Raw genomic sequence first — 64,402 nt, 5'->3', positions numbered from 1 at the left:
GTGACGCGGCTGCGTATAGATAGACCCACCCGATGAGGAGATCAGCAATGGGTACATTATTGGAGCTTCATAGATGTTGAGATGAGATAGTGTAGAGCTGAGAGGAGGAGCAGGATCATTGTGACCAAGACCCAAAATGCACTCACTTGCCGATCAGTACGAATGCCGCACATGTGGCCTCTGCAAAGGAGCCGAAGAGGTCAGCGCCCATTCCAGCAATATCCCCAACGTTATCGCCTGCACAGCAGTCGTGAGTACCACTAGTGCCACTGCTAGACCTACCAACGTTATCCGCAATACATGCAGGGTTGCGTGGGTCGTCCTCGTCCATGCCATACTCATTTTTCCCTACCATCACCAGAGCACATCACAGATAGGACTACCCCCAGGGTGGTATTACCACTCAGATCCGCTCCAACATCAGCCGCCTTAGTATAGATACCACCACCGACTCGAGCGAAGAGAGCTATCGATGAACCCCCTAAGCCGTACCTAATCGATGGGAGCCTGACGATGACCGATGAAGGGCTCATTACTACCCTGCAAGGGCTTCGAAGAGTATGCTTGGGCCATCATAGCTGTTCCCTGAATTCTCAAATACCATTACGGCATTGAGGACAGCTATAAGGGCGAATATAGTGAGTACTCCCAGGCTGAGGCCAACGCAGATGGAGCACGCCGGGCATTCGGGCATTCAGGTACTACTACCTCACTAGGGTGAAGCCCATGACCGAGCCTCCTCGTATTGCTACGTCAAATCCCATCCGCAGTCCCTTCCAACACTCGTGAGTAGTACGCACCTACGATGAGCACTGAGGGGCGTTGACCGCATCGAGAGAGTGCTCACGTTGCAGAAGACTGCGGTCCGCATGCCTATAAAACCAGAAAGACAGCTGGTGATAGCCCCGACCAAGAAGGCCAGAGCAGCGAACCAGCTAGTGATAACACCAATGACGATACCAAATACTATGACATAGACGAAGAGGTACCTGGTGTGGAAAATCTAGGGCGGAGCGAAGCACTGAGAACCTACTTATACTCCTCTACCAAGAAGGCAGTGGCTCCCTCGGCGATATGAGCGCTCACTTCACGCATCAACTTGAGAGATTTCTCAACGGAATTAGACCCGGCAAGTAGTGGGGAGTCCCTAGAGGAATAGACAGCGCCTTTGGGAAATCCAGAATGGCCAATGTAGTACCCATCAGTCGAGACTCCCGAGTCCGTAGCGGCAGAGGAATAGTTAACACCACTACCGTCTATGGGCAGCTTATAGAGACGTGTGATCTGATGCGGTAGTGATATCTTTCACCAGACTACCGGCAAGTAATACCTCAATGATACCCCAGGCTAGGCCGAGGCAGGACGGTGCTATGATAAGAGAGAAAACGCCCCAAAGAGGCATCAGATATGAGCCAGGCTCCACATTCAAACCCGGAATGACCTGTGAATATATAGTTTTCACGCGCCACGAAATTATCGAGCCACTAGTACATCTGCAATTGTCGGCCCTCTAGCCGAGGGGTCCGCTGCAACTCCCGTCTCGGCTCCTTCCGCAATGCTAAGTATCTGCCCAGCATTCTTCAACGATGGTCCGGCAACCCTAGGCCCTTACTAGTAAAAGAAGGCTTAGCCCAATGGTATCGATCACTTTACGAGACGAACTGTCATGCATTCCCAAAAAATGGCTGACAAAAACAAGGTGATTCGATGTGGGTCGCCGCCGCTGTTAACACAACCCTAGTCGCGCTTCGTGAATGGCGCGCGCTAACTCTATGAAGGTAGCGCACGCCTCTTACAACAACTATGATTCCTCTCACTAATTTGATACAAGATGGACTTTTTTTGTGGAAACAGAATTATACACGTTTGACATGGTAGATTGACTTCTCATTCGACCCTGTCATCAGATACTGACGATTGAGTATTGTGCTGTAAGGAGGCCGATGGCCACTGGTTCTCTCCCAAGGACAGAATTTTTAGGGGCTCTGGGCCGTTCTGACTAACGTGGAACAAGTGTGAACTACATTTCTCGCTCGTATGGCCGTCAGCTTGACTTCATCAATGGCCCGCTCTCACTATCGTTAGATGAGAGAAGGAACGTTCACATGCTCAAAATTGGTAGAATTTTCCCTAAATTCTATAACGTCCATTCTCGATCAAATTTTCCATGATTTCACCAATTTTCCACAATACTGAGATTTTTTGTTGCAAAGTTAATCACGCAGTTTCAGATCTCTCTGTACTGTAACAACAGGTAGTGGTATGGCTTAGTTCATGCCATACCGCTACTAGGGAGGGAAGGGAGCTGGCTAAGGTGGATATGGACCGTATTGTGCCCGAAGGGGCCTCAGAGCTGCTAGACGGTGATGGAGCTTTGCTGTCGCGACTGATGTTAGACGTAACTGCTCGCCATCGTAAGGGGATTTCCCGTTACCTGCTGTTCCTACTAGGGTGGAGGCAGCATTTAGGGTATGCTATGTGTACAAGGTAAAGGCTGGTGGGCTGGTCTGTACCAAGCACGGCAAAGATGCCTCCTTGGACCAATATTGGAAGGCCCTACAGCCCATGCTGGAGCAGCTGCTGCAGTCACATCCCGAACAAGGCATCGCACTAGTAACCAGGCTCATGGTGGAGGCTCTCAAGTCCGTTTGGAACATAGTACAGGAACTCCTCCTAGAGCAGCTGCTACGGAAGTCGACTCTCCTGTCGATCATCGTAAACGTCTAGGGCTCCGACAACACATCGACTGTTGTGATCGGTGTGATCGGCTCCGCCACCCATTGGGATGTCTACAGTCGAGTCCTGTTGTATCTGAGGGTTACCTGTTCGGCATTGGCTGGAGTCTATACTAGCAACACTTGACCAATACTGGCGGCAGTGGGGCCCTAGAGAGGATCTATACGTTGCTAGGAACATATGCCCCTCCTTCTACCAAATATGCCGGACTCAACCTCTGAACATCGCATGCAAGGCGGTTTGCCAGGGCGTTGTCAGTCTGCGGAGGGCCTTTTAAGAGCCATGGTAGTAGTAGCAGGAGAATAGTGATAGGGAGGCGAATGCCTTCTCAGGACCGTTACTGGCAAGTAGCTCTTCGACCGTGGAGTCAACTACCCCTGCAAACCAGGCCGTGAGAGGGCTTGCTCGTTTTGTAGTTTTTAGGGTATTTCTGATGTCAGGAATAGCCTCGCCTGCCGTCATTGGTTTCCTGCGAGATGAAGTACAGCCGATTTACTCAGCTGTCGGAGAGGTATTCGTCCAGTTTGGATCCGCTCAGTAACCCTACGCCTTCTCCAAGTACACTACGTATAAGTTTCCTCCTGATCCAATCGGCCTGGTCTCGTTGAGTGTGTCACACCGTAATGAGAATCAGTTGTGGATAGATAGACGAGCAAGTACTGTGGAGGTTGAAGCCTTGCATGGTAGAAGGGTGCTTTATTGTCTCCACTCCATCATGGCTAATGCTACCAGCTTCAAACGAGTGTTATTCATAGCCATCGGCGTGCTGGGCTTGGCTACCGGGATGGCACCGCCGAGTGACTCGACTCTGGTGGGGGAGGGTAGTAGTAGCAGCAGCAGCAGCAAAAGGCCGCCTATAGTAGGAGCTCAGTTCAATGTAACCGATCTAGGCATGCTGTCCGGTACTGAAGGCGTTATGGCTAGGGTATCCAACCTTTTCACTGATAACGGAACTCTGAGCCTCTGTGCTGCCAAGGCCGTTGAGGTCGTCTATATTGCTACGTCCAAGGCCAAAGCGGCTGCTGTTGTCGTAGGGGAGGGAATGTCGGGAGCGAGCAAGCGCATCCGCCCGGTGATGGCTGAGGTTGGAGCCCGCGCGGGCGAACTGTGGACTAAGGCGAGGCCTGTGATCCAGTATGCTATGGTGGCTGTAGAGATGGGATGCGAGGTTATGGTCAAGGAGGTCTTCCCAATGGGGAGGGACATAGCGTTGGAGGTGGGCGGTTGGGCGAACAAGGGCATACAGTACGTGGCGGATCCAGCTAGGGGGATAGTCTGTACTGGTCTTGGTGCAATTGGAAAGGCAGTAGTGAGGGCGGCATCAGTGGTGGCCTTCTCTGGGCAGTACTGGTGGTACTCCACAATACTACCATCGCTGCTGAATGCTCAATCGATTGCTGATGACCTCATGCTTACTGTGACCTTGTTGTTGGAGAGGTCTGGCCCTCCTATCATGGGGGGCATGGCGGACATCTGCGGCAGAGCTGGAGATGCTGTCAGTCGTCTGCTACTCGCTGTAATCCCTAGAGTCCTCGACGCTGCTGCTTCCATCGGTGCTACCGTGATGGCTATCCATAGTAAGATGCCCTCCGCCTCCAGTGGTCTGGACTTACTGATACAGAAGGGTGTTGAGGCAGGCTTGTGGGTTCACTCCCAGCTACCATTGGCTTGCAGTGCCCGCACGCTGAATTCAGTGATGACCTCACCTTTGGACTCGAAGTGGGCACGTGTGCTGGCATCCGCGGACAACTGCACCACGGTTGGAGCTGCTATAAGGCAGTGGAGGGCGGCTTGGCATCCCGATGCTCGCTTGAATGGTAGAGGCAATAACGACTCTAGGCTCATCGATTGTACAGTGGAGGAGATTCAAGCTGGCTTTCAGTCGGCGAGCTCTACTGCCGATGATATCAAAGCTGTCGCATGCGGCGATGTGAAGACGGACGGTGGTATGGCCAGAATGGAGACTAGAGCTATCCTGAAGCAGGTCGCGGTGGCCATTGGTGCGCCCTTGGTGGGGCTATCTGTGGCAAAGCTCCTCAGATGCTTAACTCGCTGATCACTCTGAAGGAGCTTTTTTCTAATTAATGCATTTGTTACATTGTCCAGCATATAGCACGTCTCGTAGTGTCATCTTTTTGGTGTTCGGTGGGACGCGTCTCAGTGGTAACCATCTTGGGCATGTGTCAATAGACATGTACGGCGGAGGTACGGATGCAACTACAATTGTGAATGGGGTGAAGAGCGTCATCAGCAATGTGAGCCGCACTGTATCCTGAGGGGACGCCGACTCGTTCCCTCTTCAGCTGCAGCATGTATCGTCGGGTGCGGCTTTCTCTGAGTCCAAGTATTTCAACGGCTCGACGAACCTCAGCTCAGGGGAGATACGACGAGGTCTCAACAGTTCCTCTGTGGAGGCTAAGCTCGATGCTATGCGGCGCTTGATGGCAGCAGAGGCATCCTGTGGTGAGGTCCTCGAGAGTCGGCCGGGCCCCGTGGCAGCAACCGTTTTCAGATGACCCAGACGTATGCATTGACCTTTTCAGCGAGGTGGTGAAGAACATGTCAACCACAAACCTCGAGCTCAAACGACTGGTGTAGGCCAAATGGGTTTCGAAGGGGCCACTGGTGGGTAGGTACATATGGATCGTATCCCATGCAGAGTCGAGGAAGGAGCTTGCCTTGCTCAGTGTCAACTCTTTCCAAAAAGACTCTGTTGATAGTCGTAGTGCTCTGGTTAGGGCTGCCAGTATTAGAAGTATGGCGGCGATAAGAGTCCTCGAGATGATACAGGTTCGCTCCTTGATGATGGGTCGCTGTTGTACAGGCGTTTGGTAGGTGGTTATGGCAGCTGTGAATCAAGCTGCAGTAGACTCCTCAGCCTATGTCAGGAAGTCGGTCGCTGCAGTATGCCTTCCACAGGTAGCCCAAGTAGACTCCTCCTGAGCATCGTTGGCACACTGAACGTTGTGGTTTCCCTTGCAGTCATCGAGAATGATAGAGTGTCTGCATCCTGACAGGTATTCGTGACGGACGTCGATCAGTTTCCGTTGGTTCGGAATCTCCTCATTAAAATGATGGCAACTGATGGGTCCGAGCTGGTGAGTCACCCTCTATCACCACACGCCTGCTAAGGGTGACATCTGCCTCGACGTTAGGTTGTCGGCGCTGCAGCTATGTCGTATTTTGTTGTATGCATCAACCTGTATGGGAGGGAAGGTGCGAGAGGAAGAACCTCTTTTGGCTGGTGATTCTCTTTCAACGGCTACAGGCGTCTCCACGTCAACGCTTGATACGGTCCGAGACTCGCTGAGCATGCTTCATAGTGTTTACCCACGACTTGTCGAGCTGCTACCTCTGATGGATCAATTCGGCCAATACTACACCACTGGTGAATCAGCTGTTCCCTCGAGGCCATGCTTCCTCGTACCTGCTGTCAGAGCTGCTTCATCGCTACTGCAGACTGCATTTCGAACGTGAACATGTTCATCAACATTGTCGGCAGTTCCTTGAGGTAGGCATCACAGCAGACGTGTTGTTCGCTACAGAGGAGATGATGTGGGATACGCTCGTCATCTGTACGCTTTCATTGGATGCCACGACAATGGCCTTCTGGGAAGCTCTCTTTGGTGGAAATCGCGATCTACACAAACGTGTAGATATCGCTCCCCACTATATCAGGCGTGGTATAGTTTGGTAGTTAGAGGGATATATTATCAGCCATCGTGTAGCCTTTCCCGGGTGGAACTCACAGAGAGGGTGAAGAAAGCCTTGACGGTACCGTTGTACTCCTTTTTTTATGTCGCATAGTTTACGCCTCTTGAATCGGTAGTTGAACAGTACCCGTGGATGGGCCCGCGAAACACATCACGTGTCAGATCCTCACCTCAAGGCTGCTCCTATCTACTTCTGTACTAGTCGTTCATCTGGCTTGTTGCGTCATCTGGGACCTAGGTGGCCAAGAATATGGTGAAATTGTGAGCACTAATCTCATAAGTGGGCCCAGCTTGGCATCCGGCTAGATGGCTGCTGTTCTCTACCGATCGTTGCTGAGTTCATACTCATGGTGCACATCGGAACAGGTGCCCTGGTATTATCGAGCGGCAGTGAGGCAACGGAGACCCTCCTTACAACGATTCTCCATTTAGTGCGAGCCCGAGAGGGCCCTTCTCACTTCAAAGCTCATCTCCGGAAGTTCTTCCTCAAGTGCTCCTTAGTGCATTTGCATTCCTCTGCTTGAATTGGTTTACTGCCGCTCAGATCGTATGACAGTCCACTGGTGGCTGAGCTCAAGCTATCCATACTGTACGAGCTGCTGGATGCGTCGAATGCCAATGAGGTCCTCGCCGAGTTGCAGACCTACGTGCGGTGGCATCACCGACCGGGTCAGTGCAGTCCTGTGAGGGTGCATCGTCCCATCGGCCCAGGGCTCAGGATCTCTCATGCCAGGCGATGATTGGTCTGGCAGGTTTAACGGGCTTCCACGCGAAAGTGATGAACCTGATAACCTGCATAGCTAGAGAATACCAGCCTACGTCGGATAGGATAATGGTCGGCTTGGTGAACATGCTCGACAGTACATGTTCCTCTTTGGCTAATGAGGCAGCCGTTGCTGTGAGTGGAAAGACCATCGTCACTTGGCTGTCTCCCGAATTCTGAGTTGTATATACTCCTGTGAAGGTGCGAGACATCATAGCTCACAGGAAACGGTGTGGTGACCAAGGCGATTTGAAGACGGTGCTCCTCGGCCTATCGAAGGCTCTAGAGTCGCTGACCACTCCTGCAGCTAGGGCTTCCATTGTTTGGCTGTTAGCTCAAGCAGATGGTACAGCAGTCAACTGATCGATGCTGGGTGAAGAGTAGACCTCTCCCTATAGGCCTCGCTGTATGTGCCTATACGGTGGTCGATACCTTCCGCTTGTTGGTGAAGGGCTGGGCTCATGAAGAGGAGATGGTCAAGCAGCAGGTTGGTCTTGAGTGCCTTGATCGGGGCTGTTCACCCTGCTCGGCCCAGGTCGTGATCCTCGGTATGCGCCTCTGGGCCTTCCATCAACTCAACAGTCTCCGGAATATTGACGACAACGAGCCTCTAGATGCTACGGCTCTTAAGAGGGAGCAGTTTCCCTCCGCCATTTCTCGGCGTATGCGGCTCAACTAGCCGTTGACTCGCCATGGATGTGCTTCAGAGCTCTTACCTCGGTTATCGGAGATTACCGACTATATGTTGACTCTGGCACTTGATAAGGATTCCACTGTTAGCCCACGTCTAGCTGCTGCCGCCGGCATCCTCAAAGTCATAAGAGGCGCCTATTCGGAGTTATGCCAAGAGGGTTGGGAGCGAGTAAGGCAGGCCAGCGTTAGCCGGCGACCGTTCGCCATTTAGGCGATTGGTGCATCCGACGAAGACGACACTGACCTGCACAAGCTCGCCAGAGGGTATCTTCATGCTCACCTGCCGCAGTGGCTAACAGGCGCGGCTGTAAGAGAGTCCTCGCTTGTCAATGATGGTCCACTTCCTGGGCCTGAGGATCCCGGAGCTCCCCAGGTATGGATGGGGTCGCTAGGCAATGGATAGCGCTCGTTTAGGCGTATCTTCAATCGTTATCCTTCGTTTTGGGGGTGCCTATGGCGGGCAACGAGACCGTGATAGAATTTGATCCCGAAAGGGCTGCCGATGGTGAGCGCGAGCGACAGCTGGTAAGGCCAAGATTTGCGTTGTAGCTTCAGCAACTCTGATTAGCGATGCCAGTGGGCTGAGGTCTGCTTGGGTGACAAGACTTGGAATGAGTGTCCCTTCCTGTGTAGGCCTTTGATGCGATCCACCAATCTTCGTCGGCAGCGCGATCGGGAGCGCGGGGTCAAATGTTAGAGCCAGTGGCGAGAAGTTTCTCGTCGGGCGATGCCACTCAGCAACGTATATGGTGCCACCCCATCTGAATGGCGGGTCGTGGTTGGGGAAGTATTTTCTGGATGAATCTTTGCAAGATACCGTATCGCGAGTACATGTGCCGAGCGGGATCAGCCGGCCCGCTGAAGTGATCCAAAGCCTGGCCGATCTGGACCTCTTCTATTCGTGAGCCCATCCAGCCTTATGCATCCAGTGAACTTAATTGCAGTGATGAGGGACGACAGGAGACGGCTGAGTCCACTTCCCGTAGTATGTCTGAAGCTTCTGAAGAGGGCGGTCTCGAAGGACTGTCTCGGGAGGCGGCGCCTACGGTGGACTTGGTCTCGCTGTTTGCTGTACATAAGGAAGCCCATTCTATCGGAAGGAGCACCGGCGAGGTCACCACTGTGACTATGTCGTATCGTGTTGCTATCCTTGGTTGACAGGTCGTAACTGGAGAGGACACTGAGTCTTCCGAGGAAAGTGATGAGTGTGAAGACGCATGATCCCCACGTGTCCATTAACGACTCGTTACTCCTTTTCTGTATTCCTGTTGATGCGCTGCGTTGCCAGACCCACTATGTGGGTTTCGTGCATTTCGTGCATTTAGGTCATTAATGTCAGTTCGTTGAAGGACAGCAATCCGCCACCGCATGGGAAGCTTACTCCAGGCAGTACTGCTGGGTCCTCAACCTTATAGCTACCAGTTTTGGCCATCAGTCTCAGCATTATTATGAAGACTTGGTGCGTTCAAGTTGGTGTTCAATAGTGGCATTATATGTGTTCGGTAATGTAGCTCTTGCCAGGAGCCAGTGCTGGGTTTATTTCTTTTGTGTGTCTATGGCGTTCTTCTCTTTGTTGTTTCCTCGCCTCTCCTTCTCCTCTTCTCCAACGGTTACCAATGGATGCCCATGATGATGATGGCGAAGATCTCTTCGTGGACTATGGAGACTTTGGGGGTGTGCAACAACAGCTATCCCCGAAGCACGAGGATGCTCAGGGGGAGGATACTGCCATGTCTGGGGAAGGGGTGCCGGACAATGCACAGGAGTTGCTCAACAACCCTCCTAGCAGTAATGCCTAGATCAATAGCTTTACACACAGGATAAAGCGCTACTTGTGGTGTTTATACTACTTGTTGCGCGGTGGATGACCTGTTTCCTAGGCACGCTGTTCATATTCAACGCTCCTGAGGACACAGATGAAGCAGAAGTAGAGATGCGATGCGGTAGATTTGGTGAAGTCCTGTAGTATTCTATATTGACGGAGGCCGCGTGTGTGCACCGGTAAACGTGTTCAGAAATGTGGAGAAGGAAGAAGATAAGATTATCGTTAATTTCAAGAATACCAAGTCGGCTTATTCTGCCCGTGAGAAGCTCGACAATTCCAAATTCGATGATAATGAAGTAAGCGGGTGTCGCGAACTGACCGTCGAGTGGTATGGATTCAATACAGGTACATGTATACTTTGCTCCACAGCAAGGTGATCATCATCACAAGGGGAAAGGGTGAGGGAACTTAGTGATGCCGCTTTTTTCAGTAGTCTCTTCAGTGCTGCTGGAGATGGATCAGCCCCCACTGGTGGTATTGCGGTGCGAATGGACGTGGACCCACTAACCGGGGAGTATCTTGCCGGCGCTCGTGTCGTTGGCACTGGAGCTAGGCATGCTGGTGGTAGTAGTGTTTAGGGTAGGGGGTGCTCATAGATCTCGATGGATAGGCATGCGACGGCGTCTGTTGAGCGACGAGAAGCAAGCGTTGAGAATCGAGCCTCCAGAGCAGCCAGTGTCGCATTGGAGTGAGATACACGACCTTGAACATGATGACTGTGCTGCGCTGTAGTATGGGGGAGGGGTATCATACAGGAGTCGCTCAGTGGGTTCATAGTCATCGTAAGAGAATTCGCTGACGGTGTAGGACCACTTGTGGTTAACTTCGAGTTGGTAACGACGTGCTTTCACCTTCTCTCTCGGAGGGGTTTTGGTTGTGTTCTCCCTATCTCATTTCACTTCGCATCATATGTAGGCTTGACGACTACAGTAAGCATCCTCATCGGGAGTACCTCAATAACCGATACGTTATTTTTGGGAACCTACCCAGTTCCGAGGTCGACATCGATTCTAGACGCTCCATTGAAAGCTTCTTAGCTCGCTGGGTCAGATTGGATGATCTCGTGGAAACTAATAAGGTAATAGTAATATGGACCTAGCGGGAAATTGAACATATCCATTCGGAAGAGGCGTATACTGCTGATCTAAGATGATTAGAATATGTCCTTACTAATGAGTGAGGGAACTCCACTAACGTAGTTCAGGTCTGGACTTCATTTTTTGCATCAAATGTCCACGTGGGCGTCGGCAACGCCCTACGAGGCTCTGATTTGATCCCGTGTCAGATAACCATAGCCGGCATCCCTGTGCTCCATGTCACGCTGAGGTCAACTAGAGCAGCTGCTTTCCTGCAGTCTCATGTTGAAAAGTAGTACAGCACGATAGCCGTAGTCGTATCGTGACGATGATTGCCTCAGGGATTTGCATGAGCACGGTCACGCGACGCATGTGGCTTTCGCTCCGCCCTTGAAAGCGAGCAAAAAGCTGTGGGTCGGCTGGAGCATACCCATGGGGTTCAAGGTCTCGGAGACTGATCTCAACAAGGCCTTCGCCACCTTCGGATGTAAGCTTGGTATCATAGTTGTCCAAGCCTTACTGCTATGGTCAGATATCGAAGACTTCCGAATGCTCGACAACAAGAACTGCGCTTTTATACAGTGAGTGTGTTGTGGTTATATATGGTCTCTTTCATCCTGTAGTGGTATTTACTTCATGAGCTCGCGAACATATCCTCTTTCCGGTCTACTAGCATTTTCCGTCGTTGCCAAGTTCTTCGGTCTGATTGCGCATTCACTGGAGTAGGTACTCACACGTTGCCGATGCAGTGAAGGCTTACAACTGCATGTACGGCCTGGAGATAGCTGCTGGACATCATCTCAATGTTGACTTCACTTCGGCTCCTGCATCACACGACCACACTACTGGATTCACTGGCAATAGGGAGGTGATAGTCCGCTTGGATGGTACATCTTCAGCCCACTCCCTTATGGTGTTTCCTGTTTCAGAGCGTACCAGGCTTACACCAGTCCTTGGATGAGTATAGGAACCATCGATTGGGTGCTCGAGACCGATCTCTGCATAGGCATAGGTCGCGAAGCAGAGATAACAGACGTGATAATCGCAGGCGACATGATGAACGGTAGTGTGTCGGCAGCCCCAGCGTTGCCGCGACTGGTGCTGTTTAGGGAGGCCTCGGATAGCATGGAGGGGACGCGAGGATCTGGCAAGCATCGATCGAGGGAGACGATGGCCATCTTGAAGATGGGTGAGCTGGCCTGCGAAGTGAGGTGGCGCTTTGTGAGAGGCTCTGAGGTCAATAGCCTGTCACAGTAAGGGGCATGATAGTAGTCGTGACAGCCACGGAGTTATGCTCAGTCTGTCCAAGTTGAACATAGATCAGCGCACGAAGATTGAACATTGTCGGAGTCACGTAGAGAGACAGCCCGAGGATAGCACTATTTGGTACATCTCTGCGGCAACCAAAGACGACTGCGAAGGGTAATAAGACGCTCGTATCTTCCATAGTGAGCCTCGTCGTTGGTAATAGTGAACTCACTGAAGCCTCATTAGTATCATCATCATTACCACGTAGTGCAGCCAAGACTTAGCGGCTTTCTTTCCCTTCTGATGTGCCTGTGGTGAAGAGTGTTCCCAACAGGTATGATAAGCTATGTGACTACTTTATAGGGAAGGACAGGGTTGGATTCATCCACACTGGTGACTACTATTACTATCTATGCCCACCTTCGGAAGCATGTAAGCCCGGCACCACACCGGCACTTTCATTCGGTCAGCACATACAACATCAGGTGCCGAAGCTCTATCGTTAGAGCCTAGTTGCTACATGATGTTGGTACAAATAGCGGCTACTCCTGGTGACGCCACCGTCACAGCAGTTACCAACAACAATGTAGCTCGGCAGTAGGGCCGTGGACAAGTATGATTATTCTCATATAGTATTAGTATCGAATGCCAGAGGCTCAGTGTTGACAATGAAGCAAACAGCGATAGGGGATTCGTACAAGCTATTCTCGGATAGTCGTATTACTCATGCTCACGTGATTTACCTAGGCACCGAACGGTATGGTTTTGTCGAGGAACTAGCAGAGAAAGTGTCTTCTTTCTTCGCACTACTATCGGCTAAGGCGGAGCGTTGTCTCGGCTTTGCTAGCAAGCATTAGAGTCGTAGTTATTGCTACTGAATATCGTGGTGATGTGGTAGTTTTATGGCGTTGTTTTCGAGTAAAGTTGCGGGTGCTGCTGTCGCTGTCTCCCCGATATCATCTTCAATGTCGCCAGCAGCAGCCAGAAGCACGGGGGACTACGTACCCAGTACCGACGAATTTGAAGTTGACGAAGGCCAGCGGGAAGAAGAGGAGGAGAGTGGTATCAGCAACGCCAAGGCCAAGTCGTCATCCACCTGTCCAACAACACTCTTGTATCGCCTATACGTCACCTTCATCGTAAGGCATAGTACCTCATAGTGCCTTCCCGTTATAGTGGTATACAAATGCTTCCATTGAGTGGCGACTTAGACACTTGTCGATAATTATAGGAGACTCTTGTTTGTTCGTGGTTGGCAGATACTTCTGTATTGCGGGTTGAACGCTACAATGGGCTTGTTTAACCGATGGGCACTAGGTCGGTCTGAGAGGGACTAGTTGTGACTACTCTGTACAATTGTATATCAGGTGTCCATGGCTTCCATTTTCCTCTCATGCTCACCGGGGCTAATATGGTGGCGATGGTCTTCACGATAGGGCCCGTGGTGGCGTGCTGGCCATCCATGCGGGAGCAGGTAGGCTTTTAGCTCATACGACTGGACGTACAACTGTCTCAGTTCAAGTTGGGCCTGAGAAGTAGTTGAAGTCCACTTTACCGTATGTAGGTATCGACCCACCTCCAGAAGCATATATGGCCAGTATGTGCAGTCTCCATCCTTAACGGCGTCCAATTAGCTCTGAATAATGCTAGTCTAGTGCGGATAGAGTTATCGATGAACCAAGTAGGTCATGGGCTCCGACTCTAGTGACTCCACCTCACCGCCAACAGATCATCCGTTCTGCCTCCCCAGTAGTCATCGCTGTCCTTGGTCGGTTTATCCTACACACGCCCAAGTCGACTAGTCTACAGAAACTGTCGCTTTTGCTCTTGACACTGGGTGTTGCCCTCACGGTCCGAACACCTAGTGGGTTCAACTCTTCTAGTGTAAGAGGGTAGTGCTTGATACAGAGTACAGCAGCTTATTGTCAGGTCCATGTAGGTATACTACAGTGCATCCTCGGGACCATTCTCCTGTCGTTCCAGATGGTCATTTCTCAACGACTCCTCGGTCCTGGCACTCGTATACATCCCCTCTTGTTAACCTTGTACACGGCTGCTGTTGCTTGTGTGACGTTACTGCCGGTGGCTATTTGGGCGGAGGGATGGGATTTCGGTACCTACTTCCAGGAGCGCCCTGGGGAGACTGTCATGGTCCTGGCGGCGGGCTGCTCCTGCTCGGTTGTTTATAGCATCATCGTCTTCACCATGATCAAGGTGGTGTCAGCGACAGGCACTGCAATAGTCGGTAACGTGCAATTAGTGTTACTACTGGGTTTAGCTGAGATGCTGTTGGACGAGATGAAGGGCTGGTCAGCTAGACAGTTCCTAGGTGTCATGTCCACTGTTGTGGGAGCAGGAGTGTGGACCTATTGTAAGGTTAAGACGCCGTCGAAGCCTCCCACGGAATACCAGAGTATTCCCCAAATCGATCTCGAGACAGGCGATAGGATGACTACTAGGAGTAGCAGTACGAGCATCTCGCAGGACCAGCAGGGCCCCTCAGCTCAACCTCGGATCCAGACTCTACCGAAGAAAGAGTAGATGCCTTCAGAGGGTTGATATATCTGTTTCTGGTCGTTCGAAGCCTCTGCCCATTTTTGCACACTCTTCAGTGGTTATTGTCATTGTTTTTGTGGAACCATTTATAGCATTGATTTCTCCACCTACACCCAACCCTTGGTGTTGTTCCCTGTTAGTCAATACACCTCTCGGGGCGGGCGCTATGGTTACTTGCTGGATTCATGGTGTAGTTCGTTTGGAATTTGATAACGTTCTCGGCAGAGTGCCGCTGCGGCTACTCTCGAAGAAGAAGATCCTGAGGCAGCTAAAGAGCTTCTTCTGCCCGTCTTGGCTGTACTCATTTCGTGTAGATTTGGCCGCACGTGGCTGCCTGGGAACACAACGGAAGTTTAGGAGCCCAAATCTAGTCTGAAGCGCGGCCGAGACTATGAATTTGAGATGCTTCCTCAGCACAATGGGCGTTGCACTGCATGCTAGCAGACCAGATCACTGAGAGACGATGCGTTCCCGACTTGTAGTAGGGAGTCTCACCAGACGCCCTAAAGTCGCCAACAGGGTAGCTGATGGTGACGATGGTCAACGTAGACGCTCTCTTAGTACTGCGGTCGGTATACCCCCCAACGAGGCGGTCCGGATGAATGGCTGAAGGCTGCCTAGATGATCTGGCGGAGGGAAGGAAGTTATTGCCACGAAGTCTGTGTGAACTTCTCGGGGTGTCGATGACGTGGAACTATTGCGTTTTGGGTTCCATCTCGTAATGGTGTGAATTTACTGTCATCAATTCAATGGATGCGACGGAAGCTCCGGGAAGCATGGTGAAGATCGAAGAGTGGCTGAAGGCTCTACGAGACCACCTTGGTTCTCTGGATGAGAAGCTCTTCATTGACGAGGCGGAGGAGTAAGGTGAAAAGCTACATAGTTCTCGTCTTTAGCGTTAACCTCCGCACCATTCTGGAAGTAGCGTAGTAGCTGTTACTGTAAGTAGAGAGTAGTGCGTTCTATTACAACTTATCCCCTTCGAGTTCGTCATCCTTATGGTCTCGGTTGAGTGATGAAGCAACTATTTATGCAATAGTAGGGCTCGTTCGCTCTCATGAGGTGTGTGCCCTCTAGCAGCTCGTGGATATGCAGGCAAGCCGTGGGCAATTTCTTGCCAGAGCGTACAATGCGAGAATCTTGGTCTGAGGATGTGTGTTGTTTCGTGTTTCGTTGGAGCTCTCTCCTCCGCAGTCATCTACTGTGAACTATACCATTTTTGATGGTTCGATCTTATTCAGTAAAATGAACGCGTCTAAAAGATCTGAGCAATTTGAATGATGAATTTAATCTAAACTTGAATAAAAAATGATGTGGAATTGGTTGTGCGATAACGCTGCTCTTCTCGTCCTCGTGAAGGCCTCTGACGATTCCTCCCATTGGACAACCCTTATTACCCCCTGTGGGCGTAGCGGCGGAGGAAGTAGCTAAGACGAGGCCGAGGAGTAGCAAGAAAAAGAAGGGCAAAGGGAAGAAGGGCAAAGCTCAGGGACAGGCCATGTCCGCCTTCCAAATGCGTGGGACGGCCGGCGAGTTCCATGTCACCACTTTGTCCCCTCAGCCACGGGTATCTGGAGTTTTCATGAACGACTAGCCGAGAACGCGAAGGTCCCGGTACGACCAGCTCGGTATCGGCGAGACGGCAACCGGCTGCTGGTAAGTCCGGATCGTCTCATTGGTGTCTACTTTCGCGCAAGGACCTATGGTGTTGCAGACGGCAGCCGAGGAGGAGTATCCAGACGGGCCTGCCTCGTCCTCATCCTCCTTCTCGGCGAGCCCTACAGTGCCCGACAGTAGCAGTGCTAGTACCATCGTGACGGTTATAGACGAGCCTTGGGAACCGCCAGCTTGCGAATGCTCGGAGGATGTAGAGGACTTGATCGATCGCATTGGCGTGCTCAGGTGGGGGTGTTGTGGATCTCTTTCGGAGGCCTGGCATTGGGCTCAGGCGTGAGCGGCAATATCTTGAGTCGGCCCTCGCACTGGTCCATGCTCGAGCTGAATGGACCTGGGTTGCCTCATCTGGGATCTTCCAGCCCAGTGGGTTTATTACCTCCAGAGAGAAGGAGGCACTGGACAAGGTTGCAGCTTACATCAATCCAGGAGGAAATTGCGGGAAGGGGAAGGGCTCCTCTTCAATGAGCCGAGAGAAGGAGCACTCTGCCCGCCCGCTTGGCGACTTCGTTAAACCGGTGAACACCTATTACGAGCTCTCGGCAATCTTGGGAGGAGTTCCTCTTGATTCGATACTCTCAGAGAGGCATAGCATCACACTATAGGCGTTCCTAACATGGCTCTCTGCGAAGGATGGGCCTAGTTGAACTTTATGGCAGATAAGCTCCCCACCGGTATATAAAGTAGTCCCTTTGGACCCTCTCCTGTCCCCTTCGGAATGGGCCAGCATGCTCGCTGATGACATCGAAAACATGGCGGCTAAGGGCTGCCGTTCACCCATCCCTGTGGCGGCTGAGATGTGGGTACAGAGAGGGTGTCCCCATCCCCCATTACCACTAGAGTTCAGATTCTTCGCCTCTGAGTTATCGTCATTAGTAGTAGCATCTCACTCACCAGCCGACCCCAGCAAGGTAGGCCCCAGTCCTGATCAGATCAGTCCCGGCTGTACGGCAGGACCCAGTGTATGGGACGGCGCTGAGATTGGTATGGGCCATTGGCTGCGTTCTCAGCATATGGGTCGATCTGGATGAACCTGAGAGCTACCCCTTGAACGCTCAGGTAGCCGTTAACACCATCACGCTTGCCGTACGGTGGGTTAGGTCTGGTCCGCCCTGGGGTACATATCTTTCCGTATGGGCCATTTCGATATTGCAGTACACTCCTATCTAGAAGCCCGGGACTGTAGGGAGGCGTATGCTATGTATAAGGGGAGAGAGCATACGGTCATAGCCAGACTACTACGACAGCGGTCCGTCCTCTTTGCACAGTCTTGGTGCAGGTGTGTCCACATATAGCGACAGCCTATCATAATGCAGGAGCGGCGTTCATGAAGATGGGCAGGGATCGAGAGGCCTTCGCGTTCCTTGGGGTTGCCATGGAGGCCTTTTCGGTAAGTATCTATCCCATTGGAAGCAGCTTCTGAGCAGATCTCAATCGGTGAGCTCCATCCGCGGGCCCAGATTTGCCTTCGTAATTTGCATGCCCTTCGAGATAGGGGCGGGGTCTTGAAGTGAGCCTCATCCTCCTCCTCTACCGATACCATCAGGGCTTCTTTGCATCAGGACTCTAGCCTCGCTGGACGTTCCTCACGTCCTACGATACAGAGTCGAAGACACCAGTAAAAACCCAAGTACAGTGAAGAGGAGTAAAAAGAAGAATAAAAAGAGAGCATAAATTCAGATCACGTCCTCTTTTCACACGCCGTCATCTCTCCATCGAGTAACTGTCGTGTTCAAAGGATTGGGACTATGAGTGAAGCAGCTCAATAAGTGTCTCTCTCTCACCCTCTTGTCATGAGTGTGATCTTCGACCCCTCCCCGACGAACAGCAGTAACAGTAGCAATAACAGGTACCCTCCAGAAAGGAAGTATTCTGGTTCGAGCCGCACCGGCAGCACTGTCAAAAGGCCATATCCCCAGACGGATTTTACCGATCCTAACTTAGCCGTTCGAACCCTCATGGTCTTTCGGTTCCCTCGTGAAGCCCAGGAAGCGGACTTGGGTGAGACCAGTTCTTGATGAGCGCCTTTAGCTCGACTCCTCCCTGCCAGCTTGCCGCTTCGGCCGCTTCGGTCCCCTCGAGCACGTCAAGGTTGTCTATGACCCTGTCACTCACTTGCCACGCTGTTACGGGTTCGTCCGTTTTGTCCATCGAGCACACGCGTTGGAAGCCTACCAGGCCTGTGAGGAGAGGACAATTTCTATGGACGACCCTTTCGGACGGACCTGTAGCTCTGTACAACTCTGGCCCCATTGTAGCCTTCATTTCAGGGTTCTTCGAAGTAAAGTGGGCTCGGAACGCCCGAGCTGCTGGCGAGATCCCGAGGGGTCCGCCGGAGCCACAAGAGAGCGGTTACAGCGACGGTTTTGCACAGAAAACAGAAATCTTATCACCTGACGGGATCCCCTCGGACTCCTCAGTTTCCATGGCTACATCCCGCCCGATGATACACGACTCGTAAGTGCATCCTGATGGGTGTCTGTTGCTGAATGAGGGTATTCGTCATCTTCAGGATCGCTCCGCCTCTCATGCCTGACACATCGGAGGACTTCAGCCCAGCTGGTTTCTCCCCTTCCATTATCGAACCTGCTCTTCTGGAACTCGCCAACTATGAGGAAAGCTCAAGACCAGTACAGGGCGCCGTCCCTATACTACGAGACGCCGCTCCTCTCAGACCATGTCATCAGAGGAAGCGCAGGAGCTCCTGAGGCAGCTCGAGAATGCCCAACAGTCAGACATGAGCATCACCGCAGCTAGTGGATGCGAGTCGGTGTCGCCTTTTGAGCTGCCCTATGCGGTGAGTCTGCGCCTTTCCTGCTAGCCTCCGATGTCTTCGAGTTTGCAGGTTCGGGAGCCTCCAGCTGGCAATCACTTCTTGGACATCGCAACCCAAGCTGAAGAGACTGCGACCTCTCAGGCGGCGGCCGCGGCGGCAGCTGCTGCATTGGCCACCAAAACGGAAGATATTTCTCAGGATGACTTAGCGCTTCTCATGGAGACAGTTTTCAAGGTGGGCTCGTGAGGGAGTCAGCAGTCGTCAATGACTTGGATGGTGGCTGGCTTCGTCTTTTGGCGAGTATCTCGTATTGCAACAGTCATTCTTCCCAATGCACAGCGCGCTATACATAGTCTGAAGTCGTCGACCTTGATTCATGCTCGCTGGTGACTTTGAGCCCTCAGACGGTGCGTCGCAGCACACTGGAAAGGCTGCGCAAAGCCAGCGACGCGTCAACTAGTACGAGGTGTGGCAGCAGCCCGACATCAATGTTAGGCGAAACAATTGATCATCCCAATCGGGATCCCCGAGTAAGATCTCCCTCGTTGGTCCCTCTATGATACTGTGTGTGTATTAGACCGGCTCGGAACAAGCAATGGACGAACCTGCAGCTGCATCCTGACCGATTCCATAAAGATCATTTCTACTACGAGATAGGCAGGCCGATCCTCCTATCATTTCGCTCAATGTGTGATCAAGCCAACAACTACTGCGGCTCCCTATCGTAGGAGTGGACTTCATTTCTTTCTGTAACCTAGAAGATCAGTAGAGTTACTTCGCGTATCTCATTGTAAGTCTTCCGAACAGCGACTATCGAGGCTTCTGAGCCTGTAAACTTGCTATTATCGCCTGCCTAACCGACAGATCTATTCTGACGAGCCAGATATGGCTGGCTTTCAATTTTTTGTTATATGCATGTGTTGGAGAGGAGTATTGGTCGCTATTAGGAAAGTTCTCTCTTGATCTTGACACATTATTGAATCGCGGATTTCTATAGTCCCATAGGGGTTGTTTCTTCTAGTACTAGTATAGTCATCATTAGTGGCGCGATATCTGAGATAGGAGCCTGCTCAAAAAAGATATATCTATTACTCTTCCTATTCAGCCGGTGTCGGGACAGAACAGTAGATATAGTCGGCATCGCTGTTCGTCTCAAGCGTATCATGATCACTATTTCACGTCTTACGACTTGGTACTTTCAACGATGATTAGGGTAGCTTCGTCGAACGGCGTGCATGCAACGAAGTAGATTCCTTCAGGTGTTGAGTTTTGGAGTGAGTTTTTGGAGTAAGAATCGTCTTTCAAGTCTGGAATAGTCCGTAAACGTGCTAGGGCTGTTCAAAATGCTGAGAGTTACATGCGGGATTCGCACGATTGGCAAGCTCATAGAGGAAAGAGCAATTGACAGAGAGAGTCTCTCTTTCAGTTGACCTTTCCTCTTCAACATGGTCTGACCATGTTATTGGTGAAGGCATTGGCATCAAACTAGGAATATTCAAACACATTGGTTGAGATTCAGCGATAACTGCAAGGTTGATGAGCGATGTCAGACAATTAGTCTCCAAGTTTAGACAGAACATAGAAAGGGCCATCAAAAGGCGTGAACGATACTGTAAGAACGCATGACATTGACCAGGCAGCTTCTTCCATTTCAGCGACATTAACCTCGACTTCACACGGGGAAGCGAGGTAACTTACTTCGGGTAAGAAAGTTCAGGTTCAATGCGAACTCATGTACTTCGATGAGGCTGGCCTTAACAGGATTTTCACAACCTGAGTCGGACTGCCGAGTAGAGTAGGAATCTGTGGCGCATGGAAGTTTTGTGGCGACCGAGAAATCAACGTGGCAGAGAGAGGAACTTGTGTCAGGAAAGAGACTTGGGGCGCGCTGGGGACCAAGCTGTGCAACCGTGAACGGATCGTGATGACTAGAGTGATTGTGCATAGCCGAGCTATGAGGTATGTGCACTGTCCTCAGGAGTTAAGAGCGAGCCGAAGGCCCGCGAGATGAATAGTCCACTTTCCGGGCTACATACGTTGATCCGTTCAGCCTCCGCTTCGCTGTTAGCATGTCGTGATCCTGCGAAAGATGATGAACGATTGCTCAAGAGCATATAAGGAGCCTGGCAGTACGTATGCGCAAAGCTGCACTATGTGCCGACAAACCCCGCACTCGAAACCCAACTTCCTAACTCGTCAGATTCGAAACTCTCATTGCATTCACAATTTGGATAGAGTCATTCGGAACTATGCTGGATCTCTACCTCTAGATCACGTTAACCGATTGGTATTAAGTTCCCTTGGAGTGTTGGGAATTGGTCGCGCGCTATCGACAGCTATGGAACTGTGAGGCCTCTCTCTCAGGTTTCAACTCGTATAATGGCTTGTCGGCCGTGCGAACTGAGCCCAAGCTGTCAGCACTGCCCGATACTGTACTCGATTGAAGAACCTCCATCCGCTTAAGGTATCGGAGTTCGGGACGCTGTCCATTCAAACCTCCTGAACAAATTATTTTATGGAATGGGGGGTTCGGTGAATTCAGGTCTAGCCCCTATAACATATGCCTACACCAACAGAAGCTAGTAGGCTCAACCTACCACACTACGTTACCGCTTTGACCTTGCCCAATAAATTGACCTGCATATGAAGCGTGATCGGTATTCACGTTACGTGTAAAAAGATATCGTGGTAGGAGGATCTGCCCGCTCCTGTTGGCCAGTCTGTTAGCTGCATTTTATCGATTGCTCACTATATGTAAATCGACTCCGTTCGGCCATCGACAGCTATCTTTTTGTTGTTGTTGTTGTTGTTGTTGTTGTTGTTGACGGATCTACCCGAAGTCGTGACCGGGTCGTCGGTTGATGCTATAGGTAGTTGATGCTAGTGACCCTGGCAACACAATCCCAAAGGTAAATACGGGAGTAAGATAATACTTAGCTGCGGGCGACAAGGTTCGCCGGGGTGCCAACAGTAATTCTCAAAAGAATGCCTCGAAAGACTCTGAATGCAAATGTTACTGCTTCTACCCATTGTGCGCGATTGCACGTGTGTGCATAGCTAATCACCTATTCCCCCGAATAGATCTTCTCATCGTCATTTCATTTCACTCTATTCTATACCATCATACCAATAACTCATTCACCTCACAATCAAGTTTATAGTACTATCCATTATCGATCGACTTCGTTCGGAGGGGAAAGTGTTACTGCTTCTACCCATTGTGCGCGATTGCACGTGTGTGCATAGCTAATCACCTATTCCCCCGAATAGATTAAGACTAAAAAGATTTTTTCAACTCCTTCCAACTTGTGTTATCTACTATGAGTCTCGACCAAGTAACAGCAATCGACCGTTTGACGCATGCACACGTTAGCTACGGATAAGGCGCCCCCGCCCGCCTTATACTGTCTATTCCGCACAGGCAGGGCCGCACAGGCGGACAACAATATGTACTTACGTGAATCACGTGTCACGTGATTCACGTGGTCTGAGAGGTATACGACGCCTCGAGGCACTCACGGAGTGCAAAGCCTATCGTTAAGGAATCAGATCCCAGTGAGTCAGGATTGTTGGTTTCATAGAGTTATTACATCAGAGTTATTAGTTCGCCATTAAGAGATGCTATTTCAGTGTTCCAAACACACACTAGTCTTTGTCACCTTTCAATGAAAGTTGAGTTGTCGTGTTACATGAGAGCTGTGTACACGAGTTGTGTACACGTGTATTCCGCCAACGGTCGATAGATTGCATCATGGTTGAGAAGCAGATCTGAGGACTGCAAGCCCAGGATGTATGCGTGCTTTGTTGTATATTAGTTATATAGCATGATGTTGCTAAGAACTGAGAACGGTATACTTAGTATTGTTTGTCCAAGATGCGCTGTCTACTATCACCTACAGTATGCCCTATATGTCCCTGCGACTCTTATTCCTCTGTGATTTGAAGTAGCTAAGGCATGCCACTAGGTATCCCCTTTCCAAGCATACTGCTCTGTCTTCAGTTGTAGTGCTCTTGCACCTTCCGTAAGTTGCCCCGCCTCGGCATTTGAGATTCGATCCTTGAGTGAGTATGAAAGCTATCTGGTTGAACAGAAAAACAGTAAGTACATATTGGTCCCTCCACGAGCAGGATTCTCTCATGGGTACAGTGCTCGGTTTAGCACGTTTTAGGTTAGAGTCGATTATGATTGGCGACCATCTTGGGGACCTTGTTATTGTCTCTCAGACGGTTCTGCACACATTCCCAGCGTACGTAGCCGAGTTTATTGGAACCTTCTTCTTGGTCTTCACTGTGGGGCTGAATGTGAGCATGCAGAACCCTAACGCCCCCCTGTCGATTGGTTCGATTCTGATGGTTATGATATTCTCCATGGGAAGGTGAGCTAATGGCCCTGTACCTCCGATCAGCTGCTGTTCAGTGTGTCTGGTGCGCACTTCAATCCATCGGTAACCCTTGGTATTGTCCTGGGCAATCCTTGCAAGTTCACACTCACCGATGCTCCTATTTATATGATCGTCCAGGTGATCAAGCTTCCATAAAGCTTCGTCCATCCTACATACGGCGGATAGGTTCTTGGTGGCATCGCCGGTGCGGGCATCTCTTTCGCTTTGACTGGTGATAAGATAACGGTCAAACCAAGTGACCAGTTCTCGGTCTTCCTGGCCGCCTTGGCAGAAATCATATTCACCATGGCTCTCGCGTTCGTTGTAAGATAGGGAGGATTATTCCAAAGACCCCGTGATAGTAGCTCCTCAGGTTCTTAATGTTGCGACCTCCAGAGATGCTGGAAACCATTATTACGGTGTGGCCATCGGCTTTACAGTGATTTCTGCTGCATACGCAATCGGTCCGATTTCGGGGGCTTACCTGAATCCGGCCGTCACCCTTGGAGTCTTCGTCTTCAGCCAAGTGAGTGCTGATCCTCGGAGGAAAATTTTCATTCGCTTCATTCGCTGATTCATTCGCTAAGATGATTGGCAAGCGATTCGATATATTGTTCATTCTGAGTTCGTGAAGTAAAAGTGAGTGTTTATTTTCCTCAGGAAGAGATCCAAAGCGTCGGTGTGTACATCGTAGCCCAAATCATTGGGTCCTTGCTAGCTGCGCTGGCGTTCCGCGCTGTTCGTTTTTCGAGAAAAGCTGAGCCTACCAGCGAGGTGCAAGAGGAGGTCAACGAGTGCGAAGAGGGCTTGAGCCACCTGAGCATCCGTTAGTGTGATGTATCGACATATTGTGTCCCTCCCATTGACGGCTAGGATTCTTCTCGATATTTCCGTCATTGCTCGTCTCAATTTCTTTCGGAGTATTATTATCTCCAACCTTTTCAGCGCATATCGATGATCAGGGCAGTTAAGGAGGTTCGTTCGTGGGCTATCCACTCTAGCCCGTGCAAGACCCTACTCCCTATCAGATAGAGTATATCGCTCTTCAGTCAGTCTACCCTATCATTACATGAATCTGATTACTTGTAGCTGGCGCACGTGCAGTGGGCGTGCGCGGACAGCTAACGTTCGTGCATCGTGTGCTGCAATTGTGACGGCACGTTATGGTGACGTGACGCGGCGAGGGGAGCGGGGGGGCGTCTCCCCGGTTGTGGGTTCCAGTCTCTCGTCTTCTCACGAGACTATTTCATAAGCCTTATCATGTCTGAGTTCGATACGTCAATCAGGGATAGCACGATAGAGGAGGATGCCTCTAACATTACTCCACTACTCAAGTTAGAGTTTCACTGAGACCTTGACGACGATGAGTTCAGTCCGCGGCGGCATAAGACTAACACGATGCACTATTGAGCGTTGTCTACGTTGATAATATCAACTTGATATCAAAGTGAAGTTCGACTTCGCACTTGCGCTAACTGGTCGCCAATCCATGATTGACGCTCTGGCCTCCTCGTTTCGCTGTTTCCTGCAATCTGATATCTCCTGCCAGGTTGTAGAATCTTGGTAGCTATAAGTCTGAGTCTGATGGAGAATGAATCGAGTAAGGCCATCGTTAGATGGCTGGCAACCATCTATAAGACGTGCGGGAAGCATCAGTGGGGGTTTACACGTATAGAGGTGTTTCCTCATGACGTTAGCTGAGTGGAATTTACTCGGTAGATCAACAGATTGTGAGATCGCAAAGCCAGGATGGCAGCCAAAGCATCTCCAGATGAGAAATTGAAGGCATTCATAGACTTCGCGTACGAAGCCCATGATGGGGTTTCTTGTGAATCCTACTGAAGAGTTGAAATGAATCGTGGTTTTAGAGCCACGTGATCTTAATGTCTCTGAAACTTGTGAGAAAGAATGTGAACTAGGCTAGTCTTTTCAAAGGCCTTCTCAACTCTAAGTTGTAAAGTCGTGGATGGGGCAGTTATGGCACCTACATACACCCCTCCACACACATTCTTAGCATATCCGGTTTTTCGACTCGTGCACAGCCACCACAACGAGTGTCCAGCCAAAACTGAGTAGGACAGCTGATGAGCACGAAAGCGCGCCGAAATAAGGTGTAAAATCCGCCATGCAGGGAGCCGTCGGAGGTCACGACGCTCTCGCAGGCTCGTGCCTCCAAATATGAGAGTGAAACATGGAGAGATACCATTATGAACGATCCTTTTTCTGTTGATGTATAGCATTAGATCAGGAGCGGAGTTATGGATATACTCCCCCAGTAAAAGTTGGTATTTTGAGGCGCAATTTCAACACGTGTATGCCAATAATATGTGGAGAAAACTTTTTACCGGTCTTCGACTACTCACTAGCTACGAAGAGCTAGGTCCTGAAACTTGGAGGTCATATCAGGTAAAGCATAGGTACATACCTCCCTGACCCGCAAGATGATACTCGTTGTGGTGGCTGTGCTCGAGTCGAAAAACCAGATATGCTAAGAATGTGTGGAGGGGTGTATATCCCCACATAGAATCAATTTCGCACGAACACGGAATAGGAAAATCAATCCCATCGGCACGACCAACATACATCCGATTTCGAGTCGAATTTTTCGATGAAGTGCGGGAATCAGTCTCGATATCAGCTAAACTGATTACGTTTTTGGGGCAGGTATGCCATCCAGAGACTGGTGGAAATCTCCACTGACGAAACGGCCAATAAGTTCATGCCAGAGTTTATTCTGACGGAATACTATGGCGCGTCAGTGTCCCAGGGATGTCACCATTGCCTAGTTCTTCCAGACCCACCCCATGCTCATTGAATCCATTTCGGAATTCAGGTTCGATTTCAGCATCGTATCATACGTGTGATAAGCGATTCTGGAATCGATTCTGAGTTTCGAAATCGGTTTATTGAACGACCCCCCAAACTCTTATTCGATGTGTCGTGTAAAACAGACTCCTGGTTGAGGCTCAGGGACGAATTAGGGCCCCTAAGTCACCCCTAAGTTAGCAGAGAACTAGAAGAAACTAGTGATGGACTCGACGTAGATGTGGTTCCAAGCGGTGCAGTCGCGTCGTAAGACGGCGCTGAAGGCGGGGTCGAAGCTATGGACTTATGAGATAACATAGGGTGATCACGAGTAGATAATTTTGTTCCTGCCCTAAGTAGCACCCCGTTCAGCTTCTGTAAGTTTAAGCGATAAGAGTGCAAACTGAAAGAGAGTGTATACGAGCGAGTAGTTGGACGAGCTCGGAGACAGAGTATATAGAGCGATTAGAGAGCGCTACAAATCACTTGCCCACTCGAATGTTCTAATTGAATCCTTAGATCCAAAGCTCTTCCTAGTTTAATTCAAATAAAAAAACTAACCAAAAAAATCTAGCAACCGTTTCGACTCGCATGAAACCATAAAATCGCACTGTATAGAAGGCGATATTAGATATCGAGAAAACAGGCAAGTGAGAATACAAGTAGCGCTGTTCCTATTGGGACGGTACACTCCTGGAGGAAATTTCCAAACTGAACCAATTTGTAATCTGGAATGGTGATGGTTAATCGGAACTATGAAAGATATCGAATTTCAAATTTCCTTCGTAAGGAAATTTTTCAATTTTTCCTTCTGTGTGCCACCCTAGAATCGTGAATAAATGTTGTCAACCTAGCGTTTCTTGTGCTCGCACTCGTGATGTGTGCATATGGTGCTCGCTAGGTCCACTGCAGATGATTAAGCGAATGAAAACGTATGACACAAACTTAATATTAACTCAAACAACCACGATGTCGAAAACTCTCGAGGAACAGATCTTGTGTTGAGATTGCGAGGTCTCGAGTGTCATGGACTCGTATGAAAAAATCATCAAGCATAAATATTTAGACTCCCTCCAAAAAAGCGATAAAAATCCGAGGATCGAGATGGACTAAGCCGCCGGTCGATAGATTCCTCACTGGGTGGTACTAAAGACTCGGGCTGTGCGAGAGGGCACACAGCGAAGCTCCGGAGGGATCTTCATCATTGTTTCTCCGCCTTCGTGCCCGACGTCCCACGTCGATCTAGTGACGTCATCAAATTCTTCGGCTGACGAAACAGAAGTGACTCAGTCCCAAACACTAGGCTCGAACATGTTGGCCTGCTCACTTATAATGATGCTTACCTTGATTTTGTCCTATAATGATAATGTTGGAGATGCAAAAGTCGAAGTGACCGCTTCCTCCGCCAGGGAATACTTTCAGTTCGCGGTCTCTGAATCTAAATAACCGATGGCGAGAATGCCCGACGGGCTCCCCGGAGACTATAAAAGGTGATGAGCTTCAGTAAGCAGAAACGTCATCATGGTCAGCCGGACCATACATCAGGAGCGACTACGTACGTTAGTTTCCAGAAGTTATGCTTGTCGTCGTCAGTGCTGTCATAGCTCACGGTATCATCTGTATACCTAACAAGGCCACTATACCGAGGTCATGCTCTGAAGATGGAACATACGCGTAGCCCTCAGCAGAGTAGTCCGAAGGACGCGGGTAGACATAGATAGAGTAATAGTCCTCAATCATTAACCTACTCGAGCTGCGGTAAGTATCTTTTCGCCTGATCAGACACTTCACATTAGCCTTCGTGCAAGTATGACAGTTTTACGGTATGATGCTGCCAGCGCGGAAGTAACGCGGAATATCATCCATGGTCACATCAACATCTTGCCATCCGCTTGTCATGAGCTGATGGGAGGAAGAGGCCGGTTCGGCGAAGCTTATTCCCTTACCTTCCCAGCAGTGCTGTACCACTGAGTGTGTTGAGGGAAATAAACTTTCACCTTTTTCACGCTCTTCTCTACCACTCCGCGCACCATAATATCAGCGCCAATTAGCACCTGGGGCGGTGCTGTAAAATGACTATCAACCAGAATCTGGTTACCTGTTGGTCGATGATGGAATCACATCCAGTAGTGCTACACTTATACGTGTTTGGGTCGTCGATGTAGACGTACCAAAGCGGACGGATAACAGGCTCACCATAATAGACATATCGAGCAAAGGCGTGATACCAGTATGGCAGAAGCCTATATCTGAAAAGGAAGATATCGCGAACTCCGAGGCCTCTCGCCCGAGTCGGACGAGTCGCCTAAAATATCTGATTTCAGAGAATTTCGATGCTAAACCCTACCTTTCCAGCGTTGCATTTTTAAGGCGATTGAGTGTATCTTGATCGTACAACCAGGGATCTCTCTGGGGGGAATGAATGTCCGAATGTAACCTGACGAAACGGGGAGTGAGCAAGCGTTCTGATAAAGTCCTGACCTGAAGAAAGCACTGGTGGCCGCGCTGAGCTGGAACCATCTGGTGTAGAGTTCGGCATCCGGATGTCCGGAGAAGCCACCGATGTCCGAGCCCGTGAATGAGAACCTGAGCATGATCAGGTATAGGCTGATGACGATGCATCGGATACCCTCCAGTAGCGGCCAAGGCCGTTGTCATGGGTATCACAGCTTGGAGGTTATTCCATTGAGCAACATTATCCCCGGTATACATGGGACCGAACCTGGGCTAATCGAATACATGAGCTGTAGTGTCAAAACTACACCGAAGAATTCACCGTCAACTTGCCCGTCACACCTGTGGCTCCCAGCAAAAACGCTACGCGTGAGCACAAATGGACGTTTGCCTGGGAAGCGATGAAGACGCTGACCTTCGAAAGATGCCCAGCGGAAATAATGACCGTATCTACGACCCATCATACTCATCATCAAACGTGTGATTCTCCGAATGAAGGTGCGTACAAGTTATGAACATCCCTATGCTCAGTCCCCTCAGAGTGGATTAGATCCCGATACATCGTTTTCTGAAGAGAAAGCAACTGCTACAGCGACTGCCGCGTGTCAATCTACCTCGGGTACATCACGAACACTGGGCTCGTTCAAGTCATTCCACCCATAGAAGTCGTCGTTCTGGCCGTTCGGGCTGAAAAACCTGCGTAGGATACATATATCCATACTCGAGTAATCCATATGTCGCATCGTCACCTTCCCCACCAAGCTCGAACTCTAGCGCTGGTAAAGTCCGGCCATGCGCTCAACCCAGGTGAGGCCTGCGCTTCGAAAATCTTCTTCCTGGGCTTACCTGAGGAAGAACGAACAAACTTCTAAGACTGGACGCCTCTCCAACCTTACGTTGCCCGCGATCGATCTCCTTCACGAATACATCCTCCTCAACACCAGAAGTAAAGACGAGGTAACTGTCGTTGACAGGTAAAGCCAGGAGACGATGGATCACGTATACTTACTCTTTCGAGACCTTTATATGAGGGTCCGTGATGGTTACCATCTCTTTTCCTTGGGCTCGTAAATCTTCCGACATCTTCTTTGGATCCGGGAAGAGCGTTTCATTCCATGTGAAGTACCTGAGAGAAAGACTTCAAGCCTATCCCCGATGCTGCAGGGTCGACGGCACATCTTCCCTTTAGTGTGTTCGATTCCCAGCCAAAAAACGTCAACCGGGAATCCTAACCGAGTGTAGTTGGCCGCTAGTTCTTCAGTATACTGCTGGCTCTGCAACACGGACGAAGAGATCATGCCCTTAGAGTATGAAATGATGACCTCACCTCTATAGCATACCGACTGCGATGGAATCCTAAACCGAAGAGTGGTGGGAGGGCGGGCAACCCGGTCGTATGATGATATGCAGTCGAGAACTGAACGAAGGACGATAATAAAGGTGTGGATGGTGATCGATGAACTTCAGAACTCAGAGTACTTCTTGAGGCTTCATGCCAGGGAAGAGGAATAGATCGATAACACCGGACTCGGAGAGGAAAGTAGTTGACAAATCTCCGCAACCTGAGTAGATCACAACTGGACGTCAAAACGGCGGCCACTATGCGGCCTTCGTTACATCCATTCAAGGCCACTGCAGTGTCTGATGGATTAACCCACAGCAGAGATGAGACGAAGGGTGTGTTGCTTCTATTCTTCTGAAAGCTTACGATGGGAAACGACAGTCCGGAGCACCCGCAGCTCTCTATACCTGCACAGCGGTGAGTGTCGGGATAGATCCATATATCGCTCCATGGTTTCTGTCCCCATCGACTGGATACGCCCCAAAGTCCAAGTTGAAGAACCTTTCTTGAAGTGGGAGTGGATAACCTCACCCTGACCTGCCCTACCTGTACAGACCCAGATCGCTTGTTCCGCCTGACTCTAGCTTAGAGGAAGTAGTGCCGCGCTCCTGTAGGCCGTAGACAGCCTCAACATCCGAGAACGAAATGTCGATACCCACCAACGACGGACCTGATAATAGTGGAACTTGCTGAGTGATAGTCGGGAAGACTTAGGAGTAATTTCGGGGAAGCTGCCCACCATATGGTTTGTAATCGGTCCTCCCCCCGTATTCCTCCGCCCAGCTGCCGTCATGCGTTCCGGGAGAGCAAGCTGGATCGATGTACTTCACGTCCTCACTAGCCGGTAAGTTGTAGGGACTCAACAGAACAGACATCCAAGAAAGTCTCCACAGGGGCAGGCTTACCATTTGTCGTTGTATGCGGTCCGGGTGCCCTCGATCACCAAGTGCTTCTTGCTATTGACTGTCTGTACAACGTGACCGTCGACAGCAATTGTCAATACCTCGAATGAGCAGGTTTGACTGTGAGGGAAGCTGATCAACTCACCACGTCCTCGTGCATCAATACCACAGTGAGCGACTTTCCGACTTGGAAGGTGGACGACTTCTCCTGCGCGCCAAGTCACTCGAACTCAGGTGGCTATATGGAGTGCCCGAATGCCCACCTTCGGGTTGTAGGTGTACTTGATGTCTCCGGCGAGCGCCATGCTGTCGTCTTGAATAACATCCCCGGAAGGAATAACGTACCTACTTGGGAAACTGAGCAGATCGCTAGCCGGAGTGAATCAGTCAAGTCGACGTCGTTCGGCGCATCCTTGCCTGTTTCTAACGCAGCCAGTGTAAGCGTGGTTTTCATCCATTGTGAACCGGACAGTCCCGTCCACATAGAAGCGTAACTGCCAGAGGATTACTGAGGACTGTGACTGCAGGTATGTGAACCAACCTGCAATTGGAAAGCATCGGGTCCTTGGTCACCGAGTGCGCTGATTTTAACGGTAGCATTGAATGTGCCCTTTGAGCTGCTGCTTAGAGGACCCGGAGGGATCTGAAGTGAGACTGATGAGTAAAAGCTGCAAAATATTGCCATACATAGTAAGTAGTCCTCAATTCTTCGGATAGGCTTATCCAGTCCCGATAGCGCCGGCAGAAACTTGTCTGACTGCAGGTCCTCCTCGACGCTCCCTGAGCCACTACCGTGCCGATGATGGGATGAATGAAGAAAAAAAGGAGTGCGTTCATAGGACAAACCAACTGCATCGGTTTCCTGGAGTAGTGATAGTATGACGTGTGATTACGTAATACGTGATCCGTGATATTCTAAATCACTGATGCTGAATAACTACTCGAATGCTTAAGCTATAATTTTGTTACTTGAGTACTTTACATGATTTTTGAATATTTACTCTGACTGCTGAGTAATTTCCTTGATTCAGATCATGCACTGAGGCAAATCACTGCGTCATCAAACCGTAATCAGACTCATGAACCTCCGTGACGGAGGTGATGCGGTTGCATAAGCTTGAGTCAGAAAAACCTCGCCCTTTATACTATCCAAACACATCCATTGTACTTGAGATTAGCAATCTGATAGTATTGATGTCTCACAACATCGATACATTTTCGACGATTTCTCTGGCTCTGATGGCAGTTTCTCATCCTTGAAGTATAACGCTTCCATAGTATAGCAGTAGTATCATCTAATTCTTTTCGAGAAACATGCAATATTCTACATATCTCTACTAAAACAAATAACGCGCGAATTGAAGTCTCTCCCAGGATTGAACTCACGATCTTGCTGATTGTCGCTCGTTCCTGTAGCGACCATCTCCGAGCTCTGACTCGTTATCCAAGGAGATGCCGAGCTGAATCACATTTGCGTAAAATGAGGACCGAATATCGTGATCTTGCATGCCGGTTGATGCAGATGTAGAACCGACCAAAATCATGTGTCAGATGCATGATTTTGGATATGGAGTCAGACTCGCTTTTGCTGTGAGTAAGGAATCGACAGAAAATCAAAGTCTGAGTATCGCAATGGCTAAAGTAAAGTCTCTTCTGTCGAGCACATGAAACCGTCATCAGGCGACTCAAATCCAATGTCGAGTACTATACTCAGCGAACTATCCTTGCACCATGCCGTCACCACCACCACCTTAGACCTGACGCATTTACCTGAGCTCATCTACTGATGCCGTGTTGCCGACCTTCACCCTCATCTGTTAGTCACGGAACATGAAAATCGACCTAGTGAACCCAGTAAACCTGAGTCGAGTATCGATTTCGACTGGACTCGAGACAACTGGCAAGCTTCTACCCATTGTGCGCGATTGCACGTGTGTGCATAGCTAATCACCTATTCCCCCGAATAGATTAAGACTAAAGAGATTTTTTCAACTCCTTCCAACTTGTGTTATCTACTATGAGTCTCGACCAAGTAACAGCAATCGACCGTTTGACGCATGCACACCTTAGCTACGGATAAGGCGCTCCCGCCCGCCTTATACTGTCTATTCCGCACAGGCAGGGCCGCACAGGCGGACAACAATATGTACTTACGTGAATCACGTGTCACGTGATTCACGTGGTCTGAGAGGTATACGACGCCTCGAGGCACTCACTGAGTGCAAAGCCTATCGTTAAGGAATCAGATCCCAATGAGTCAGGATTGTTGGTTTCATAGAGTTATTACATCAGAGTTATTAGTTCGTCATTAAGAGATGCTATTTCAGTGTTCCAAACACACACTAGCCTTTGTCACCTTTCAATGAAAGTTGAGTTGTCGTGTTACATGAGAGCTGTGTTCACGAGTTGTGTACACGTGTATCCCGCCAACGGTCGATAGATTGCATCATGGTTGAGAAGCAGATCTGAGGACTGCAAGCCCAGGATGTATGCGTGCTTTGTTGTATATTAGTTATATAGCATGATGTTGCTAAGAACTGAGAACGGTATACTTAGTATTGTTTGTCCAAGATGCGCTGTCTACTATCACCTGCAGTATGCCCTATATGTCCCTGCGACTCTTATTCCTCTGTGATTTGAAGTAGCTAAGGCATGCCACTAGGTATCCCCTTTCCAAGCATACTGCTCTGTCTTCAGTTGTAGTGCTCTTGCACCTCCCGTGAGTTGCCCCGCCTCAGCATTTGAGATTCGATCCTTGAGTGAGTATGAAAGCTATCTGGTTGAACAGAAAAACAGTAAGTACATATTGGTACCTCCACGATCAGGATTCTCTCATGGGTACAGTGCTCGGTTTAGCACGTTTTAGGTTAGAGTCGATTATGATTGGCGACCATCTTGAGGACCTTGTTATTGTCTCTCAGACGGTTCTGCACACATTCCCAGCATACATAGCCGAGTTTATTGGAACCTTCTTCTTGGTCTTCACTGTGGGGCTGAATGTGAGCATGCAGAACCCTAACGCCCCCCTGTCGATTGGTTCGATTCTGATGGTTATGATATTCTCCATGGGAAGGTGAGCTAATGGCCCTGTACCCCCGATCAGCTGCTGTTCAGTGTGTCTGGTGCGCACTTCAATCCATCGGTAACCCTTGGTATTGTCCTGGGCAATCCTTCCAAGTTCACACTCACCGATGCTCCTATTTATATGATCGTCCAGGTGATCAAGCTTCCATAAAGCTTCTTCCATCCTACATACGGCTGGTAGGTTCTTGGTGGCATCGCCGGCGCGGGCATCTCTTTCGCTTTGACTGGTGATGAGATAACGGTCAAACCGGGTGACCAGTTCTCGGTCTTCCTGGCCGCCTTGCCAGAAATGATATTCACCATGGCTCTCGCTTTCGTTGTAAGATAGGGAGGGTTATTCCAAAGACCCCGTGATAGTAGCTCCTCAGGTTCTTAATGTTGCGACCTCCAGAGATGCTGGAAACCATTATTACGGTGTGGCAATCGGCTTTACAGTGATTTCTGCTGCATACGCAATCGGTCCGATTTCGGGGGCTTACCTGAATCCAGCTGTCACCCTTGGAGTCTTCGTCTTCAGCCAAGTGAGTGCTGATCCTCGGAGGAAAATCTGATTCATTCGCTAAGATGATTGGCAAGCGATTCGATATATTGTTTACTCTGAGTCCGTGAAGTAGAAGTGAGTGTTTATTTTCCTCAGGAAGAGATCCAAAGCGTCGGTGTGTACATCGTAGCCCAAATCATTGGGTCCTTGCTAGCTGCGCTGGCGTTCCGCGCTGTTCGTTTTTCGAGAAAAGCTGAGCCTACCAGCGAGGTGCAAGAGGAGGTCAACGAGTGCGGAGAGGGCTTGAGCCACCTGAGCATCCGTTAGTGTGATGTATCGACATATTGTGTCCCTCCCATTGACGGCTAGGATTCTTCTCGATATTTCCGTCATTGCTCGTCTCAATTTCTTTCGGAGTATTATTATCTCCAACCTTTTCAGCGCATATCGATGATCAGGGCAGTTAAGGAGGTTCGTTCGTGGGCTATCCACTCTAGCCCGTGCAAGACCCTACTCCCTATCAGATAGAGTATATCGCTCTTCAGTCAGTCTACCCTATCATTACATGAATCTGATTACTTGTAGCTGGCGCACGTGCAGTGGGCGTGCGCGGACAGCTAACGTTCGTGCATCGTGTGCTGCAATTGTGACGGCACGTTATGGTGACGTGACGCGGCGAGGGGAGCGGGGGGGCGTCTCCCCGGTTGTGGGTTCCAGTCTCTCCTCTTCTCACGAGACTATTTCATAAGCCTTATCATGTCTGAGTTCGATACGTCAATCAGGGATAGCACGATAGACGAGGATGCCTCTAACATTACTCCACTACTCAAGTTAGAGCTTCACTGAGACCTTGACGACGATGAGTTCAGTCCGCGGCGGCATAAGACTAACACGATGCACTATTGAGCGTTGTCTACGTTGATAATATCAACTTGATATCAAAGTGAAGTTCGACTTCGCACTTGCGCTAACTGGTCGCCAATCCATGATTGACGCTCTGGCCTCCTCGTTTCGCTGTTTCCTGCAATCTGATATCTCCTGCCAGGTTGTAGAATCTTGGTAGCTATAAGTCTGAGTCTGATGGAGAATGAATCGAGTAAGGCCATCGTTAGATGGCTGGCAACCATCTATAAGACGTGCGGGAAGCATCAGTGGGGGTTTACACGTATAGAGGTGTTTCCTCATGACGTTAGCTGAGTGGAATTTACTCGGTAGATCAACAGATTGTGAGATCGCAAAGCCAGGATGGCAGCCAAAGCATCTCCAGATGAGAAATTGAAGGCATTCATAGACTTCGCGTACGAAGCCCATGATGGGGTTTCTTGTGAATCCTACTGAAGAGTTGAAATGAATCGTGGTTTTAGAGCCACGTGATCTTAATGTCTCTGAAACTTGTGAGAAAGAATGTGAACTAGGTTAGTCTTTTCAAAGGCCTTCTGAACTCTAAGTTGTAAAGTCGTGGGTGGGGCAGTTATGGCACCTACATACACCCCTCCACACACATTCTTAGCATATCCGGTTTTTCGACTCGTGCACAGCCACCACAACGAGTGTCCAGCCAAAACTGAGTAGGACAGCTGATGAGCACGAAAGCGCGCCGAAATAAGGTGTAAAATCCGCCATGCAGGGAGCCGTCGGAGGTCACGACGCTCTCGCAGGCTCGTGCCTCCAAAAATGAGAGTGAAACATGGAGAGATACCATTATGAACGATCCTTTTTCTGTTGATGTATAGCATTAGATCAGGAGCGGAGTTATGGATATACTCCCCCAGTAAAAGTTGGTATTTTGAGGCGCAATTTCAACACGTGTATGCCAATAATATGTGGAGAAAACTTTTTACCGGTCTTCGACTACTCACTAGCTACGAAGAGCTAGGTCCTGAAACTTGGAGGTCATATCAGGTAAAGCATAGGTACATACCTCCCTGACCCGCAAGATGATACTCGTAAGTTAGCAGAGAACTAGAAGAAACTAGTGATGGACTCGACGTAGATGTGGTTCCAAGCGGTGCAGTCGCGTCGTAAGACGGCGCTGAAGGCGGGGTCGAAGCTATGGACTTATGAGATAACATAGGGCGATCACGAGTAGATAATTTTGTTCCAGCCCTAAGTAGCACCCCGTTCAGCTTCTGTAAGTTTAAGCGATAAGAGTGCAAACTGAAAGAGAGTGTATACGAGCGAGTAGTTGGACGAGCTCGGAGACAGAGTATATAGAGCGATTAGAGAGCGCTACAAATCACTTGCTCACTCGAATGTTCTAATTGAATCCTTAGATCCAAAGCTCTTCCTAGTTTAATTCAAATAAAAAACTAACCAAAAAAATCTAGCAATCGTTTCGACTCGCATAAAACCATAAAATCGCACTGTATGGAAGGCGATATTAGGTATCGAGAAAACAGGCAAGTGAGAATACAAGTAGCGCTGTTCCTATTGGGACGGTACACTCCTGGAGGAAATTTCCAGACTAAACCAATTTGGAATCTGGAATGGTGATGGTTAATCGGAACTATGAAAAATATCAAATTTCAAATTTCCTTCGTAAGGAAATTTTTCAATTTTTCCTTCCGTTTGCCACCCTGTGCCACCCTAGAATCGTGAATAAATGTTGTCAACCTAGCGTTTCTTGTGCTCGCACTCGTGCTGTGTGCATATGGTGCTCGCTAGGTCCACTGCAGATGATTAAGCGAACGAAAACGTATGACACAAACTTAATATTAACTCAAACAACCACGATGTCAAAAACTCTCGAGGAACAGATCTTGTGTGGAGATTGCGAGGTCTCGAGTGTCATGGACTCGTATCAAAAAATCATCAACCATAAATATTTAGACTCCCTCCGAAAAAGCGATAAAAATCCGAGGATCGAGGTGGACTAAGCCGCCGGTCGATAGATTCCTCACTGGGTGATATTGAAGACTCGGGCTGTGCAAGAGGGCACGCAGCGAAGCTCCGGAGGAATCTTCATTATTGTTTCTCCTCCTTCATGCCCGACGTCCCACGTCAATCTAGTGACGTCATCAAATCTTCCGGCTGACGAAACAGAAGTGACTCAGTCCCAAACACTAGGCTCGAACATGTTGGCCTGCTCACTTATGATGATGCTCACCTTGATTTTGTCCTATAATGATAATTTTGTAGATGCAAAAGTCGAAGTGACCGCTTCCTCCGCCAGGGGATACTTTCAGTTCGCGGTCTTTAAATCTAAATAACCGATGGCGAGAATGCCCGACGGGCTCCCCGGAGACTATAAAAGGTGAGGAGCTTCAGTAAGCAGAAACGTCATCATGGTCAGCCGGACCATACATCAGGAGCGACTACGTACGTTAGTTTCCAGAAGTTATGCTTGTCGTCGTCAGTGCTGTCATAGCTCACGGTATCATCTGTATACCTAACAAGGCCACTATACCGAGGTCATACTCTGAAGATGGAGCATACGCGTAGCCCTCAGCAGAGTAGTCCGAAGGACGCGGGTAGACATAGATAGAGTAATAGTCCTCAATCATTAACCTACTCGAGCTGCGGTAAGTATCTTTTCGCCTGATCAGACACTTCACATTAGCCTTCGTGCAAGTATGACAGTTTTACGGTATGATGCTGCCAGCGCGGAAGTAACGCGGAATATCATCCATGGTCACATCAACATCTTGCCATCCGCTTGTCATGAGCTGATGGGAGGAAGAGGCCGGTTCGGCGAAGCTTATTCCCTTACCTTCCCAGCAGTGCTGTACCACTGAGTGTGTCGAGGGAAATAAACTTTCACCTTTTTCACGCTTTTCTCTACTACCCCGCGCACCATAATATCAGCGCCAATTAGCACCTGGGGAGGTGCTGTAAAATGAGTATCAATCAGAATCTGGTTACCTGTTGGTCGATGATGGAATCACATCCAGTAGTGCTACACTTATACGTGTTTGGGTCGTCGATGTAGACGTACCAAAGCGGACGGATAACAGGCTCACCATAATAGACATATCGAGCAAAGGCGTGATACCAGTACGGCAAAAGCCTATATCTGAAAAGCAAGATATCGCTAACTCCGAGGTCTCTCGCCCGAGTCGGACGAGTCGCCTAAAATATCTGATTTCAGAGAATTTCGATGCTACACCCTACCTTTCCAGCGTTGCATTTTTAAGGCGATTGAGTGTATGTTGATCGTACAACCAGGGATCTCTCTGGGGGGAATGAATGTCCGAATGTAACCTGACGAAACGGGGAGTGAGCAAGCGTACTGATAAAGTCCTGACCTGAAGAAAGCACTGGTGGCCGCGCCGAGCTGGGACCATCTGGTGTAGAGTTCGGCATCCGGATGTCCGGAGAAGCCACCGATGTCCGAGCCCGTGAATGAGAACCTGAGCATGATCAGGTATAGGCTGATGACGATGCAGCGGATACCCTCCAGTAGCGGCCAAGGCCGTTGTCATGGGTATCACAGCTTGGAGGTTATTCCATTGAGCAACATTATCCCCGGTATACATGGGGCCGAACCTGAGCTAATCGAATACATGAGCTGTAGTGTGAAAACTACACCGAAGAATTCACCGTCAACTTGCCCGTCACACCTGTGGCTCCCAGCAAAAACGCTACGCGTGAGCACAAATGGACGTTTGCCTGGAAAGCGATGAAGACGCTGACCTTCGAAAGATGCCCAGCGGAAATAATGACCGTATCTACGACCCATCATACTCATCATCAAACGTGTGATTCTCCGAATGAAGGTGCGTACAAGTTATGAACATCCCTATGCTCAGTCCCCTCAGAGTGGATTAGATCCCGGTACATCGTTTTCTGAGGAGAAACCAACTGCTACTGCTACTGCCGCGTGTCACTCTACCTCGGGTACATCACGAACACTGGGCTCGTTCAAGTCATTCCACCCATAGAAGTCGTCGTTCTGGCCGTTCGGGCTGAAAAACCTGCATAGGATACATATCTCCATACTCGAGTAATCCATATGTCGCATCGTCACCTTCCCCACCAATCTCGAACTCTAGCGCTCGTAAAGTCCGGCCATGCGCTCAGCCCAGGTGAGGCCTGCGCTTCGAAAATCTTCTCCCTGGGCTTACCTGAGGAAGAACGAACAGACCTCTAAGGCTGGACATCTCTCCATCCTTACGTTGCCCGCGATCGATCTCCTTCACGAATACATCCTCCTCAACACCAGAAGTAAAAACGAGGTAACTGTCGTGGGCAGGTAAAGCCAGGAGACGATGGATCATGTATACTTACTCTTTCGAGACCTTTATATGAGGGTCCGTGATGGTTACCATCTCTTTTCCTTGGGCTCGTAAATCTTCCGACATCTTCTTTGGATCCGGGAAGAGCGTTTCATTCCATGTGAAGTACCTGAGAGAAAGACTTCAAGCCTATCCCCGATGCTTCAGGGTCGACGGCACATCTTCCCTTTAGTGTGTTCGATTCCCAGCCAAAAAACGTCAACCGGGAATCCTAACCGAGTGTAGTTGGCCGCTAGTTCTTCAGTATACTGCTGGCTCTGCAACACGGACGAAGAGATCATGCCCTTAGAGTATGAAATGATGACCTCACCTCTATAGCATACCGACTGCGATGGAATCCTAAACCGAAGAGTGGTGGGAGGGCGGGCAACCCGGTCGTATGATGATATGCAGTCGAGAACTGAACGAAGGATGATAATAAAGGTGTGGATGGTGATCGATGAACTTCAGAACTCAGAGTACTTCTTGAGGCTTCATGCCAGGGAAGAGGAATAGATCGATAACACCGGACTCGGAGACGAAAATAGTTGACAAATCTCCACAACCTGAGTAGATCACAACTGGACGTCAAAACGGCGGCCACTATGCGGCCTTCGTTACATCCACTCAAGGCCACTGCAGTGTCTGATGGATTAACCCACAGCAGAGATGAGACGAAGGGTGTGTTGCTTCTATTCTTCTGAAAGCTTACGATGGGAAACGACAGTCCGGAGCACCCGCAGCTCTCTATACCTGCACAGCGGTGAGTGTCGGGATAGATCCATATATCGCTCCATGGTTTCTGTCCCCATCGACTGGATACGCCCCAAAGTCCAAGTTGAAGAACCTTTCTTGAAGTGGGAGTGGATAACCTCACCCTGACCTGCCCTACCTGTACAGACCCAGATCGCTTGTTCCGCCTGACTCTAGCTTAGAGGAAGTAGTGCCGCGCTCCTGTAGGCCGTAGACAGCCTCAACATCCGAGAACGAAATGTCGATACCCACCAACGACGGACCTGATAATAGTGGAGCTTGCTGAGTGATAGTCGTGAAGGGAAGCTATGACGGATTGAACACGAGAGGGAAGACTTAGGAGTAATTTCGGGGAAGCTGCCCACCATATGGTTTGTAATCAATCTTCCCCCCGTATTCCTCCGCCCAGCTGCCGTCATGCGTTCCGGGAGAGCAAGCCGGATCGATGTACTTCACGTCTTCACTAGCCGACAAGTTGTAGGGACTACACAGAACAGACATCCAAGAGACTCTCCACAGCGGCAGGCTTACCATTTGTCGTTGTATGCGGTCCGGGTGCCCTCGATCACCAAGTGCTTCTTGCTATTGACTGTCTGTACAACGTGACCGTCGACAGCAATTGTCAATACCTCGAATGAGCAGGTTTGACTGTGAGGGAAGCTGATCAACTCACCACGTCCTCGTGCATCAATACCACAGTGAGCGACTTTCCGACTTGGAAGGTGGACGACTTCTCCTGCGCGCCAAGTCACTCGAACTCAGGTGGCTATATGGAGTGCCCGAATGCCCACCTTCGGGTTGTAGGTGTACTTGATGTCTCCGGCGAGCGCCATGCTGTCGTCTTGAATAACATCCCCGGAAGGAATAACGTACCTACTTGGGAAACTGAGCAGATCGCTAGCCGGAGTGAATCAGTCAAGTCGACGTCGTTCGGCGCATCCTTGCCTGTTTCTAACGCAGCCAATGTAAGCGTGGTTTTCATCCATTGTGAACCGGACAGTCCCGTCCACATAGAAGCGTAACTGCCAGAGGATTACTGAGGACTGTGACTGCAGGTATGTGAACCAACCTGCAATTGGAAAGCATCGGGTCCTTGGTCACCGAGTGCGCTGATTTTAACGGTAGCATTGAATGTGCCCTTTGAGCTGCTGCTTAGAGGACCCGGAGGGATCTGAAGTGAGACTGATGAGTAAAAGCTGCAAAATATTGCCATACATAGTAAGTAGTCCTCAATTCTTCGGATAGGCTTATCCAGTCACGATAGCGCCGACAGAAACTTGTCTGACTGCAGGTCCTCCTCGACGCTCTCTGAGCCACTACCGTGCCGATGATGGAATGAACGAAGAAAAAGAGGAGTGCGTTCATGGGATAAACCAACTGTATCGGTTTCCTGAATTAGTGATAGTATGACGTGTGATTACGTAATACGTGATCCGTGATATTCTAAATCACTGATGCTGAATAACTACTCGAATGCTTAAGCTATAATTTTGTTACTTGAGTACTTTACATGATTTTTGAATATTTACTCTGACTGCTGAGTAATTTCCTTGATTCAGATCATGCACTGAGGCAAATCACTGCGTCATCAAACCGTAATCAGACTCATGAACCTCCGTGACGGAGGTGATGCTGTTGCATAAGCTTGAGTCAGAAAAACCTCGCCCTTTATACTATCCAAACACATCCGTTGTACTTGAGATTAGCAATCTGATAGTATTGATGTCTCACAACATCGATACATTTTCGACGATTTCTCTGGCTCTGATGGCAGTTTCTCATCCTTGAAGTATAACGCTTCCATAGTATAGCAGTAGTATCATCTAATTCTTTTCGAGAAACATGCAATATTCTACATATCGCTACTAAAACAAATCACGCGCGAAAGGGAGTCTCTCCCAGGGTCGAACTCACGATCTTGCTGATTGTCGCTCGTTCCTGTAGCGACCATCTCCGAGCTCTGACTCGTTATCCAAGGAGATGCCGAGCTGAATCACATTTGCGTAAAATGAGGACCAAATATCGTGATCTTGCATGCCGGTTGATGCAGATGTAGAACCGACCAAAATCATGTGTCAGATGCATGATTTTGGATATGGAATCAGACTCGTTTGCGCTCTCAGTAAGGAATCGACAGAATATCAAAGTCTGAGTATCGCAATGGCTAAAGTAAATTCTCTTCTGTCGAGCACATGAAACCGTCATCAGGCGACTCAAATCCAATGTCGAGTACTATACTCAGCGAGCTATCCTTGCACCATCCCGTTACCACCACCACCACCACCTTAGACCTGACGCATTTACCTGAGCTCATCTACTGATGCCGTGTTGCCGACTTTTACCTTCTCGCTGTTGGTCACGGAACATGAAAATCGACCTAGTGAACCCAGTAAACCTGAGTGGAGTATCGATTTCGACTGGACTCGAGTCAACTGGCAAGTGACGAAAAACGTGAGCGTAAGTGGTATTGAAAACGTGGCGACTTAGTGAAAACGGAAGTCGGGCACTGCCCAACGGGTTGTAGTAGCAGAAAGAGATCAATTTGGTGACATCCACCGTGTAGATGGTTAATCTCACAGATGAATGGTAAGCGAGTAATCGAGCAAAGAGGCGCACTGCTACAACTATTGCACATGCCACGATAAAGAAAGTTATTATCATATTACACATGATACGATACGACGGCGCCATCGGCTCAACCATCATCATCACTTTTTCAGAAGAGCGATTGCTTCCTGTGTACAGACTAGTCGAAAGCTCGAGTATATGAGAGCCTTCTCGTAATCCACCAAGTAAAAGTCGCTTATCCTACCAACCGTGAAGGCTAGCGAGGGAATGGTTCTCCGCAAAATCCACTTACTGTAAATGTCAATATACACAGAAACGAAGCGCAATGCATCTCCGCCCGGTAAAGGAGTTGAGCAGTACTGACAAGATACGTTACTCATGCCGAAATAGGCTCCTAGAGTCTGAGCTGCTTTGGGACCCAACAGAGGTACTGGTACACCCAAATTAGCCGGACAAGTGATGAACTTCATACGCTCCATGAGCATTTGGGCAGGAGTAAATTCCTCAAAAAGGCTCTCATAAGTGTCGTCATCGAAGACCTCCGAAAGCGTGACCACAATATGATCACCCAAACCCAACTTGAAGACAATGTATCTCTTATCAGGGTTTGCCATACCCATGGATACGTAATCAGAGAAATAGGACATATCAGAATCGATTTCTTCGTTCGGTCGTCGAACTACTCTGACCTTGATAACGTTAGACAACAACTTTGGAGAGCGACCTAAGTCATTGGTGATCTTCGCGGAGTCGTTATGAGCTTCGCTCCACCAGAGATCGTTGGGATGATGCGTTAGATCCGTGGACGTGCTAACTCTCTCACGGAAGCCGTAGAAGGTCCTCAGCCTTTGGACCTGCGCTATAGGGTCGGTGGCCTTTCTAGCGGCCTCCTCCTCCGCACCCATCATCCGCTTCGACAGCTCTCTCACCAGCTTATCGGTGCTTATACAACGGAGCCTCTTCTCATCCGAAGAGACTGATTCATCGCCATCGGAGTAAACCGACTCGAAGCTGGCTGATGATACAGATGTGGTACAATTGCCAGGGGACTTTTTCTTCTGCGGAGCAATGGCCAGATTCTCGCCACTTTCTAGAAGCCCCGGAAACTCGGATCTTTGAGTTTCTTCAACCGACGGGAGTGGCTTCAATTCAGCTGCGATTTTTGTAGGCTCCGCTGTAGGAGCGGTCACTTGATGCCGAGAGACCCCCGAGTCGGTCCTCGATAAACCGGTACTGGAGGCCTCCTTAGTCGTCCCCGACTCCTTCCTGTTAATATTCCCCTTCAGCCCACTTTCCACAGGAGACCGTTCCTCACTGACTGCCTCTTCCGGAGGCACTGTGGGGACAGGTTCGATGGTGAGGGTGCCTTGTCTACAACCCATGAAACAGTAGATTATGGCCTGTAAACGAGCAACATCCACCTCAGCAGCCCCTTCCCTCCTGAATTGTCATACGAACTAAACAACAAAATTGAATAAAGCCTACAATACTGCGACAGCGTCACACGAAGATCGGAATGCACCCTGCACTACTCATCGCGCTACACCTATACATATCTGTAGTAATCTCCATACATATTCACTTCTGTACGTAATCATCATCACTCGGGATAGAGATAGTACATACTCGGAAGAACCTGGCTTAGCAAGATTAAACATTTCTCCAGGATGAAATCATTTCATTGAAATGGTGTTGCGGCTCTCTATGAATGGTCCAAAGTTCAATTCCTCGTATATTCTATTCAACCACCTTCCATTGCCAAGGATGCCGCTTATTATCCCGCCCGCCAGTGAAACTCCTACACCCACTTTCAAGAAATGTACGTCACAATCCCTTATCAGCTCGGAAACAGGTTATTGAGAAGTGGACACCTACTCAAGAACAGAAAGGCCTTCGTCCTGGTGTATCGAAATTTCGACTGCATTTTTCCAATTTTGCTAGGATGCAGTTCGAAATTCACTGCTGAGTTTTTAAAAAATATTTATTCAAATAGCAGTTTCAATAGCAGTGTTGATGAGCACCTTGAGATACCTTGAAGACGGTGCTATGCCTCGAAAACCACTGAAAATCGCCGAGGCGACAGATCATGGTCTTCAGGAGTTAAGCGGCCATCCCACTGAACGCGACACCATGGAAGACGCACACAGTACTATTCAGACGATGTGGAAATAACGACCAAGAAAAGTTTGGACAGTCCAGCTGGCTAAGTGAAGTCAATCCTCCTTCCGAGCCTTGACACAGCCAGGCGCTTTGCTCTCGTCTTCAACGACTTTCACCTGAACAGCAAAACTTTACAAATCAACCATGTTTATCTAGTCCTCACGATCTCGGTATGATCAGCCTCTGGTCCCAACTTGCCCAAAGCATCATTGACGAGCTTGAGAGCTAACTCCGACATAGGGTTATAGATACCCTCACCCTAATGTAAGCATTCGGTGACGGATGAAGATAGAGCCGATCCGCCTACCTCCATGAGTTGAAGCGCGTTGGCTACATCCTTCTGAAGACCCGCCATATTAAAACCATAGTCGAACTTGCCTGATATAACAGAGTACAACCAAACAGGAGGTCGTCGAAGATCGTGAGGACCTACGAGTAAGAATATTCTTCTGGAAACGTCCCTGTAGGACAAATGTGCGGCCGCTAGAAGTATCGATAGCATTCAGTGCCGCTTCAACATCCACTCCAGCCTTCGCTAGGGTGACCATTGCCTCGGACCCCATCAGCAAATTAGCCGCAAGAAGGGCATTGTTAACAGACTGGCAGAGAATCAGTCTAACTCGCAGCATAGTGACGAGCGACTCACCTTAACAGCATGACCACTACCAACCGGTCCAAGGCCGAATACATGACCACCAGGAGCACCGGACCAGCAACTTATCAACTGACGTACACCTGAAGTACTGACCCATCCCACTGGATGCCATTGCTGACCTTACCCGACTCTTGATCGTCGACCACTGAAGGATTCTGCGATCCCACCATAGATGTCAATACACCAGCTTTGGCTCCCTGCAAAGAAGGATGACTACGTCAAAGGGCAGGCAACTCACATGAGGGCCACCACTGACTGCACAGTCGGTAAAGACAGTTTCTCGGCGACTAACAGAATCTGCAGCTGAGGCGACACGTAGCTTCTCCGCGATAGCCTTCGTCAGGGGCGGGAACCCACTGGTACAGTCGATCCAGTGAAGCTTCGACCCTGAAATTAAGGAAGAATAATTCACCACTGTCAGCGATGAGAGCTCACGATTCTCCTCTTCGAATGGAGCTTCGAGCATGGTAGCATCACCAACAATAATATCAGCGAGCTGGGACACCTCGTTAGAAGTTGGGACGCAGGTGACCATGTACAAAGATGATACCGAGCGATTGGCCTGACGAACGACATTACTACTGCACGGCTTGGTGGTAGTAACAGCATCACCTGCAACCATGAGCGGATTGAGGGGACTGGCTTGGCACCGAGGCCGATGTCAGCTGAAGATTTCAGAGCTCGATCCATCCCTCTAGTTGAGAAAATATTAACATCGTGCCTGACGAAGTGGACGTTAACTGCAACCTAGTAGGACGGACACAGACTACCCTGCGGCGGCAATGCGGCGACATAACGGCAGTCCAAGCTTACCCAGACCTATCATCAGCACGTTCAGTGGCTTCCCACCGGACGATACCACAGGAGTCGACATTATGACAGAGCAATAAGGCAACACACACCACGAGAAAAACTGACACGGATGGATTGGGACAACCTTGCCACAAACCCGCCAGGTAAACCGGCACGGATCTCGCTCACAGAGTTGTATAGGGATTACTCGCATTCCTCATCCCGAAATTGCATTTCACAAAGTGGAGATTTAATACAGCATTGCTCCGAAGTTCTAGGGTCGACGATTTCAACTCGATCGCCTCTCAACACTGAATGCGCCGCCTTGAAGATGCCAGCATATACTCTACACTCCCTCGTCCCTGAGTGAGGTGCAAGATAATTGTGTACTACACAGTGTGTAGCGCTAGATGACACCGTATAACACAACAACATGAGTTTTACATACTAATAGAAAAGAAACGTGATAAGAGATGGTGAACACTCATCGCAGTGATCACCGTAATACGCCTGTCAATAGAGCCAAGGGTTCGGTCGCGTTCACTCCTTCTCTTCCTCCTCAGCCTCCTCCTTCTCATCATCATCACCGCCTTGCACATCGACTTCGATATCCTCAATAATCTTATCGATCAGTTGAGCAGTATCCTTGGGGGCATCAGCCGGCTTTTCGATTTTCTCAATGGCCCAAATAGCAAGAGTCTCATTCTCAGCCGCCAAAGCCTGCATGATCATCTCGTTGATATCGCCAAGATCTGCCATGTCAATCTCGTCACCCTCTTCCACCTCAACCTCCTCCTTCTCGTCAGAGGTCACAGTGGCACCTAATACACAACAGTCGCCTGCCTCACGCGGAATAGGACACTTCTTACCCTCAGCAGTTTTGGGCTCTTCTGCATGCCCTGGCTCGGCAACCTCAGCCGATTCCTCTTTTCCTTCTCCATCATCCTCCCTGTCGAGATCAGGTAGTTCGATCTCCTCAGTTCCATCGTCAAGTGCGTAACAGTATATCTTGAAGGAAGCCTTGTCGTCGCCAGCAAGGAGACCAGGCAGTATAGTATCCTTCAAAACCTGTTATTATGACGAGGCCTCAGCAACTACTTCCCCGAGTATGCAACAATCCCTACCTTAACACCAGACTCCTCGAAAGGACCAAACATGGTGCTCCAGTTGAGCTGCCCTCCAACCTTCATAGCCTGGCCCTCAGCCTTGCACAGCTTCTGCACGTGCTCGGCGCCAGACTCGTCAGCAAGCAAACCGTCGATGGTCGCCTTATCAAGGAACATGTCCACCTCCCCTGATCATGGACACTTCACATGCCCGACTTCAACAATCCAAAAGTATCCCTTGAAATAGCTCCGAGATACTACCAGGCTTGACGATCGCCGGGCACATCTCCGCGGCCTCTTTATTATGATACTCCACCTCCTTGAACATCTCTTTACACATATCAATGGCGCTAGGGGAGTAATCGAGGCCGATGAGCCGACCTGTATAACCCGCCTCACGCATGGAGTTGAGGAAGGAGGAAACCTGACAGGAAGCAATACTTTCTCAGTGGAGCATCACCTCAAAAAGCATCTTGAGCACTACTGAGCGGAGCGAAGCCCGAGGAAGGTGAATGCAGCAGTCACTGCAACTTACTCCGCAGCCAACATCAACAACAGTGATGTCCTTTTTCTCAGGCAGCAGTTCTCGCATGGCCTCAAAGCTGAAGTGCCACTCATCGGTTGAATCGGCATCGTCATCATCATCGTCGCCCTCTGTAGCCGCCTTCTTCTCTGAGAATAACTCCTCCACACAACCCTAGACGCAGATCGACTACCAGTCTTGTCCCCCTCCTCATTCAGTCTCTGTTTCTTAGCCTTGTAGCGTCCCTCCCAATAGCTGGCATCACCATAGCGGCGAAGATCCTCCTCCTCCTCTGCCTCTTGGGCGATCTCCTCAGCTGGTCGCTTCTTGCCGGGCTCTGTGGTCGATGGAGTGACAGTCATTGAGAGATGACAATATGGGAGGACTACAGTATGTTCCACATCCAAACTTGGTCACCTCCTCCCCAAAACTCGCGATTGCCTAGAGGGCGCCTCAGCCGGGATACCAACAAAAATCAGGAGAGTGTCTAGGAAACTATTCATCACTCTAGTTCGGTGTAGTGTTAAGGACCCAGGCTGTTGTCCATATAACCATTAGTCCATTCTGCCCTTCAGTGTTTTAGTAATCAACTACCAACAACAACATCGTCACGTGGAGAAGTGCTCGCATCTATGAACCTACCTCCTTATCGGTGAGTATATACACCATACCGCCCCAACCAGAAAGGCAGTCACGGTCTATACCCGATAGCAACGATTGGCCGAGGACCTACGACAAGCCATATCGTCGTACCGCGACCCACCCTAAAGCCTACCTCAGCGAGCTCCTCAGGGCCCATACCTTCTCTCCAGAAACTCTCAGCTACACCCATAAGCTGTTCAGTAGCCGTACCAGAGACGATGAAATCGGGAGCTGTGGATTCAGTACCTGATAAGACATCACTCTAGAGCGGGAGATATCATCGACCAAGCGCAATGACGATCGATGTGTGCGGTGAATCGAAGGGAAGCGACGGTGACGTTCATAGAGTGAGAAACCTGTACCCACCGATGAGATCAAAGGAGGAGATGAAAGGCTCGCCATCATTCTTAAGACCAGCAATAACAGGTTCACAGAAGTAGGGCCCAAACCTGAGAGGAACCAGTTATACTCAGCCAGCAAGGCAGTAGCATAACCTACCGTTTCTCGTAGAGCATAGTAGCCATCAAGTGACTTACAACATCACATGGCATCTCCCTATCCTCCTTCAACTTGTACAACTTCAGGCGGAATTTCAGCAATTGGGATCTACAGTCAACAACACCCCGGACTATTCGAGAGACCATCACCTCGCTGTTACAATGTTTGGGAGTCAGTGGCGAGGCCTTGGAAGCCGACCAAGCATCGAGAGGTCATCGGATACACCTTCTGCATGTTGGCTGAGACCGTCTGCAGCTGGTTGACGCCATATCTTCGGTCGCAGGCCTGGGTGAGTAATTTCGAGGCGCGTGACGCTGATTCCCCCCGATATTACAATTCCAACACAGCCTTCCCCCTTCATGGCTATCACACTGCCACCATTGTACTCCATAATGTTGCCCGACTGAAAAGGAAACTCGCGCTTCTGATGACAACCTCCATCCAGTCCTGCAACCTACCATGTTCAACGAATGTACCGCAAACGAAAAACTAAAAGAAGAAGGTAGACTTTGAGAAGAATTGAATGTAAGCCAACTACAACCCGACTCGATTTGCGTTCAAATTAAATGGTGAAATAGAACAGGGACTTTGAATATTGATATCAACAATACAGTTAGAATTAGAACTAGGGTCTATCAAGTCTCTAGCGGGGGTAGTAGAAGTCCAAGACGACGGCATTGTAATTCTATCGAGGCTTGTTGGTCGATGCGAGGGCAACCTGAAGAGCAATCTGCGTCTCGACGAGTAGAGCGTATTACCGGTGCTAAATGAGTTGCTGGAGTCTCAGCAGCTGCGGTGGCCGTCGTTGTTGCCTGCTGCTCTCCTCCCGGCAAAGCAGTTGGCAGATAGGTCGGAGCTGATGGTCCCTGAGAGGGCAACAGAACTTCGCTAACGATCGAGTCCCTGACCCTCTCACTACCGCCCGAAGCTCATTCTCCTTATCCATGGCGACCTCTTCTTCCAGCATAGAAAACTCAGCTTCCAGAGAGGCATCATCGCATCCCTCGGGGATATTATAACTTCTTCCCAAAATGTCATTGATCTCCTCCTGGTCCATCATTATATCCTAACGATACCACCGCAGTCCCTAGCAAGCTTTTTTGGTGTCCACCTACTGCCATATCGTCAACAACATCCTCGACATGGTCGATGTTGAAGTCGTTCATCTGGGACTTCATAGCGCTATTGGCCACCTTCATTGACTCCACCACGTTCATGTTAGTCTGAATTTGTTCCTGTGTAAAGGCTGCCTGAACAAAGAGGAGATATTGAGTTACTTATAGAGCAACCCTTGTCGAGTACCTGGTCCACATTGAACTGTGTGTTCATCATCTGGTCCCTCTGACCCTCATACATCTTCTTCCTTTTCAGTACCGCCAACGCCCGTTGTTTAGCCCCGGCCGCACCAGACCTAGTGGCCATTTGCTGCTTGTACCTGTAGCCTAGTACTGCCCTAGCTGCTGTTGTTGTGGATGCTACTACTTGATCAGCTCCTCATCACACTGTTTAATTTTCTTATCCAACAGTTCAACTCGGCTGTCTAAATGTTCACTAGTCTCCGCCAGAGACGGCCCTGTGGGGGCTGGGGGAGCTTCCTTCTTCTTCCCCACCCCGAATATTCGATTCATTTCACAAACAAGACTATTGAATCAACATTCTCCATCGGGAAACATACCGTCGCCAGACTCCGGCGCGTAAGAGACTTCGTGGGCGAGCGCGAAGGACGCCGCACGCATGCACAAGAGCTCATCTTGCCGAGTCGAAGTCTTCCGAAATGTTGCCGCCGGAGCTTGCAGTCAGTTCTTCTTGTTGCAACAACGTATCTACGTAACGCCATTGAGTTCCAACTAAGTCTCTAAATGTTTCTACTTGGAACGCTGCATAAGCCAGACGTGCTCATCAGCTCTTTACGAACCTCGTGTGTATCATCCCAGGCGAATGCCTTATGGAAACTAATCTGCTTTCCAGAGGCGAATAGGTTCTCAAGAGACTCGAACTCGTTACTTTGTTTTGGGGTCGCTCGTTTTGTTAACTGTATTCTTCCTATCAGTAATTGAAGCCCATATTGGAGTATAGATGGCCGTTGGAGCAACTTGTCCGTACTCACCATGTTCCCGCATAGGATGTTTATCGCTAGTCATCGACCGTTGAACAACTGACGCTATTGCGTTCACTCAGTTTTCATATTTCAGCCTCGCAGATAGTAGACAGCCTATCGCATAGCCGTTCGCAAAGAACTTAGATCGACCGTGAAAGATTACCGTACTCTCTGTAGTGTCATCAAGCGTCACTAGGTCCCCGGTTCGATTCTAGGCGGCGGTGTTTGATTTCGTCCTCCATGTTATCCTCATTGAGCCTTCTACGGCAACCCGTAGTGCAGAGACCATCAGGAGGCCTCCTCACGTGTGGTCAGCAGCGATGGAAGATACACCTCTCGAAGTCGGTTATATGGCGCTTCTACAACCGCTTGAATGTTCGTCGCAAGTATAAGACAGCTATCCGACGAGGGCGCATGGTAAGGAAGGCTTACGACTAACAAGCACCGTATAGCACTTTTCCCAACTCCTGCTTTGAATCTCAACTGCCATTGCCTTGTGAGGCATACCATGAGCATTGAGGGCGCAGCATGATCCTATCAGGTTTGGAAGGATGGACAAGTTCAGTTCCCCAAGATTGGTATTGCTGGATTTGATGATCACAAGAATGCCTATCGAGGGAAGATAGAAAACTGTCGAGCTCCTCGGATTTGGTTCGTGGATTGATCCTCATGTCCTATGTGCGAGTTTCTGTCATTTTATTCGTCCTTGTGTTAACCGAAGTAACTCGTGCAGAGACCCCACATCACTACCGCTCCGCCGAAAGTGTTTTTGAGTCATCAATTAAATGCTCCTCAGCCACCGCCTATTGCCACCACAGACCAGTACCAAATTACAATATGCGTCCCTCTGGCACGTTCTGAAACGATGTTATTCTAATCGCCCGTGGACCAAGGAAGAAGATGCTGGACTTAGCCGGATATGTGGTGACGTTATCAAGTACATATCTTTAAACCGAGAGCTCATCGTTATGAAGTCCCCGTCAGAGCTCTCCCAGCTTGGGTCGCCACGACTAGCGTAACTCAGCTGCTGGACCGCGCTCTCAAGCGGGCCCTGCGACAGCGGCAAGAAGATGGTGTAGCAGTTTTCGAGGGAAGGGACGTGAACGAGATGTTGGTCAGGCTACGCGACCTCGGCCTGGAAAATCGAGAGGTGGATAGACGGGTGGGTTATAGAGGGATGCTCGGGATCGTCGAGATGCTTCCACGTAGTGGCTGACGCTTCTGAAGCGACGGATGTCTCAACTCAGTAGAGAGACTCCTCCCAACGGTGAGTACGATCCAGAGTATGTAGCCACAACCATACTCGGTAAGGAAGAGGCCTCGAGGGCCTCCCAAGCATTCAGCTTCAGACGTGAGCTTGCTGTTGATTGTTCAGCGCCAGTGGGCAAGAAGACGAGCAGTGAGCTTCCAAGCCTGTCTCCAGTCGCCTTCACCTACTTCCTACAAATATGTTCTCTTCAACCACGAATATCACGTATCATGATGGACTATGTCATCCAGCATCTCAGTCTCTCTGAGGCCAGCTTTGGAGGAGATGTTAGAGCCGCAGCGTGAGTTCAGCGATCTCTGGGAGTTCTCAATGAGCATTTGATTCATTCATCGTCCTGAGAGTAGGCAGGTTGCTTCTCGTAGGTTCTATCATAACCAAGCGGTTGCTATTATTCGACAGCAGGCTAATGCCATTGCCGATTCATATGTCAATTTCAAGCGTGAGCTCAAAATAAACGTGAGTTGTCCTGAGAGTGGCCTTGGAAAACTTTTCTGGAATTCTGTATGCCTGATTTTACAATCTCCATACTGCGTGTGCCGATGCTTCGCTCCGCTCATTTAAGACTATTAGAAAAATGAGATGTTTGGTATCGTTGGCATTCAGGTTGTCCTCCGTGACGTCCTCAGCTCTACCTCTGAAGTGCGCTTCCTCCTTGATATTGGTCAAGGCAAGTACAGCTCGAGTCACTACTTGGACGACAGCCGTATGTGGAACTATGCTCGAGGAGATGTGTTTCTCATAGGCCGATCACATCCCGATCAGCTCACCACTCTGGACTTCCTCGGCTCGGTAGGGTAGGGAGGAGAACATTTCAGTTCAAATTTTAGCAGTGACTGATTGAGCACGTAGAGTTGATGTTTGAAAGTTTGATGGTCACTGATGAACTGCTGTTATCCTCTTGGTAGTGTGCGAAGGTCTATAACGACTCGCGATATTTCGCTTACCCTCGTTTGCGGATATCCGCCGACACCCCCCTGGCAAAGCAGACTATTACTGTTAACTGTGCTGCCTGCGAGCAGTCCGAGCTGAGAGTGAGTGCCGAGAGCCATCTCGAAGGTGTGCTATAGCTGCCACTTGGGAGTAGTTGGGTGGACCACCATCTCGCAGGCAGGACTGAGCTACGATGCAAGTGTCATAGTTTCGGCCGGAGACCCCGTGCACAGCAGCCAGTGCAGTTCCCGACGGATGAGCTGTGGCTTGGGAAGTTGACCAGAGTCTCTCGGAATGGGAATCTCGGTGAGATACGTCTCAAGGTGAGTAGCAGCGACCACTGCCGTCCGATTCGTTCATCCTTCTCAAGGTTTTTCCAGCATCACCCGAGGCTCTGACTGAGGTCCTGGGCTCCCAGGATCAGCATAACGAGCGCACTAAATCTGCCTCCACTGCGATCACTGCGTTCACAGTAGCGATAGATAATGGCCAAATAGACTGGCTCTGCGTCCCTGTGACGGCCAATATACCACAAGTAAGTCAACAATCGCAGCCTTGTACTGTGGCGATGCTGGGCGGCTCAGGTTAGCAGTCGGGAGCTATCAGCTGTGTTCGCCGTGAGCAGCAATGATATGGGTCGGCAGGCTCCTTTCATCCGCCGCTTACTGCTCGAGGGACACACCCAAGCGGCTCAGGAACGGATAGAATGGATTCCAGAGGCGCGTTGTGCATGCGTGGTAAATCTGCTGAATTGATCCAGCTTCTGTCCAGCCCACTCCTGTGGACCTCGAAGGCCTCACCGAATCACAGAAGTCGGCAGTTCGAGCCGCCGTCTCGTCCCGTCTTACGCTAATACAAGGGCCTCCAGGCACCGGGAAGACATTCGTAGTGGTCGCTATTGTCAAGCATTGGCTCAAGTAGATCACCCGGGTTCGATCCCTGTATGTGTCGTTTGTAACTTTGAGCTCGGTCGCAGGACTAATCCCGAGTTCCCGATACTGGTATGTGCTGGAACTCATGCAGCTCGAGCACTACTCCATGCCCAGCTGGAGGCTCAGGGTATTTCAGTGACGCCACCTCCCGTCTACAGTGGTATTGAGGAGGAGAACAACCGAGTGGGCCGATCAAAGCGATACCGGTCTAAGACAGGCAACGCCTCAATAATTTTGTGGCACGCGAATAAGTGCTCATAGATACCATCTTACCTGGGACTGTGTATGTAGAAACAGTCTACAGTGCAGCTTTGGTGTCTAGCAGGAAGCTCCCTCGAGTGATAGTAGATGAGGCGAGTCAGCTGACCATCGCAGGAACGCTGCTTCCGATAATGCAGGTATATAACATTGTGTACAATATGTGTGTTCAAGCCACTGTCAGGGCGCTGAACAAGTTATACTACTCGGTGATGATCGCCAGCTTTCGTCTGTTAGTGGAGGCCTCAGCCTTTTCGATGAACTACTTGATTCTAAGTAGGCACTCTATGCACAATCTTGTTGCCGAAGTCATTTGACTCGTTGCTGATGCACTCATTATCGACAAAACAGATTTGATTCTTCTCGGACTATCATATTACCCCTTAGTAGTGATGTAATGTTATGCCGTGTGATACCAGTGCATCCTTCGATAACGTTATCAGCTGCTGGTTTTTAGCTTGGGACCGCCTAAGCTCCTCCGCGAGCAGTTTAGGATGCACCCTGAAGTGGCGGCATTCTCAAGCCAGCACTTCTATGACCATCAGCTTACCAGTCACCCAAGCTGGAAGTCAAAGTTTTGGCCCCCTCTAATGTTGCCGCATATCTTCGCAGATCGAGTTGTCTCTGTTCATGGCAGTCGTGTTGTCTTTGTAGACACCGGGGGTAAGCTACGTATATGAACAACAGTGATGAGGATAGATTTTATGCAGGGGCCACCCGAGAGGCTTTCGACAAGGGTTGTGACAGCTACTATAATGTACAGGAGGCGGACGCAGTTATCCAGACAGTTGACTCCCTGCTCGCCACGGGTGCTGATGACTCCGATGTGAGCTCGATGGGTCACTTGCTGAGGTCACCAGTGTATTGACAGATCGGAGTGGTGACGCCCTACGCAGCGCAGAGAACTTATCTGAGGCGCCAGTTGCATCTCATTCCTACTAATATTGTCGATGGTGCCTACGCTGACAGTGATCATCGCAAGTAAGCTGCTTATGCTCCGAACCAGCGCGTACGGTTCACTCAGGTGCAGAGAGCTTGGTCCTAACACAAGTATCCCTGACCCCATTGTAGATTCAGTTGACGCCTTCCAAGGCAGTGAACGATCCTGGATCGTATTCTCGGCGGTGACCCACGGTCGGTTCTGTCAGTTTTCTGATGTCTATGTGTTAGGTTCGAAGTAACCCTGAGTACTCGGTAGGCTTCCTGAATGACTATCGTCGTGTGAATGTGATGCTCACTAGAGCTCGATATGGAGTGAGATACTTACGATGTCCGTAGTTCAGCGATTGCATCGCAGGTCATAGTCGTAGGAGATCGAAGCACTCTGCAGGTTTCAGAGCCTTGGAGGGCATGGCTCAGCTGGGTATACGACAATGGCACGGTCGTTCGACTAGACAAGGAGAGCCTGAGTCGAATAGCTGCGGTGAGCTTTCAAACCTGATCCACCGGTTCCGTATCCTTCTACTTTTGCTGTCCGATAACTACGAGTGCTTTACTGGTGTTCTTACATTCATAAATATACTCATAACGGCCACTAAAAGTGACTGTCTATGACTCTACCATCTACCATCATTTCGGTTTTTTAGACTCGGATGCCCAATGCCAGGCGAATCCGCTTTGCAATGGACCGTTGGGATCTCGGTATTTCGATGGAAGCGGCCTATGGGAAGGTCCAGAATTTGCGTCCCCTCGCAGAGGCCTGTGTCTGGGCAGCTACTAGCGAGTACAATACTGTTGAAGTGAGCGCAACACTACGACGTTCATTGGTCCCTCAGCAGCGTGCTTATCCAGCCAGAATTTCCTCAGGAATCCGCTGCTCCTCGTCTTTTGCATCAGGTACAGCTGGAGGAGAGGACCGGAAATGTGATTCATTGTCTATGCACATGCTCCGATGCCAGGAGGCATCATGGTCGGTGTGCTCATGCAGCTGCCCTTGTCATCAGAGTAGAGTGGAGAATGCCTTCGGGAAGTTGTTGTCCATGGTGCTTCAGGTGCGGCAAGTAGCCTTGGGCATGACGCGGCAATACTCTCAGTCTCAGTTTCTCCTCCAACGGGAAGCGCCGATGAGTATAGGAATTCAAACTCATTCATACGTACACTGACTTCTGTTGATTTGACCTTGTTACTCGTTTTTGAATCAACCTGTATTGGTTTCCCTCATAGTGTCTTGAATCAATTCACAGCACATACTTTAACATGCTGAAACTCGGACGGATTCGTTCAGTCATACTCGGTATCGCTACCGGCACTGTGGTATGGACCCTAGTTCTCTTGGCGCATATAGGTGACCATACCCTGAGAGCATCAGACGACAGAGTCGAGCTGGGTCTATTCTGCAAGGCATGCACAGCTGATCAAGTGGAGCTACTCTGGCGACGTTATAATAGAAGTTGTACGAATGCCCGCCCATTGCGACTGGATGTCGCGTTCGATGGCCTGAGTGAACCGTTCAACGTTACTAATGAAGCCTTCGAGGTAACTGTCGCGACAGAGCAGATGGTGCACATCGAGGCCAGCGGCATCCAAGGGGCCTTACGAGCATTAGACAGCGCGTGCGGAGTAGCACGCGGTTTCGTCCAGATAACGCCAGCTCCGTTAGGTCTGGCTTACCGTGGGCTCCTTCTGGATGTCTCACATGTCTTCCTATCGGTTGCTGAATTGACACGTATAATCGACTTTGCATCAAAAGAAGCAGGCCTCAATGTTCTGCACTTGCACAGCACTGATAATCAATGCTTCGTAATCGAGCTGGACTCGGCGCCAGAGCTAGCTCATAAGAGTCGAGGAGCTTGCAGCAGGGGAGGTGCAGTTCGAGGATATTACACGAAGAGAGAAGTGGAAGAGATCTTCGCAATGGCTGCCTCATTGGGTATCATGATAGTGCTTGAGCTAGACATCCCAGGTCACGCTGGAGCCTGGAAGAAGTCTCATCCCGAGCATGTTGTTGAGGATTACCTAGATCCTAATAGTGAGTCTATGTGGCAGCTGTTTTCTACTGTACTCACTGAGCTCGAAGAGCTCCTGCCTGTCACTGCACTACATGCCGAATTGCCACTGGGGCTTCATCTAGGTGGGGATGAGGTTTCCAATGATCGGGCGCATCGAGCATTCGAAGCTAAGCTGAAAAAATATAGACCACGTGATGCACGTCTCCACAATATGCGTTGGGAAGAATCCTTCCTAGTTGGGGGTGTTGAGCACAATGACATAGTTACAGTCTGGAAGTCCTTCGAGATGTCCGGCAGGATCCTACTCGGGGATGTGATCACCCGAGGGTTCAGTGCTATCAACATGTGTCTCAGTAGACTTTACCTTGACGCGAAGTTCCAGCCTACAGTTGAAGCTATCCGCAAATTCGATGCATACAGGAGTGGTTCACAGACACCAGGCCCTAATGGTCACCTCGTTAAGATAGAGCATGAGCATTTGGTGCTTGGCGCAGCTGTGAGCTGCTGGGGTGAATGCATGACCGCTCTGGCCAAAGATTTGAGTGAAGATAGGCCATACAACGATTTTTGGAATCTTCTTGGAGAAGCTGGATATAACTTCTGGCACACGGAACGACCTTCGCGACGGCGCTCATGATGTGGAAAGATTGCGATTATGTCCGCTCTGCTGTTGAGTTTCGAGTATACTATGACAGATTTCACATTTGCAGCATTATGTCGTTCTACGCGCATTTAGTCGAGGCGTCAATGAGCGGTGTTATTATGAGAAGGATAATCATTTGAGTTGCACTTGCGTGGTGCAAAATACCGATGACCACACATTATGAAAGATAAGACGCGTTATGGCTCCCAGGAAGTCGAAACTCGAAATTCCAGGCATATAAAATTGTGGATAAACGGCATTCATTTTACATTATATACATCGCACATCATATATTTTGGCCAACGACGTTGGCCAAACGTCTACCATATGTAATCTGCTTCGATTCCATTCTCGTGTTTTCGTGGCGTGCGACTCTCTGCTCATGATGCGCGCACTATATTGTGGCACGTGACGTTCCACACGTTTCTTCTTGGGTAGAGTAACCACTGGCTTATGATGTTGCTTGGCCTCGTTAAAGTTACGGTCGTTAAATTTTTGGCGTCTCGGAGACGCCGTCTCCAGGGGAGTTTTTCACCGTCAGTGTTGCCGAGGGCATGCCAAGTTATTACTGGGACTAGTGGAACCCCGTCGCTACGCTCCGGGAGTCGCTACGCTCCAAGGAGAGAATGGGTGAAGTAATAATGTACTTGAAGGCAGATTTTTAACGATGAGAGAAGTTAGATGTACGATGTTCCGAGAACTGAACGCAAAAGAGACAGGCATGATGCTTTCGCCACAACGTGAACAACTTTGGCATGCTGTTATGCGCATCAGTCGAGATTATGACCTCGTTTTCTTTTCTTGAGACGCATGGATGTACGATGAGGAGGAGGTTCTGATCGAAGTTGGACCTGAAAGGAAATGGGTCAAGTTAACGTTATGAGTTCGGAGCATAGATGTTAGGAGTTAATACCTGCGGTAAGAGAGGAGTCAAATCGACCATCAAATCTTCCATAGTAGGATTCGGTATTCTCGATGGTGCCGAATTAGTAGCAGACTCAAATTGTTTGTAGTAAGCATCATATTTTTCCATTGTAACCTGAAAAAACGTGAAGGCAAATCGGACGTTCATATGTTAAGTATTGCAACTGATCGGTAAGACGTACCTTGGTGAGCATTTCATCATCAGCGATATCATATGATGCCGAGATAATATCACTGCAAACTTCACATATGAAAGTGGAAGAAGTATTAGTAGTAGCAGGATTGGGAGCCTCGCAAACGGCACATGCCGTAGTGGGCGAGCTTGCGTCTATAGAAGACGTATTGGACATTGTTCAAGGGAGGGATTGATGTAATAACTTACACGCCAAGTTATTACTGAGAACGCTGAATATGAACAACACAGAATAGTAGAATAGGACGTTCGATAGTATCGAATTGATAGTTAGCCATCTAATGAGTGATACCGACGGAATAGTTTGTGATTTTGAAGCTATAGTGTAAAGGAAGACGAAACTGATATCAATGTAAGAGTGATGTATTGTTTAACTCAACAGTATTTGCAGTTAACACCGGAACACATTACGCTTGTATGTCATGTTGCAAATGTGGTACTTGGTCATGAAGGTCAATAGAACACTCGAGCCGACACATCCATACTTGATTTTGCGTCTTATAGCTGAGGAAGACAGTAACCCACCCCGCCAAGAGCACACCGTGTAGTAACGATGAGAGAAATCAGGGACACTACAGAGGGCAAACTCTGAGGCTGGTCTACTCCGAGCAGGCTTCACGACAGAACTGAATGACTGAATAAGTGTACGTAACATCTTGTAAGTAACAGACGGCATATACAAACCAATGGCGATTAAGAATTAGAAGCGAACATTGTTAGTGATGAACGATATAAAATGACAATCGAACTATCGAAGAAGAGGTAGTAAATCATATGAGAAAAAAAGAATGATTATGGAAGAAAACAGAAAGAGAATGTAACAGTTTGTTGTGATGCAAGAAAGCATGATAATTCATCAATATTCCATACGAAAACGCTCATCGAAAATTATGCTACGATTTCATGATAGACTACATTTGTTGTGAAAGTTGACGCAGGAAGCTGAGAAACCGAAGAGACAGAATTGTGGGTAGTAATTTGTTGTGAATCTATATAAGGCGATTGGTCTACAGCGAACTTGATATGGCTGGGGTCACCCACGCGGGAGGCCGCCACATATAATTGCCCATGATTGAACGCAGGTTGGGGGAGATAAACTCCCACTTTTTTGAGTGATTGACCCTGGGCCTTATTAATCGTTACACACAGTGAGGCCCTCACTGGAAACTGCCGCCGAACAAAAGAAAATGGCAGGTCAGAATCTGATGGAATTAGCCCGATTCTGGGGATCAAAATCTGTTCCCCAGAGTGTGGACCACCTAACATAGTAGCACGGATGATTCTGACGGGATTGCCAATAAACTCATTGATAGTATACCTGCTACCATTACAGTGACCGTTTTTGGGATCTAGGTTCCTGAGTAACATAATAGGCGTGTGAACTTTAAGGTGCAATATATGTGGTGGTAATCCTGATGGAGTGATAGAATTGAGGAATTCGATAGGAATAGGTAGGGAACTCTCAGAGTCAGAGACTGAATCCGCGCTTGGCAATGTAAATAGCCTCCCTGGGATTCGATTGATAATTTTATGATTCATTTCATCGATTACAGTATTAGTCGGACTGAGAATAGCTCGATCATGAAACCAATCAGGATTTGTATAATTGGAAGTATTAGTGATGTCTGAATATACGAAATCGATAAGAGATTCTGAGGATGCTTCGGTTAGTGTGATACATGGAGGTAATGATATAATGCCAGATTCGCGAGTGAAAGGGAGAGGTGTAGGTAGACTACCATTTCCTAGTTGTAGGAGCCATTGCGAATATGACGTGATGCGATGGTAATTTGAATCATTCGCTATGGAATGGCAACGCATGTTCGTTGTTAGACGTAATTTCGTTACAGATGACCACAAAGGTGACTTGCAGATGCAAGCGTTAACAATATGAGGTCTACCGGCCCTTCGCAATACTGGAGTAACCTGTCGGAAATCTCCTGCAAGGATCAAGAGTTTCCCACCAAAAGGACGGTTTGACCTCAGGAGATCTCGAAGAGAACGGTCCAAAGCTTCGAGAGACCATCTGTGCATCATAGGAGCTTCATCCCAAACGATGAAGTTTGCATGCATCAATGTTTTTCCTGCTTGAGAGCGGGGAGTGAAGTTGCAAACGGAATCGGGTGTTGCAGGAATTGGTAGCTTTAGCAAAGAGTGAGCAGTTCTACCTCCTTTTAGCAAGGTTGATGCTATTCCAGACGACGCACATGCGAGAGGCTTTTGTCGTCGGAGTTCTGCTCTATTTATTAGAAGGTTTATGAGATAAGTCTTTCCTGTACCTCCGGGTGCATCGATATAGATGAATCCTCCCTGATTCCTATCAATCTTATTGCATAATAAGTTATATACTGCACGTTGATCTTGAGTTAGTGATAATTCTTGGCTTGTGACTAAACTCGCGAGTTCCTGCCGAGAAATAGCAGTATTAGTACTCGGGTTGTGGTGATAGAGGATATTGTCGACATCGTAGTTGGAGAAAGTTCGAATGAGTCGATCATATGTGGTATCCAGGGCAAAGTCCGAAAGAGCACGGGAATGAGAAAGAAGACGTCCTGAAACATCGTGGAGAATGCACAGTATTAGGAAGTCACGGAGTTCATTCTGTGGAGGACCAACCAAGGGGTTGCTTCGCAGGAAGAACTCGACGTCTTCCGCAAGAGATGTAACATGATCAGTTAATAGTTGCGATGGATTACCTGGTTCACAAAAGATAAGGAGGGTGGTGAATAATGCCCGGAGTGAAGAGGCTGTTGAGGCCAGAGATGCTTCTGTGAGACACCTATCCCATTCTTCATCGCTTTGAAGAAGATTGAGGGCTAAGCAAGCATCTCGGAAAGTATCATGAACAACACCGTTCACGGTGCGCATATGTACGAATGATTGGGCTCCTCGGATATGATGAAGGAGCAGTCGTAAGTAGAACCGCTCTCCTTCTCCAGGTTGAGCCATCCACAGCCGGCCAATTGTGGTCGATGACGGAGACCTCCTCCGAGACCATGCATATCCTCCTTGATTCTTAGTCCACGTGAAGTATTTAGGGAATTCAGGATATAGTAAAGTACAGGCCAGAGCATAGTCGGGATGATCTGGTGAGTTAGTTTGGAAGTATGCTGTTAATTTTGTAACGGGGGGACCTCGCATCATGGCATCCATGAAGTGTCCATCAACGAAGTGGACATGTTGTTGATTGGGAAGATGAACCGGGAGACGAAGAACCGTATGAGAACGGTCGTGGAGAGGGAATTTGAAAATGCGCCACATTGCTTCAGTGCAACCTACATATCTCGAGTCAATATAATCATTAACCTCATCGATTGGTTGATCTTGATCTGAATTCGTCGATGATGGTTGAAGATAATCATTGTGAGAGACCGGCGCAGGGTTCGATGCACCAATCGAGTACATAGCTCGATCATGGCCCTTAAAGATATACTTATATAAGTACTTAACCGCTTTGATACTGGCACAGTACTCTACGTTAACGTGAGCATCATATCGGCATGTTAACCACGGACAATATGGCACAACCCACTGATTGGTGATTGTAGTGTGGCTACCATCACGCTTTCGCTTGGTGAAAGAGTGCCCACCTTCAGCGGGCGGCCGCCGCTTATATTCTGGATATGAGCTACTACCCAATGTGGTATGAGATGCGTATGGTTTCGGAAAGCCTTTGGTACAGGCACCGCCTCCCATACATCGGGCGTTAGGATTATTTTCTCCACATGGTTCGTGGATCATACAGCGAGTAACTATAGAGTACAAATGTGGATTTGAAACACGATCTGGTATTTCGGCAGATATGAGAGAATCAACTTGATCAATCGTGAATTGATCATGTCGCAATATAACTAACATATGAAGATGTGGTAAGCCTCTTTTTTGGAACTCAATGGAGTGGACAAAAGCAAAGAAGTCGCCGAAAATGCCTTCTTCTATATCTTTTATCAGTCTCTTACATTTCAAACGAAACACGCGACAAACGACGTCCGGTCGGTCTGTAGGTTTTTGTCCGGGTTCGAGTGCAGAAGATATCTCGGGCCAATTAGGGTTACATGTCATGGTGATGAATAAGTGCGGCCTCCCAAAGGTTCTCACTATACACATGGCATCGTGATAGAGCCCCATCATGTACCGTGGACTCCCAGTGAAAGATGCTGGAAGGATTACACGCCTACCGGCAAGTTCGCCTTGACGATTGTCGATGGCGTCAACTAAGCCTGCATACGTTTCTGAACGTAACTGTGCTTGGTGAGTACGCACCCAATGCAAGCGGCTATTCTCTATTTTCACATACATATCAACAACATACTGCTGAAAAAGTCGACGCCCACATATGATTGGATTGAATGTATCCCGCTTGTGGATGCGGTAAGCGTAAAAGTCACACGCTGACACACGTCTTGATGAGTGTGTGATCTCATCGTGCCAGCCATCTTCGCCATGAGGGAAGAAAATAACGTAATGAAGAGGATCATAACTACGGTGCAATTCGCTAATGAACGTGAGCTCATCGGCAGTGTCTTGTAGAACTATACCTCGTGGATGTGCATCCTCGCCGCCTGGTATGAGAATGGCTATCTCTGGGTTTTCGGTGGTGGGAACATTGTAGCGCCCTGGGTGGCCATGTGTGACGGGCCGATTGGGATGGATAGTCAGAGTAACGTCCACAGGATTCAGTAAGTTCGATGATATGAGTGTGTGTATGGTCCGAAATGAGCGCACATACCGATTACAGGATTGTAAAACCCGCTGTAATTCAGCAAGGAGTCCCCGATTCAAACGC

General features: G+C 49.2%; 24 protein-coding genes across 24 annotated transcripts in view; 14 read left to right on the top strand and 10 right to left on the bottom strand.

The window, feature by feature from the left end:
* The window catches only part of Pmar_PMAR023586 (H+-translocating inorganic pyrophosphatase TVP1, putative), a gene marked incomplete at both ends in the record, with an annotated part of 3,246 nt that extends 1,844 nt beyond the window's left edge, over positions 1-1,402 (bottom strand). Inside the window, 9 exons of the mRNA XM_002785823.1 lie at positions 30-97; positions 147-237; positions 283-348; positions 401-492; positions 540-653; positions 709-800; positions 848-989; positions 1,034-1,166; positions 1,318-1,402. Of these exons, the coding sequence (XP_002785869.1) occupies positions 30-97; positions 147-237; positions 283-348; positions 401-492; positions 540-653; positions 709-800; positions 848-989; positions 1,034-1,166; positions 1,318-1,402 (883 nt within the window). The remainder of the gene's footprint in view (positions 1-29; positions 98-146; positions 238-282; positions 349-400; positions 493-539; positions 654-708; positions 801-847; positions 990-1,033; positions 1,167-1,317) is intronic.
* A 1,069-nt stretch (positions 1,403-2,471) lies between these two features.
* On the top strand, positions 2,472-2,852 carry Pmar_PMAR023585 (hypothetical protein; the record flags this gene model as incomplete). Its single annotated transcript, XM_002785822.1, has 1 exon — positions 2,472-2,852. The coding sequence occupies one exon, from the start codon at positions 2,472-2,474 to the stop codon at positions 2,850-2,852; it is 381 nt and encodes a 126-aa protein (XP_002785868.1).
* An 85-nt stretch (positions 2,853-2,937) lies between these two features.
* Positions 2,938-3,277, top strand: Pmar_PMAR023584 (hypothetical protein; the record flags this gene model as incomplete). The annotated part of the gene is made up of 3 exons (XM_002785821.1): positions 2,938-3,021; positions 3,069-3,127; positions 3,160-3,277. The coding sequence occupies 3 exons, from the start codon at positions 2,938-2,940 to the stop codon at positions 3,275-3,277; spliced, it is 261 nt and encodes an 86-aa protein (XP_002785867.1).
* Positions 3,278-3,451: 174 nt separating this feature from the next.
* On the top strand, positions 3,452-6,026 carry Pmar_PMAR023583 (hypothetical protein; the record flags this gene model as incomplete). Its single annotated transcript, XM_002785820.1, has 8 exons — positions 3,452-4,747; positions 5,040-5,199; positions 5,258-5,330; positions 5,370-5,526; positions 5,572-5,655; positions 5,754-5,834; positions 5,892-5,938; positions 6,005-6,026. 8 exons carry the CDS (start codon positions 3,452-3,454, stop codon positions 6,024-6,026), a joined length of 1,920 nt encoding a protein of 639 aa, XP_002785866.1.
* Positions 6,027-7,201: 1,175 nt separating this feature from the next.
* Positions 7,202-7,558, top strand: Pmar_PMAR023582 (hypothetical protein; the record flags this gene model as incomplete). The annotated part of the gene is made up of 2 exons (XM_002785819.1): positions 7,202-7,365; positions 7,414-7,558. Coding segments are annotated over 2 exons (309 nt in total), but the record flags the coding sequence as incomplete, so codon positions are not given.
* Positions 7,559-7,954: 396 nt separating this feature from the next.
* Pmar_PMAR023581 (hypothetical protein) lies at positions 7,955-9,126 on the top strand (the record flags this gene model as incomplete). Its single annotated transcript, XM_002785818.1, has 7 exons — positions 7,955-8,074; positions 8,117-8,278; positions 8,320-8,430; positions 8,539-8,647; positions 8,719-8,806; positions 8,850-9,018; positions 9,067-9,126. The coding sequence occupies 7 exons, from the start codon at positions 7,955-7,957 to the stop codon at positions 9,124-9,126; spliced, it is 819 nt and encodes a 272-aa protein (XP_002785864.1).
* A 395-nt stretch (positions 9,127-9,521) lies between these two features.
* On the top strand, positions 9,522-12,911 carry Pmar_PMAR023580 (hypothetical protein; the record flags this gene model as incomplete). The annotated part of the gene is made up of 16 exons (XM_002785817.1): positions 9,522-9,693; positions 9,786-9,867; positions 9,921-10,026; positions 10,076-10,128; positions 10,173-10,294; positions 10,341-10,458; positions 10,646-10,808; positions 11,016-11,098; positions 11,148-11,293; positions 11,339-11,387; positions 11,533-11,674; positions 11,736-11,869; positions 11,916-12,059; positions 12,106-12,228; positions 12,389-12,486; positions 12,802-12,911. The coding sequence occupies 16 exons, from the start codon at positions 9,522-9,524 to the stop codon at positions 12,909-12,911; spliced, it is 1,845 nt and encodes a 614-aa protein (XP_002785863.1).
* A 108-nt stretch (positions 12,912-13,019) lies between these two features.
* Pmar_PMAR023579 (conserved hypothetical protein) lies at positions 13,020-14,595 on the top strand (the record flags this gene model as incomplete). Its single annotated transcript, XM_002785816.1, has 6 exons — positions 13,020-13,193; positions 13,314-13,371; positions 13,422-13,528; positions 13,619-13,735; positions 13,783-13,938; positions 13,984-14,595. 6 exons carry the CDS (start codon positions 13,020-13,022, stop codon positions 14,593-14,595), a joined length of 1,224 nt encoding a protein of 407 aa, XP_002785862.1.
* Positions 14,596-15,359: 764 nt separating this feature from the next.
* Positions 15,360-16,204, top strand: Pmar_PMAR023578 (hypothetical protein; the record flags this gene model as incomplete). The annotated part of the gene is made up of 2 exons (XM_002785815.1): positions 15,360-15,472; positions 15,970-16,204. The coding sequence occupies 2 exons, from the start codon at positions 15,360-15,362 to the stop codon at positions 16,202-16,204; spliced, it is 348 nt and encodes a 115-aa protein (XP_002785861.1).
* An 808-nt stretch (positions 16,205-17,012) lies between these two features.
* Positions 17,013-17,958, top strand: Pmar_PMAR023577 (hypothetical protein; the record flags this gene model as incomplete). The annotated part of the gene is made up of 7 exons (XM_002785814.1): positions 17,013-17,083; positions 17,132-17,195; positions 17,239-17,343; positions 17,385-17,507; positions 17,564-17,674; positions 17,712-17,794; positions 17,847-17,958. The coding sequence occupies 7 exons, from the start codon at positions 17,013-17,015 to the stop codon at positions 17,956-17,958; spliced, it is 669 nt and encodes a 222-aa protein (XP_002785860.1).
* Positions 17,959-18,077: 119 nt separating this feature from the next.
* Pmar_PMAR023576 (hypothetical protein) lies at positions 18,078-20,309 on the top strand (the record flags this gene model as incomplete). Its single annotated transcript, XM_002785813.1, has 8 exons — positions 18,078-18,285; positions 18,335-18,511; positions 18,555-18,741; positions 18,797-18,914; positions 18,959-19,081; positions 19,130-19,294; positions 19,465-19,590; positions 19,638-20,309. The coding sequence occupies 8 exons, from the start codon at positions 18,078-18,080 to the stop codon at positions 19,680-19,682; spliced, it is 1,149 nt and encodes a 382-aa protein (XP_002785859.1). The 3' UTR covers positions 19,683-20,309.
* Positions 20,310-23,242: 2,933 nt separating this feature from the next.
* Pmar_PMAR023575 (aquaglyceroporin, putative) lies at positions 23,243-24,273 on the top strand (the record flags this gene model as incomplete). Its single annotated transcript, XM_002785812.1, has 5 exons — positions 23,243-23,436; positions 23,478-23,580; positions 23,629-23,766; positions 23,816-23,968; positions 24,103-24,273. 5 exons carry the CDS (start codon positions 23,243-23,245, stop codon positions 24,271-24,273), a joined length of 759 nt encoding a protein of 252 aa, XP_002785858.1.
* Positions 24,274-28,065: 3,792 nt separating this feature from the next.
* On the bottom strand, positions 28,066-30,918 carry Pmar_PMAR023574 (Neutral alpha-glucosidase C, putative; the record flags this gene model as incomplete). Its single annotated transcript, XM_002785811.1, has 19 exons — positions 28,066-28,149; positions 28,194-28,312; positions 28,384-28,496; positions 28,595-28,684; positions 28,729-28,833; positions 28,877-28,969; positions 29,044-29,151; positions 29,208-29,269; positions 29,316-29,397; positions 29,451-29,547; positions 29,598-29,662; positions 29,711-29,827; positions 29,878-29,975; positions 30,029-30,118; positions 30,181-30,263; positions 30,319-30,397; positions 30,451-30,544; positions 30,590-30,713; positions 30,783-30,918. 19 exons carry the CDS (start codon positions 30,916-30,918, stop codon positions 28,066-28,068), a joined length of 1,839 nt encoding a protein of 612 aa, XP_002785857.1.
* A 2,633-nt stretch (positions 30,919-33,551) lies between these two features.
* Pmar_PMAR023573 (aquaglyceroporin, putative) lies at positions 33,552-34,837 on the top strand (the record flags this gene model as incomplete). The annotated part of the gene is made up of 6 exons (XM_002785810.1): positions 33,552-33,586; positions 33,812-34,018; positions 34,060-34,162; positions 34,211-34,348; positions 34,398-34,550; positions 34,667-34,837. 6 exons carry the CDS (start codon positions 33,552-33,554, stop codon positions 34,835-34,837), a joined length of 807 nt encoding a protein of 268 aa, XP_002785856.1.
* A 2,430-nt stretch (positions 34,838-37,267) lies between these two features.
* On the bottom strand, positions 37,268-41,855 carry Pmar_PMAR023572 (Neutral alpha-glucosidase C, putative). The gene is made up of 29 exons (XM_002785809.1): positions 41,692-41,855; positions 41,546-41,647; positions 41,422-41,498; positions 41,268-41,349; positions 41,150-41,212; positions 41,008-41,105; positions 40,842-40,960; positions 40,616-40,739; positions 40,477-40,570; positions 40,345-40,423; positions 40,207-40,289; positions 40,055-40,144; positions 39,904-40,001; positions 39,737-39,853; positions 39,624-39,688; positions 39,477-39,573; positions 39,342-39,423; positions 39,234-39,295; positions 39,070-39,177; positions 38,903-38,995; positions 38,755-38,859; positions 38,621-38,710; positions 38,372-38,522; positions 38,220-38,327; positions 38,096-38,175; positions 37,946-38,047; positions 37,833-37,898; positions 37,617-37,711; positions 37,268-37,540 (listed from the first exon to the last, which is right to left on the bottom strand). Exons 1-29 carry the CDS (start codon positions 41,839-41,841, stop codon positions 37,407-37,409), a joined length of 2,814 nt encoding a protein of 937 aa, XP_002785855.1. The 5' UTR covers positions 41,842-41,855; the 3' UTR covers positions 37,268-37,406.
* Positions 41,856-42,977: 1,122 nt separating this feature from the next.
* Positions 42,978-44,439, bottom strand: Pmar_PMAR023571 (hypothetical protein). Its single transcript, XM_002785808.1, has one exon. It carries the CDS (start codon positions 44,424-44,426, stop codon positions 43,185-43,187), a length of 1,242 nt encoding a protein of 413 aa, XP_002785854.1. The 5' UTR covers positions 44,427-44,439; the 3' UTR covers positions 42,978-43,184.
* An 818-nt stretch (positions 44,440-45,257) lies between these two features.
* Positions 45,258-46,767, bottom strand: Pmar_PMAR023570 (conserved hypothetical protein; the record flags this gene model as incomplete). The annotated part of the gene is made up of 10 exons (XM_002785807.1): positions 46,630-46,767; positions 46,472-46,580; positions 46,295-46,421; positions 46,098-46,246; positions 45,984-46,056; positions 45,851-45,939; positions 45,638-45,803; positions 45,512-45,582; positions 45,368-45,463; positions 45,258-45,320 (listed from the first exon to the last, which is right to left on the bottom strand). The coding sequence occupies exons 1-10, from the start codon at positions 46,731-46,733 to the stop codon at positions 45,258-45,260; spliced, it is 1,047 nt and encodes a 348-aa protein (XP_002785853.1). The 5' UTR covers positions 46,734-46,767.
* A 424-nt stretch (positions 46,768-47,191) lies between these two features.
* Pmar_PMAR023569 (conserved hypothetical protein) lies at positions 47,192-48,642 on the bottom strand (the record flags this gene model as incomplete). The annotated part of the gene is made up of 6 exons (XM_002785806.1): positions 47,192-47,472; positions 47,521-47,719; positions 47,776-47,945; positions 48,019-48,181; positions 48,293-48,429; positions 48,474-48,642. The coding sequence occupies 6 exons, from the start codon at positions 48,640-48,642 to the stop codon at positions 47,192-47,194; spliced, it is 1,119 nt and encodes a 372-aa protein (XP_002785852.1).
* A 192-nt stretch (positions 48,643-48,834) lies between these two features.
* On the bottom strand, positions 48,835-49,811 carry Pmar_PMAR023568 (proteasome subunit beta type 3, putative; the record flags this gene model as incomplete). Its single annotated transcript, XM_002785805.1, has 7 exons — positions 48,835-48,870; positions 48,923-49,009; positions 49,056-49,168; positions 49,289-49,371; positions 49,421-49,528; positions 49,581-49,705; positions 49,755-49,811. 7 exons carry the CDS (start codon positions 49,809-49,811, stop codon positions 48,835-48,837), a joined length of 609 nt encoding a protein of 202 aa, XP_002785851.1.
* A 294-nt stretch (positions 49,812-50,105) lies between these two features.
* On the bottom strand, positions 50,106-51,048 carry Pmar_PMAR023567 (Charged multivesicular body protein, putative; the record flags this gene model as incomplete). The annotated part of the gene is made up of 6 exons (XM_002785804.1): positions 50,106-50,138; positions 50,179-50,286; positions 50,340-50,486; positions 50,536-50,670; positions 50,723-50,855; positions 50,903-51,048. 6 exons carry the CDS (start codon positions 51,046-51,048, stop codon positions 50,106-50,108), a joined length of 702 nt encoding a protein of 233 aa, XP_002785850.1.
* A 1,255-nt stretch (positions 51,049-52,303) lies between these two features.
* Pmar_PMAR023566 (hypothetical protein) lies at positions 52,304-57,039 on the top strand (the record flags this gene model as incomplete). Its single annotated transcript, XM_002785803.1, has 22 exons — positions 52,304-52,455; positions 52,503-52,680; positions 52,728-52,824; positions 52,894-53,068; positions 53,151-53,244; positions 53,392-53,577; positions 53,694-53,844; positions 53,896-54,041; positions 54,089-54,253; positions 54,303-54,354; positions 54,479-54,635; positions 54,695-54,833; positions 55,093-55,184; positions 55,366-55,571; positions 55,619-55,734; positions 55,780-55,889; positions 55,933-56,032; positions 56,079-56,162; positions 56,206-56,331; positions 56,495-56,647; positions 56,745-56,852; positions 56,900-57,039. The coding sequence occupies 22 exons, from the start codon at positions 52,304-52,306 to the stop codon at positions 57,008-57,010; spliced, it is 2,898 nt and encodes a 965-aa protein (XP_002785849.1). The 3' UTR covers positions 57,011-57,039.
* Positions 57,040-57,761: 722 nt separating this feature from the next.
* Pmar_PMAR023565 (hypothetical protein) lies at positions 57,762-58,493 on the top strand (the record flags this gene model as incomplete). The annotated part of the gene is made up of 1 exon (XM_002785802.1): positions 57,762-58,493. The coding sequence occupies one exon, from the start codon at positions 57,762-57,764 to the stop codon at positions 58,491-58,493; it is 732 nt and encodes a 243-aa protein (XP_002785848.1).
* A 776-nt stretch (positions 58,494-59,269) lies between these two features.
* Positions 59,270-59,773, bottom strand: Pmar_PMAR023564 (hypothetical protein; the record flags this gene model as incomplete). Its single annotated transcript, XM_002785801.1, has 3 exons — positions 59,270-59,350; positions 59,413-59,538; positions 59,606-59,773. 3 exons carry the CDS (start codon positions 59,771-59,773, stop codon positions 59,270-59,272), a joined length of 375 nt encoding a protein of 124 aa, XP_002785847.1.
* Positions 59,774-60,007: 234 nt separating this feature from the next.
* Positions 60,008-61,378, bottom strand: Pmar_PMAR023563 (hypothetical protein; the record flags this gene model as incomplete). Its single annotated transcript, XM_002785800.1, has 3 exons — positions 60,008-60,120; positions 60,142-60,242; positions 61,356-61,378. 3 exons carry the CDS (start codon positions 61,376-61,378, stop codon positions 60,008-60,010), a joined length of 237 nt encoding a protein of 78 aa, XP_002785846.1.
* Positions 61,379-64,402: the final 3,024 nt, after the last annotated feature.

Source organism: Perkinsus marinus (assembly GCF_000006405.1).
Source record: "Perkinsus marinus ATCC 50983 genomic scaffold scf_1104296931952, whole genome shotgun sequence".
Classification (NCBI taxonomy): domain Eukaryota; phylum Perkinsozoa; order Perkinsida; family Perkinsidae; genus Perkinsus; species Perkinsus marinus.
This window is presented reverse-complemented; position numbering and strand designations above follow the sequence as displayed.

Coding starts and splice junctions, on each gene's coding strand:
- Pmar_PMAR023572 (XM_002785809.1), bottom strand. CDS start 41,841: ATGAACGCACTCCTCTTTTTCTTCGTTCATTCCATCATCGGCACGGTA. Junction 40,145..40,206: donor CTGGCATGAAGCCTCAAGAA/GTACTCTGAGTT, acceptor TCCTTCGTTCAG/TTCTCGACTGCATATCATCA. Junction 38,711..38,754: donor GCCACCAGTGCTTTCTTCAG/GTCAGGACTTTA, acceptor CCGTTTCGTCAG/GTTACATTCGGACATTCATT.
- Pmar_PMAR023571 (XM_002785808.1), bottom strand. CDS start 44,426: ATGGGTTGTAGACAAGGCACCCTCACCATCGAACCTGTCCCCACAGTG.